At 25.0% G+C, this 72,089-nt stretch overlaps 2 protein-coding genes and 1 non-coding gene across 3 annotated transcripts; 1 reads left to right on the top strand and 2 right to left on the bottom strand.

Annotated features, from left to right (window-relative positions):
- Positions 1 to 32,612: 32,612 nt before the first annotated feature.
- On the bottom strand, positions 32,613 to 42,162 carry LOC145835896 (cytochrome P450 2J2-like). Its single transcript, XM_082943650.1, has 11 exons — positions 41,948 to 42,162; positions 40,699 to 40,864; positions 40,099 to 40,208; positions 39,748 to 39,810; positions 38,856 to 38,996; positions 35,850 to 35,924; positions 35,260 to 35,401; positions 34,957 to 35,075; positions 34,095 to 34,277; positions 33,736 to 33,877; positions 32,613 to 33,236 (listed from the first exon to the last, which is right to left on the bottom strand). Exons 1-11 carry the CDS (start codon positions 42,143 to 42,145, stop codon positions 33,061 to 33,063), a joined length of 1,515 nt encoding a protein of 504 aa, XP_082799776.1. The 5' UTR covers positions 42,146 to 42,162; the 3' UTR covers positions 32,613 to 33,060.
- A 5,149-nt stretch (positions 42,163 to 47,311) lies between these two features.
- Positions 47,312 to 47,464, bottom strand: LOC145837299 (5.8S ribosomal RNA). The gene has a single exon (XR_014369939.1). It is a non-coding gene; the product is annotated as a 5.8S ribosomal RNA (ribosomal RNA).
- Positions 47,465 to 51,261: 3,797 nt separating this feature from the next.
- Positions 51,262 to 62,952, top strand: LOC145836202 (uncharacterized). Its single transcript, XM_082944019.1, has 9 exons — positions 51,262 to 51,336; positions 51,877 to 51,933; positions 52,038 to 52,136; positions 52,641 to 52,694; positions 54,180 to 54,275; positions 57,481 to 57,609; positions 57,855 to 57,912; positions 61,756 to 61,975; positions 62,568 to 62,952. The coding sequence occupies exons 2-8, from the start codon at positions 51,910 to 51,912 to the stop codon at positions 61,965 to 61,967; spliced, it is 672 nt and encodes a 223-aa protein (XP_082800145.1). The 5' UTR covers positions 51,262 to 51,336; positions 51,877 to 51,909; the 3' UTR covers positions 61,968 to 61,975; positions 62,568 to 62,952.
- Positions 62,953 to 72,089: the final 9,137 nt, after the last annotated feature.

Below are 72,089 nucleotides of genomic sequence, written 5' to 3'. Positions count from 1 at the left end.
GATACTAACAACTTTTATATATTTTATATATGTGTTTTACTCCACACTATTTCATTGCTTTTAAAAAGAAAACAATATTATAAGTATTATTAAATAAAAAAATTAAAAGTCTAAAATGTTTAAATGTAATAGATTTAGTAAGGTAATTAAAACCTACTTTATTAAAATTTTAAGATTTATAATAATTTCTTCTTATACTAGATCTGATATTGAACTATATTGTATTTATTGTTAATAACAGTAGTTTTTAAACCTTATTTCGAGTTTTTACTCTAATAAATAAATTTAAAAGTTTTAAGGGTAAGTCACAGCAAATGATATATTTTTGATTAAATAAAGGTTTATACTTTTAAGTTTTCTATATTCTGTAAAGTTAAAACAAAAATTTGATAGTATAAAAAATAAGTAAATGATTTTTTAGAAAAATTCAGTTTAAAATTATTTTGAAACCATTTTAACCTTATTTGAGAGCAAATAATATAAGTATAATCTGTATGAACAAAACACCTGAACTATAATATAATTTAACCCTTAAGGAGTTGTAGGTGTGATTATAGTGTATTTAAAGTCTGCATTACTAACCATAATAAAACAAAAACATTTTTATTAACCTAATTACTACTTAATGATACTAAGGTTTTTGGCAAATTTTCTCTAGGATTTTGAAAATACACATTTTTGGATTTTTTTAGTTTGATGTTAAGTTGAAGGTAAAAAACAGTATTTGTTAGTACAAAAACATTGAAAAGATACAGTAAAGATAATTCAAACGTGTTTTTTAATAAAAAATAACTTAGATGATGACAAAAAGTTTTTATCTTTATGATAGTTTTTGTGTCAAATGAAATATTTGCTACTTAACATGTAAAAGTTGTTTAAAACTTTAATTTTTAAAGAATTTTGTTCAAAGTTCTAGATTTTTTCAATTTTTTTTAACTTCTCAGATTTCCAGTTTTTCCAGGTTTTCAGCCTAACTTGTCAAATTCCCGGTTTTTCGAGTTAATTCCTGTTTTGTCCAGGTTATGAAGTTTTTTGGCAACCCTGTACTTAGGGCTACTTTATGTAAAAGTAGGTATGCCATTTGGTGCTTATAATTAAAAAATATATTAAACACTAAAAAATAAAGAACATCAAAACAAAAATGCTTCAAATGTGGTCAAAACTTTTACACAAAAATTAAATCTAACAGAAATATACTATAACAATGTACGACAAATTAAAAACTAACTGCTTCGAAACAAAATAAAAAAATCAATTACAAGTCGTAAACATTATTCAACAAAGAGCTTTACAATAAACAATATAATAACAAGTTAGTTTAGTTCTGAAACTCAACCTGGAAGGTCTTCTTGACTGGAGTATCAGTGCAATCACACTGTGTCTGTTTAAGAGAGCTACATCTTAAAAATGTAAACTTGCTTAATGTCAAAACTTTGTTAACTTCTTTTTCTGGTTGACTGATTTTATAATGTTTAGTGTTCAACTAAATGGAACAGCAGTGAAACTGGTATTTCATTACAATATAAATTAGCTACCATCGTATTTTTTTGTTATAAAGAAGTATATACACAAATATTAAAAGACTATTTTGTTACTGCCAACTATAACTTAAACAAAATATATGTTTTAATTTGAAGATTTTCTACTTACTTACTATGTCTAAAACTTTTAATTTTATAATTATATTCCATCAAATAGTAGTTTTAATAAACCACCTAAAAATTTAAACCAAAAGTTTATCAAAATCTGTTTTAAACTAACAAAACTACACTTTAAAAATTACTTTGAAACATATACATTCATATGATACAAATTCATTTTTTCTTTTATATATGTTTATTATGAAATAGGGTACAACTCTTGAGTTACAAATACAATACAATACTCATAAGACTAAAATGTTTAAAGTTAGTAGTTTGAGAAGATTTGTTAAATCTTATTAGATAAAGTTTCGAAAAATATTTTGAACTTACCTTTTTTTTATAGAACAAGGTTTTAAATGTAACAGTATAGTATTTATTGTAATGTATGACATTGAAATATTTATTAATTTCATCTAATACAAATTGTGAAGTAACTAAAAAAATTAATAAACTTTTTCCTGGATTTTCAAATATAGAGAAATTTTTATTGAATACTTATAACTTTATGCTCGAATAACTTTAGCAAATCTCATAGCAACATTATCAAATATAAAATATATATCTTAAAGAGTAAATCTAAGCAATAAAAAAAGTTGTGAAGTTTTTCATATGTGAGTTTAAAGTGCAATAGTGATCTACCGAATCCAGAAATTTTGGATTCGGCCGAGTTCGAATCCGAGTATTAATTTAAATTTTGGTTTCAGCCGAGTCCGAATCTAAATCTTATTTTAAAACTTAGAATTGGCCGAATCCAGATCCGAATCTTAATTTTGAAATTTGGATTTAGCCGAATCCGAGTCTGAATCCGAATGTTTAATTAATTGAATTCGAAAGATTTAATCTGCTTGTTATAAAAATATAACATAATTTTACAAATAATAACTACATATTGTATTATAACTTATTTCGTAAAAAAAGATTAAACGATTAAACGTTTTAAAAAATTAATTCATTTTTATTTTAGAATTATTTATTCTATAAACGAACAAAAAACGAATATCTTACTGAAAAAAATTTTAAGCTACATACACAAAACTTAGTTTTAATATTTTGACGTCCATGCAAAAAACATTAACAATTAAAGTCAACTTTTCTTATGCAAAATAAGTAAATTATAAACTTTAATAAATGCTTAAAGCAGAAAATAAAGCACAAAAAAAGTTAAATTTTTTACGTTTACTTTAAGAGTTAGTTCTTATTGTGACCATAAACGAATTAGAGCATAAACTTTTGCAAGTGTTTCTAATTATAAAACAAAGTGCTATTGAAAAAAATTAAAGCCATAATAAATTTAAATATAATACCATCTGTAGTAAAAGCCTAAAAAAGAATAGGAATTACAATTATTATAAAAAGATTTTTAAATTCCACTTAGGATTACACTTTAACCATAACAAAAAATAAATATAGGTTAATTTAGGCAACTGTTTAAAAACATATAACGAACTAAAATAGCAAAAGTTATCTCTGCTATACTACAAAAGACTCTTTTTCTTTTTCAAGTTGTGGTGGAGAAATAAAAGTTTTTCGCTGGTCTTTTGTAGCAATCGATTGCGCTTTTGCTTCTAAAATTTCCAGCTTCAGAAAATAATCTTTCAGAATACACAGAAGATATTGGTGCAGCAAGATACTTGCTTGTAAAACTGGCAAGATGTGGGTATTATGTCTTATTCAAGTTTCTGCAGTTTAAGACTTCATCCTCTTCATTCAGTTTCTGCATTTTAATTTTCTGTGAGAAAAAAGCCCTTTATTTCTTTTTTAATTTCTTCTTCAATAGAATCCTGTTGCTCGTCCTCCTGTGTAGCTGTGTTTTATTATTTTTTAAACAGAGAGTTGAAATCTTATTTGGATCAAAATTTACAGAGTTTCGTGGTTTTGATTTCTCTGGTGGCAATATAGGAGAATTCACCACCTTGATTAGGCTTAGAAATATAGCAACATAGTAAAATTAAACATTTGGTTAAAATTAAACAGTAAAATTATATATAATTTAGTTAATGTTTATGAACTAGAAATTATTTCTCCATAAAAAGCTAGACAACTTCAAACATTTTGATTATACTTTTAGTGTTTATAAAGACTTTCTATTTTTAATTCCTTTAAAATGTTAATATTTTAGGTTGTTTAAAAGAGGTTCAAAATGGAAATATTACCTACATTTAAGGTTTTCAAAAATATATATGTTAAGCCACAATTTAGTAGCTTTTAAAATGAAGGTCATATTTGCCATAATGAATTTCGACATATTCATGAAAATTTTATTTTATTTTTATATAAAAGTAGTAACAAATGTTTGCGGTAATAAGAATGTGACGTCACTACGAGATTTTGTTTTGTTTGAGTTAAAGTTTTGTAAGTGGTTAAAAACGTAATTTATTTAATTTTTAAAGTTAAACTTTAGTATTTATATTACTTTTTATTGGGTAAGAAATAATATATAATGCTCTATTATTTTTTATTTAGCCAGGATAAAAAAGTATTAAACACTACTACGAAAATATTTTGTTTGCAAATGAAAAACTATGTTTCAAAATAGATCATACTTTAGTAGTATGGTTAACACAAGAATTCTTAAAAGTATATATAAAACACTTTAAGAAGCCTTATTTTTAAAATACAGCTAAATATAGTTTAAGCTGCTTTTTTTTTAAGTTTAATTATATTTTACTTGATAGTAACTAAATAAAAAACATTTTTTATTTGTGTTATAGTATAAAATAAAAGTTTTAAAATTTGTTATTTTTTTTTAAATAAAATTATTTTGCAACGCAAATAGCTAACTAAAATATTCAAACTAGATGTTTATTTTAACTAATCTATTTAATGAAGTAAAAAACTGTTTTTTAAATAGTCTGGTAAATAGGTGAAAAAATAAACTTGAAGTTTTACATATTTACTTAGTATTACAATTAGTTTAGCTTATATTTGTCTTAAACTTTTTTTAACCTTTTTTTTTAACTACAGTCTATTTGTTAAAAAAATAAAGCCAAGTCACAACTTGATTAGGCCAAATTGAAGTAATTTAAAACATTTTTAGTTGATAATATGTATGAAAACTGTTTTACATGTTTGCACATTTGCAAAGAAAAACTTGTAACCACATTTTCGTGGTATTTAAAAAAACAATGCACCTGCTAGTTGTGATGATACTTATATAAATAGCTTACAGTATATGAAAGTTATAAAACTAACGAGTATTTGCTTTTTGAATTTAGTTACGTCACAAGTAACAACACTATTAATTTGATGCTTTGTTATTAACTTTTGCATTTGTTTTGTTTGTGCACAAAAATTCACATAAGAATAATAATGTTTTGACTTAAAGTACTAAACTTTTTCATGTATAAAGGTATGATCATATAGATAAATTATTGAAAATTTTTAACTAACATACAATTACTAACATATAATTACAAACTAAATTAGTTTTTTTTTATCTAAAGTTTTTTCTATAAAAACAAAATAAAACTAAATCACAACTCGATAAATAAAAACCAACAAAAAAAGTTAAATATACTTTTTAATGTTAAAAACAACCGTAAAACTTGATTTATGGTAAAACATGATAAACCATTGGTGACTGTCGTGTTTCAATAAGAAGAAAACCAGAAATTTCATTCTACCAAAAGCTTGTGGTCTGATAGTCAAATTGGTGTGATCATACCTTTATCTCAACTTGAAGTTGTTTCACTGCACAAGATAGTCAAGCATTAGGCTCAGTAGATTTTTTTCAATGCTTTCTTTATCGAATCATATTAAAACCAAAACATTTTTTCAAAAACAAAATTACAGCTATCAACAGAAAATTGTAAGATTTTAAAATTTCAATAATTTTTTAACCACATTCAAGTGGTTTTTAAATAAACGTACCCGATTGTCCAACAACAACAACTAACTTTTTACAAAATGACTTTTACTTAAATACAGTAAAACATGACGAGCATTTGTTGTATTGTTACGAATGACGTCACAAGTAGCAAAAAAAAAGTTTAATGGTTTTGTTGCTAGTTTCGGCGTTTTACTTCACTGTTTTATTTTATTTACTGGGGTTAGTTATTTAAATACCTATATTTTATTTGAGTTCATACTAAATAATTGCTTATAATAAGTCGCAAAGTTATTATTCTGGTAGATTTCTAATATTTTTTTTATTTTAAAATTAAAATTATAAGTATAATACAAGTTTTTTTTAAAGTTGACTAATTTGATCGCCAGCTCTTAAGATTTAAAGTTTTATAACTCAACATTTTTTTAACAAAATTTTTTTTTAAGATAATTATAATTGTTGGAATTTAAATTGTAATGTAACCACTAAATCTACACTCGATTATTAAATCTGTTTACAACTAAGAGTTTAGTGATATTTTAAAAAAATAATTGCCTATATACTAATACTTCAATCATCAAAGGCTTATTTTAGACTAAACTAATAATTTTAATTTTTTTTTGCCAAAGAAATAAGTACTACGTTTTAAAAGTATTAAAATAATATTCATAATTTAGAATTTATATAAATATTCACTAACACAATCAATTACTTTACTTAACCTAAAAAGCACGAATAGTTTCAAATTGAAATGAACTTAGTTAAATAGTTTAATGTTCCAACAAATTTTAGTAGCTTCAGCAAAACAACTTTAAAATTTTTTTTTCAATTATGGGATATAAATTTCATAGTTGTTTTAAGCATTTTTTTACAGATACTTATAAAAATAAATTTTTTAGAGCTTTCTGAAAACTTTTGGTCTGTGTTTAACGTAAGTACTTAAGAGTAATATATATAATATATATATATATATAACAAAATTTTCATTTATTCATCATAAAAAAAAACAACTGCACTAGAGCTTCAAAAAAAATATTTAAACAAGTTTACCCACAATACTGTGGGGTTTAAAAATCCGTTGACATCATAAAATAATGAGACTAAAAGAATAGTTTTTTATTTACAACTACTTTTTTTTGTTTTTATCACGGTATCTTACATTATTTAAACATAAAATATATATTTGAATAGTTATTTAAACTGTATTTTATCAGTATTCTTATGTTTAAAAACTATCCAAATTTATATTAAACAATATGTAAAAATTATGTCACAAGCTGAAAAATGATGGTTTTACTGTTTTTGTTTTCATGGTATATACAGTTTTTTAACATTTTTAACATTGAACTTAACTGTTAATATTAAAGTATAAATTATTTGCCAAACGTTTACCCTTCTTTTTAATAAATTATAGATATAAAAAAAGTAAGTTCATTCAAACTTTAATTTTTTTTTTCCAATATCGTAAATTTGAAAACTAATTACTGCAAATTTAATTTACTGTAGTGACGTCAGTAAAATTTCAAAACTATTTTGTGATACAAAGTTTGCGATATTATTATTTTATTTTCGTTGGATTTCTGATTGCCTTTTTAGGTCAACGATTTGCAACCGTTTTTAGACTTAAGACATTTCTTAAGACTTTGTAACTGAATAAAAAAGTGAAAAATTTAAAAGCAACTTTAATGAATTACTTTGTTTAAAAAAATAAAAGTTTCGTGAAAAAACAAACGATAAAAATCTTAACTGGAGCTTAATTCATATTACCAATACATAGTTTGATAAGAACTAAGATTACAATAATAAAAAAAAGTCTTAGGCAGCCTGTGTAGATAAGTAATGTTATAAGCCACTGGTTGCCTGAAAAAAATATTAAAATAACTATTTTTTATTTGAAAATTAACTGAAGCTTTTATTGAATTTTTATGAATTTACAAAAAAAAATATTTTTACACCAAGTTGCAAAAAGTGTTAAATTAATCGCACTATTAATTTATCTAAAATATACTACTGAAATTTATCTGAATGTTTACCACTAACAAGTGGTTTTTAAAATTTTAAATTTGGGTATTTCGAAATAAAGAATAGATAAACCTATGAATTTTATTAATAATTAAATACTAAAATTTGCACTAACTGTTTGCGTTTAAACAATTTTGCGTCACACGAAGTTAAATATTTTTTCTTTTTTTTCAAATAACGTCGCATTTTTTTGCTGATTTTTAACATTAAGCTTATTGCGTTCAAAATTCACAAATTGTAAACAAAAATAAACATTGTTGGCTAAAACTATAGTCTTTATCAAAGAAACTACCAAGTTTTTTAAACATAAAGGTAGTTTTTATTTTAAATACATTTACTTGATAAAAAAGATTATTACGATATCAGATGTTTAAAAGTTTAATGTTAAACTTTCTGCAAGTTTAAAGAAAATACAGCATTATTTTTAAGCGGAAACAATAAAATGTTTTGATATACAATTATATCTCTTAAATTTCTTTTAAAATTTTTTCAATAAATATCATAACAGTAAAATGTTGATTTTTTTTTCCTTTTTTTGTAAACTTATATTTTATAAAAACACTTGTTCAAATGTCAAGGTTATATTTAAGTCATATAAATTATATATTTAAATAATTATTTTCTTGTTTATAAACTATATTCTTCTGGTGTTTTCGAAAAAAGAAAGTATCATTAATATCAAATTTTGGGATGGAAGTAGGTTCATTTAAACTTTAATTTTTTTTTCCAATATAAAAATCTTTACTGCAAATTTAACTCACTATAGTGACGTCAGTAAAATTTCAACATTATTTTGTGATACAAAGTTTGCGATATTTTGATTTTATTTTTGTTGGATTTCTGATTGATTTTTAGGTCAACGATTTGCAACCGTTTTTAGACTTAATATATTCCTAAAGTATTGTAACTAAATAAAAAAGTGGAAATTTTAAAAACTACTTTGTTTACGGTTGTAACGAAATAAAAGTTTTGTGAAATAACAAAAGATAAAAATCTTAACTGGAGCTTAAGCAAATTCATATTACCAATACATAGTTTAATAACAACAATAATAATAATAAAAATCTGATGCAGCATGTGTAGATAAGTAATGTTATAAGCCACTGGTTGCCTGAAACAAATATTTAAGTTACTATTTTCTTAGGTTTTTATTTAAAAATTAACTGAAGCTATTTAACGAATTTTTATCTATTTACGAAAAAATATTTTTACACCAAGGGTGCAAAAGTGTTAAATTAATCGCACTGTTGATTTATCTAATATAAATTACTCAAGTTTATCTGAATATTAACCACTAACAAGTGGCTTTTAAAAGTTTAAATTTGGGGGGTTTGGTTTTAAAAATAGATAAACTCATAATTTTTTTTAATACTCAAATACTAAAATTTGCACTAACTGTTTGCGATTAAATAATTTCTGTCACACAGAGTTAATATTTTTTCTTTTTTTTTCAAATAACGTCGCATTTTTTTGCTGATTATTTTCATTAAGCTTATTGCGTTCAAAATTTACAAATTGTAAACAAAAATAAATTTTGTTGGCTAAAACTATAGTCTTTATCAAAAAAATTACCAAGTTTTTTAAACATAATGGTTGTTTTTATGTTAAATACATTTACTCAATAAAAAAAAAGATTATTACGATAGCAGATGTTTAAAATTTTAATGTTAAACTTTCTGCAAGTTTGAAGAAAATACAACATTATTTTTAAGCGGAAACAATAAACTGTTTTAATATACAATTGTATGTTTTAAATTTCTCTTAAAAGATTTTCAATAAATATCATAACAGTAAAATGTTGATTTTTTTCTTTTATTGTAAACTTATACTTTATAAAGACACTCGTTCAAATGTCAAGGTTATATTTAAGTCATCAAAATTATATATTTAAATAATTATTTTTTGGTTATAAACCACATTCTTCTGGTGGTTTCGAAAAAAGGAAATATCGTTTACATCAAATTTTGGGATGGAAGTAAGTTCATTTAAACTCTAATTTTTTTTCTAATACCGTAAATATATAAACTATTTACTGCAAGCTTAACTTACTATAGTGACGTCAGTTAAATTTCAATATTATTTTGTGATACAAAGTTTGCGATATTTTATTTAATTCAAGATGGAGTCCTGATTGATTTTTTAGGTCAACGATTTGCAACCGTTTTTACACTTAATACATTTCTAAAGACTTTGTTACTGAATAAAAAAGTGGAAACTTTAAAAAACACTTTAATTGACAACTTTGTTTACGGTTGTAACAAAATAAAAATTTCGTGAAATAACAAACGATAAAAATCTTAACTGGAGCTTAAGTAAACTCATATTACAAATACATAGTTTTTAACAACTAAGATTACAAAAAAAAAAAAAGTCTGAGGCAGCCTTTGTAGATTAGAAATGTTTTAAGCCACTCATTGACCAAAAAAAATATTTAAGTTACTATTTTCTTAGTTTTTTTTTTGATAATTAACTGAAGCCATTTAACGCATTTTTATCTATTTATGAAAAAATATTTTACACCAACTTGCAAAAAGTGACATACTAATCGCACTATTAATTTATCTAATATAAATTACTCAAGTTTATCTGAATATTAACCACTAACAAGTGGTTTTGAAAATTTAAAGTTTGGGTAGTTTGAGATTAACAATAGATAAACATGTAATTTTTATTAATAATCAAATATTGAAATTTGCACTAACTGTTTGCGATTAAATAATTTTGCGTCACACGGAGTTTAAAAAAGTTTTTTATTTTTTCAAATAACGTCGCATGTTTTTGCTGATTTTTTTCATTAAGCTTATTGTGTTCAAAATTTACAAATTGTAAACAAAAATAAACTTTGTTGGCTAAAACTATAGTCTTTGTCAAAGAAATTACTAAATTTTTTAAACATAAAGGTTGTTTTTATTTTAAATACATTTACTCGATAAAAATGATTATTACGATAGCAGATGTATAAAAGTTTAATGTAAAACTTTCTGCAAGTTCAAAGAAAATACAACATTATTTTTAAGCGGAAACAATAAAATGTTTTAATATAGGATTATATCTTTTAAATTTCTTTTAAAATATTTTCAGAAAATAAATTAACAGAAAAATGTTGATTTTTTCTTTTTTTTTGTAAACTTATACTTTATAAAAACACTTGTTCAAATGTAAAATTTATATTTAAACCACATAACTTATATATCTAAGTAATTATTTTCTTGGTTATAAACCACATTCTGGTGGTTTTGAAAAAGTATTGTAAATATCAAGTTTTGGAATGCCAGTATTTCATGATAGTAAGATCGATTAAAATATTATATTGAGATTTGTCGCAAGCATTCACCAGTTTTCATGTTGTTACGTCATAAGGTGTTTTGTTAAATAAAATTTTCTACATTGAGTTTGCGTTAAATTACTATTTTTCAATACTCTTACTAAAAGATAACTTAAGAATTCTAATTTAAACCGTGAACTTTTTTTTATGAAAAATTAATTCAACACTGTCGTGCAAAAAGTCTTGTTCTATTCACACTAAAAATAAAATTTTTGTTTTTTATGTTATTTTAATATTTACCACAAACTAGTGGCTTTTGAAATTTTAAGTACAGCGGATTCTGTATAAAAAATTAAGTTAATTTGTAATTTAAAATTAGCGATAATTATGTTTTATTTTTTTGTAGTTCTGATTAATTTTTTAAGTAATAACGACTTGCAACTGTTTCCACACTTTATTATTTTTTAAAGGCCTAAAATTTATACCAAAGTTTCGCAACTAAATTTTTTACCCTTAGCTTACTAGTTTACAGTTGTGATAAAACAAAATTTGTAGACATTAAAGTGATGAAAAGCTTTACTGGAGCATAAACTTAATAAAATTACACAAACATAGCTCAACAACAATCCAGATTACAACAACGAAAAAAGGGTCCGATTGTAATTTGACGGTTTTTCTCCTAATATTTGTTGAGTCTTAATATCTACGTTTTTTATTTTTATTTATACCTATATACCGATAAGTAAATTAAAAAACTTTATAGTCAACCTATTTCTGCTTACATAGTTCAGGTTTATTTAAAAATATTGACATTATGATTTTATGCTGACTGAGCAAGTATGAGGGGAAACACCGTCACATTACAACAAAACTCACAAAAATCTGCGGCAGACCATCGTGACTAAGAAATGTTGATGGCCACTAAACTACTGATTTCATACTTCTTTATTTAAAAGTTAATATAAGAAATTTGAAGAACTTTTATTTATTTGTAAAAAAAATATTTTAACTCTAAGGTGCAAAATTTTTTATTCTAATTACACTATTGATTAAATGTTTATTACTTGAGTTTATTTAGTCAATTACCACAAAGTAGTGGCTTTGAAAATTTAGAGAGTTCGGAATTAAGAATAAATACATAAATGAAACGTGTGTTTAAACAAATCTATAGTAAGAAATGCACTAATTATTTGCGATTGAAATTATTTTGCGTCACATGGAGCTGAAAAACATTTTTTATTTTTTAAGTTTTTTCGTCGCATTTTTTTGCGTTGAAAATTCTCATAATATAAACAATTATAAACTTTGTTGGCTAAAACTGTGATTTAATTATCAAATAAATTATCAAGTTTTCAAACGCAACGGAAGTTTTTAGTTCGAAAACATTTAATTAATAAAAAGTTGTGATGATAGTAGATATTAAAAAACTTAATTTTTTTTTCACGTATAAAGAAAATGTAAAATTATTACTAAGTAGAACCAATAAACTGTTTTAATATATTATCAAGTGTTTTTAAATTATCTTACAATACTTTTAATTAATAACGTGGCAGTAAAAATTTGATTGTTTTCGTTTTTGTAAACTTATTATTTATAAAAACACTCGTTCAAATTTAAAGGTTCTGTTTAAGTCATATAACATATATACTTTATATAACTTATACGTATATAACTTTTTTTATCGTTATAAACCACATTGTTGTGGTTAAAAAAAAAGAACAATTATGAATATTGAATTTTGGAATGGAAGCATGTCTTAAAATAAGTTCGAATGACATAGTATATAAAAACTGTTGAAAATATGTGCTACGTCATAAGGTGATTTACTTAAAATAATATTTTTATGTTTAAGTATCGGTTTTTGGCTTTTATTGGAGTGCATTTTTTTTCAAGATATCTAATGGAAGCTTGATACTTTTGTAAAATCTAAAATAATTAGAAAAGAGTAAGTAAGTAATTTGTTTACCATATATACTCTAAAATGTTTTGCTTTTAATATTTATTCTAAACAAACAAGTTAATAATTAAAGTTAAATAGTTCTATAAATTTATTTTATTATATAGATTGTTTATTACGTTAACAATAAATATTAGAAGCAAAACACTTGAATTATGCAAGAAATCGCAAAATTTATTTTAATTTGAAATTTAGTTTTAGCGGAAAATAATTATTTACTGTTTTAATTCGTAACTTTTTTAAACCTATTTATATTTGATTAATAACAAAATATCAAGAAGTTATGTCAGAATGCAACCTCAACCGATAATTTTTTGTTGCAATTTAATATTTTGCAACGTAAATTGCAAATATTAATTCCAGTTTTTCATATGTTTTTTCGGAATGGTGAAAATTGCACGAGGGGACTAAATTGCACGAAGATACTTTTCCACAAAGACGAATTTGAGCGAGGGGACAAAACAGCGCAAGACGACAAAACTGCACGAGGGGCCAATACTGCACGGAAAAAATCTTGCACCAAAGGTCATTTATGCACGTGTTATATTTTTGCTCCAAGGGTTATTTTTGCAAGAGTAAAAATAAAACAGAAATAAAAGTATTAAAAAAACAGAAGTAGAAAGTAAAAGATAAATAAATTTAAAAAGAAAATTGTTACATGCCGAAGGTAAGGGTTAGGGGCAACAGTGAAGTAAAACTAAAATATAATCAATAATTATTATTCTAAAATAAAAAATAACTAATAGATAAAATATTAGTCAATTAACGAGAAAAAAAACTACCGATTGAGGGTAAGCGTTATCAGTAACAGTAATAAAAAAAAAAAAAACTAAAAGAAAAAAATTGATTAACAAAAAAATCAAGCTGACAGCTAACCGATTATTTATTGTTCAACGTTTATATTTTTATAGCAAATATTTTTTTCAGCTACAGTGAAAATTGCTTTCTAACTGTACAAAACATAACAAAAACAAATTCTGTTACCTAAAACAATCTAATAAATTAAAAATAACGATAAATGTATTAAAAGAAAGTATTAATAATAATACTACAAACACTTAACAACTTTTTATGTATCACTATTTAAGAATACTTAATAAATTCTACTGAATAATTAAATACTACTTACAATAAAATCTGTATAAGTTATAAACTTTCTTTTAAAGTCGATGCAAATTCTTTTCTATAAGTTTATTCAACTATGAGGGTATTTTTTACAGTTAATATATAGAAATATAATAAAATATATTTAAAATAACATAACTAGTGTACATGAATTAACATTAGTAAAATTATATTAATATATAATCACTGTAAATACACACAGTAGGTGTGAGTTATTATGACGTCATAGTGGTATGAAGTATTTCAACTGCTAAATGTTACAATTTATAAATAATACAATTGAACATAAAAAACTATTTATTGTATTTTTCGTAGTCAAATTTGCTCTGCGACCCTGAAATATATATTGTTAGATTGTGCAATAAATTGAGAGATAAAAAGCATAACTGTTTTGAAACATACATATGTACTTTGTTCTTTTAAATAAAATAGTAAATAACAAAGTTGTTATCATTACAACCAATATATCATTGTAGAGGAAATATTATTTATGTAGGAAATCTTATTTAAAACAGACAAACTTTTTTACTTTATTAAAAAAATATTCAGTTTTAAACTTCTGGCAACCTTGATACAAACGTTTAAATATTAATGTTAAATCATAAACTAAAAAATAAAACTAATTGAAACTTTATTTAAGGTAAAATTATGTATTAAAATTCACATGAGTGTGAAGTGTGATTGTTTAACTTAGTTAAATTAGCCAAGGCCTTAAAAACATTGTTTAAACAAATTATTAGAATTTAAACCAGTTATTATTTAAATTTAATGTACAAAATATACCTTATTAAAAGTATAATAAGGAATAAAGTACACAATATAATTGTACTATTTTTAAAAACTAGTACACAATATAATATTATTTTATATTTAGTATACATGTTAAATTTATTGTTATAAATAATAAACAACATAAAGGTTAAGTTAAAACATAGAACACTGAAATACTTGAATAAAATTTTTGTTGGTGTTTGTTTATATTGTATTCATCCTATTATTGCATGGTACAAAACAACTTTTTCATAAAATTTATAGTTTTGAAGATAAACAACTTTAAAAAAGTTGTTTATCTTCAAAACCATAAATTTTATGAAAAAGTTGTTTATAGTCTTGATGTCAATATTCAACGTTTATAAAAGAAAATTAAAACAAAAAAAAACTTTTCATCAACTTTTACACGTAAACTATTTTACAAATAAAAGCTAACAAAACTTTTAAACAAAGAAAAATTTCTTTATTGTTTATTGTCTAATGTAGTATATTCACTTTGTCTAAAACAAAATCAAAATGAAGTATTCATTCAAATTTTAGAACAATTAAATATTGTGTTTTTATAAACCTTTAAATATTTTAGATAAAAAATAAAAAAGAGTTTGTATCAAATTGAACAGTATTTTATTTTTCGTTTTTTTTTCTTAATAAATTCGATCATAATTTTTTTCATTTATTTTAAGTTATTATGTAAAACTTGTGAATCACAGCTTAATTAGCTTTAATTAAACGATAACAACCTAATTTTATAACTAAAAATTTTAGCAAAATTACACTAATTAGGCTTTCTATCACTGTTTAATTGCAGTAGCATTGTTAAAATTCAATTTTGAAACATCTTATTAGGAGTAAATTGTAAACACAAATAAAGTTAGTTTACTTATCTCTAATATTACTAATTAGTTTATTAGACAGTTCATTACACATTTTGAATGCTTATTTTGCATCGAAACTATGTTTTAGTCAATTGAAAAACTTAAAGATATAGTTATCGTTGCTTTATTAATTTTTAATTCATTAAAATAAGCTAAATTAAGGGCATAGGGGATCAAACATTTTTTATTACTTTAGATAACATTGGATCTTGTATGAAAGCTTTAAGTACAAACTACAAGTCAGTTTTTTTAGAAATACTGATATTATTTAACTATTGAGATATTGTAATTTTAATTAAAAGATTGTGATACAAAGATATAGACCGAAAATTTTTCGGGGTCAATTTTCTTGGAAATTTAAAAAATCACTAAAAATCTATATTATCCTTTATTCTTTAAGCTAGATACTTTAAACTTTTATAAAACGATCCTTTGATAGTTTAAAAGAACTTAATGTTGTAGTTTATAAAAAATCAAAAAAAAAAAAAAAGGAAGTCTTGTTTTATCAAAATTTTTATTTTTCAAAATTATTTCAAAATAATAAATCGAAAATTCAAAATCAAAAATATTCCTGCATTCAAATTTTTAAAATTGTTCAAAAGATATATGTTTAATGAAATGGTCTTTTTTCGCGATTTTAGTTTGCAGCTTACATTAGGAACCTATTGGATCACTAATTTTCTCAAAAGTACTTTGAATTTTTTCAAGCTGTTACAAATATCTTATAGCTCAGATAAAACTCTATAAAATCAGATCAACTTGTATAAGTCAAGGTGGAACCCCCTATGCCTTTAAAGCTTCAAGGAACATAAATTTTACCTGACTTTAAAAAATATGAATTAAATGTAACTAGTAAGTATTTTTTGTTTAATGTTTTTCAAAAATTTGAAATGCAGAGGTGCTCACTTCGATTACAATAATCTAAAAAAAGCTGATAAATTAAGTTAATTCTATTTAACTTAGAGGGTTCTATATCAGAACTGAAATCTATATAATGTTTTGTTGATTAAACTTAAACCAATTTTGATAAAAACACATTGGTCTCATTAAACATTTCTAAAATTTGAAAAAGATTCTGTACTAATCAAAAAGTATTGAAAAAAAGAATACTTATTCCATTAATTATATACCTTTTTTAAACACAAATGTTTGATCTCAAACTGTTGTAATTTTAAAACAAGTAATAATAGATAGAATTGAGTTTTAAGAACATTAACTTTAACTGAATAGAAAAATTGTTTATTTTTATAAGTTATAAACATAGAGCTTAACTCACACTACATAAAAATTATACATAGTGTCATATGCTTTTGAAGGGTTCAAAAATGTACAAAATGTGTTATCTTTACAGATGAAATTATTATGGTTAATATTTTGGTTAAATTAAATTCAATAAATATTTATAGTTAGACTAAATAGAATTTAATAGCTATTAACTACATATTTGTATTAAAATGATTACAAAAAGCTAAACATGAAGTTTAAAAATGACACCTGTTAGTATTTTATACTGTTATTTGAACCAGTGAAATTTTAAATTTTTGAAACTGTGCACAGTTAACTATTTTAAATACTGATCTTACCAGAAGAATTAGCATATAACTGTTCGCTATTATTTAATTTTTTATTGTGCATTTAAAAAAAAAACAAAGTTCTATAATGATCCCTAGTTAACATAACTAAATAACACATAAGTTCTTATCTAATAAAAAATATATTTTATAAAATGTTTCAAAAAAATGAATGTTTTTAAAAATATTACACAGCTGTGTTCTAAATACTTTTACTACTCAAAAAAAGTTATAAAATTTCAATCTACGAAACTAAATTCTCTACAATTAATGAAAGAAAATGTTAATTTATCATAAAATATCAAGAAAGTGTTAATAAAATATAAACTTTGCTTTAGGCTATATTGCTTTCACTATGAAACAGTACAAGTATTTTACTATTTTTTTAATCAAAACACATAAAAATGGTTTTAAATTTTCAAAATATGATTTTGTTTTTTTTCTTAAACAATAAATATGAGGCATATTAAAAATAAAAAGTGCTAACCTTATATTTCAAAGTTTGTTTCTAAAACCTCAAATTTCTCATACTTGTTCTTCTGGGGGCAGCAAAACAAAGGTAATTTCAGCTAAAATAAACAACCTTTCATGTAGTGTTTATAAACTTTTATATATAAAGAGCTGTGAACATCGAATAAAGGTTTGTTTGTTTTAACTTAAAATATAATGCTCAAGTTAAGGTATGGCCTGGCCACTTATTAAAATCTGGCAGCAATGTTTGTGAGTATAAACATGTAATAAACTTTATGAAACTATATTTTACTGCTAACAAAATAGTTTGGTTTTTTAAAGGTGTGACTTAAAATAAACTTTTACTAATTTATTTTTTAAATACATTTAAAACTGTTAGTATAATTTTATATTAAAATTTTAATAAATTTAGTCACAGTATACATTTACTGTTCTAGTTGCTAATCCACATGTGTACAAAATTCCCCCTATAACCCAAAAATTAAAATCCCCATTTGTTTATGTATTTGTGCTGTGTTAGAATTTGTAAAAAGAAGCTTCATGTAAAATAAATTATTATATTTACTTATATAATTTTTAAAATAAATTAAATAGGTACATACTCAAAATTATGGTAAGAATATGTGGTAAGGCTACACCGCATTTGCTTTGTAAACACTATTTTGCACTATTTTATTTTATAAATCTTTAAAATAAAACTAGAAAAATTATTTAGTCAATCTTAAGAATTACAAAATAAAAACATAAACATTAATTATCATAATAATAATATATTTATTTTTCAAAAGCTTCATGTTAAGTTATTGACAAAACTAACCATGTAATAAAATGAAGTTGAAAAATGGTTAGCACTTTTTCATAAACCCAGTGCTGCCATCATTAGACATGGAAACAGCTATCTACATTGGTCACCACAACATACCTCCATTTGATTTTGGCATTCATGAACATTTACGTTGACTTTTCTATCTTAAAACGAAAAGATTTGTTTTTCTTTTATAAAAACTTAGCTTTGTATATTGATGTATACAACTTTTTCAAATTTATAGTAAAAATGCAAATCTTTATAATATTTTTGTCAATTTGTATAACACTAGTATATCAATTACCTGTTTGTTTGTAAGTAACATTTTCTTATTGTAAGAAGAAAAAAATTGAAACTATTGAATATTTCTGTGCTTTTACATTTTAGTCTAAATTTAACTCAAAAATATTAAAAATAATTTTTTTCTCTCTTTCTTGATTTAAAAAATTTTTTTTGAGATTACTTTTCAATTCAAATAGAAAACTCACCATAAAAAAATAGTAATTTTTGTCTCTAAACAACAAACATCACATGAATAAGAACTTAAAAAAAAAATTTAACTTTGTATTCATATTCTTCAAAACTATAAATGTTTTGTTGTTAGTTACTTATAAAAAAAGTACAGAAAATGTTACCAATGGTTTTTTACAATGTAATTTCAAAATTTTGTATCTACAACTAAAAACAAAAATATTTTTTTAAGAATTTTCTTCTATTCATTATATAAACATTTAAACGTGATTTGTATTATAATATTGAAGGTTTAAAAATTTAACAAATAAACTCACTTTGTTAAACTGAGTCTTCTTTGGAAGCAAACATTAGTTATAAATTATTTTAATTTACTGAAAAATACTGATTATAAGAATGCTAAATACAAAACCAAGACTAAGATTAAAAGATATTACACATAGTTTGTTAAGTTATAAACTACATGAAGAATGTATTAAAAAAGTAAGCACTGCATTTCTAATTCAAATAAGTAAGAACAAAAAGACACTGAACAAGATTGTTTTAAATATTATTGCAACTTGCAAAAGTTAACACATATGAATAACTATATAACAAATCAAGAACTAGTAAAAAAATCTTATGAAATTTAATAAAGTTAGAGTTGTTACATTGTCTAAGTACTTTATAACAGAAAAATAAACTGTAAAATATTAAATCAAAGATAAAACTAGTCAAAAACATCTATGTATTTAATAAGTTTATAGAAAATATCTTCACACCAGTACTATTTACATTAAACTTTCAAGATAAAATAAGTCTATTAGCACACTACAAATAATTAACAACCTATAAATTTTTTTTTATGTTACCAACTAGTGTTTTATCACAAAAAAAAGTTCATTGATTTTATCACAGAAAAAACAAGTCCAAAAAAAAATTATCACTTTCAATTGAAGACAATGTCACCACTACGTGCAAACAATGTGCAGGTCTGATAACCACAAAAAGCTAGACAACCTCCTGAGAGTCTATATGGGAAGCAAGGTGACGGAACCCGAACCAGGCGAAGCGGCTCTCCAGAATGTGCTTAATACGAAGCCCCGTTCTTAGCCGCCATCCGTTCCTCCGTCTTCTGAACTGCTTCGAGCCGAAGTCCACCACCACCGTCTCTTTCTGCTTGCTCGTCTGCCACCTCCTCGGCAACTTGTACAGTTGCAAGCTCAACGGCTTGCAACATAGGAGAAGGTAGAGGCAGCAGTGGAGCACTGGGTTCAGCTTCTCGTAGCTCTCTTCCTCGTTTTCATAGAGGTATTGTTCCTCCATTTCCCGGTGCATCCTCGTGGTGGCGTCCTCCTCCTCCTGCGGGACGACGTGGTGCAATTTCGACGGATGAACGACTTCCACCACTCGGTCCGATTCTGGTTGAGTTTTGCTGTTGCACATTCCCATACTTGTTGACAGTTATTAAATTTACCTGGTGAAAGTAAGTAGGATAAGAAACAAAAAATTTTGATGCATATAAGCATGTATATACAAAATAAATTAGTTTTTAAAGGACAAACATATTTAAAATATATTTATTTTATTCTCTACCAAAAAATAAAGTTTGGCTGCGTTTAATTTATATTTCATAATACATCTTATGTACAAATGTGTAAATATTATATGTTTTTTGAAAAGCTATACAAAACTTTACACATTTTGTAATACAGAAAAAGTAACTTATTTTAATTGAAAGTCAAGTTATTTTTTAATTAAAGAAAAAAAAACAGATATAAGTAATAACCCTTGATTATTTTTATAACTCATAAACTATCTTTTGGTATTAACTTTTTTGTAAAGGACTTAATATATAAACTTATTTAACTTATTGAAGTTTTGTAAAAATTTAAAAAAAAAAGTCTAAATAGTTTAAAAAAAAGGTGTAGTAATTAGGCTCTTTGCTGTTTCTATTGAGATTCTTATTTTATGATCACTGAAGCGTTTATTGATTCAAAATTTTAAACTGTTGTTTTATTTTGTTTATGTTTGTGTAATAAGTAGTTAATTGCTTTTCTTGCAAACCAGTGAACCTTGATAAACAAGAAGAATTGCTTACAACACTTGCTGCTAAATCATATCAATAAATAAAGTCAAACAAGTATATAGATTTTAAATTTGACACAAAGTATAAATATATGGAAAAACAATTGGTTTAAATTGAAGGTGATTGCAAAACTAAATTTTTGTTTTAAAAGCATTTTCAAAACACTTTTTAGGTCATAAATGCATTTTAGTTGTTTTTTATGTATATATGCATATATTTTATAATTCATGTTAAAAAAATGTAAGTAATTGGATACAGCAAAAAAAAAAAGTAATTTAGTACATTTAAGAATAATTTGAATTACAATAAAGTTTCATAACAAAACTAATCAATAAAGGCAAATAGATTATTAAAATCATATGAAGGTAAGTCCATATAAACAAAGTTCAAGTGTGTAAAAGACTATCAAAAAAAAAATTTTAATATCCTAAGCTGCAACAAAACTTTGTTTTGTAGTTGTATGTTTATACTATTGTATTATAAAATCTCTTACATCCATTATTTATTTAATTAGAATTGACCACATAACTCTTTTTGATTTTGTTTAAATTTGATTTTTAGGCCTATTTAAGATGTTAAATAGCACTGGTCTTCCAATCTTGGTTTATTGAAACATTTTTTTTTATATAACAAAGTAATTATTTCATTGTTAAGTTCTTTTTAGTACAAGTAGTATCAAAGTTGTTATTTATTGATTTAAAGAGTCACCCTAAATAAATCAAACAACCTCAATTTTTGAGAAATTGAATAAATTATTTTCAATCAGCTTGAACACTTAGAAGGCTAAAATATTAACAAAAACCAGTAAAATAATACAAAATAAAGGAAAAAAAGTAAATAATTTTAAAACTAACTTGATAGTTTTAAAAAAAACTTAACTAGCCAGAGTCAGCCAAAGTTTGTAACCTGAACATTTTCAAACTAGCTAGATTTTACCTGAGTGTTGCAAAACTTTCAAACTTACTTAAATGGCAAGGGTAGTCTGAGTGAGTACAAATTATGTAGTTAATTTTTTTTTTCAATGGATTATTCAAATAAAGGCTTGTTTACATTCATTTAAGTTATACAACTACAGACTACATATGGTAAACTTTATATAAAACAGGTTTAATTTAGTTCATTCATTAAAAAAATCTCTATATTTAATTTATAGTTTTAATCTGTAGTTCATATAGTTTTAGTTACTATCATAGTAGAAACAGAAATTTCAACATTTCCTATAAATAAGTTTCCTACTATAAGTAAATCTTGTTAGTTAAAAAGTTCCTATAACTTAATTTCCTAATATAAGTAATTTTGTAGTTTCAATAGTCTTATAGATTCAGCTACTAATTTAAGTAGTTCTTCTAAGTTAAATATTTCTTATAGTTTTAGTCACTCATAACTTCTTAAGATAAGTTTTTAGTGATCTAATAAATCTTATTAGTAGCAATCAGATAATTCCAAGCACACAAAGATGCAAAAGCTCAAAAGAGTAACTTAAAATTTGTAGCTCAAATGCAATTTTTTAATTGTTAAAATAAAGTGCATATGGTTGTTATCAAAGTTAAACAGTATCACAAAAATGTTTTTTTTTTTAATATCAAACTCTATCTGAAAAAGGAAAAAGTGATCTTTTGTCTAGATTTTAGTCTTTGTACTTTATTGTGGAGAGTTTAAGGCAAAAAATTTAGTCAGTGAATATTAACTTATTTCAAAATAGTTTTTTTGACAGAAATAAGTCAAAAAATTATTCAAAAGAAGTTAGTGAAAAGAAACTGGTCAAATGATTAAAATTCAACAGAATTTGGCTAAAAAACTTAGTTAAAACAAATGGGTCAAAACAACTTGGTGAAAAGAACTCAATCAAGCAAGCTTAAACTCAATATAAGTTCTTTTTACCTATAAACATGACCACATTTTTTGGACCAACTTAATTCGACCAAACTTTTTAATTTAACATTTTGTGACAAATTAATTATGACTAAATTCAATTGGCCAAATTTTATGACCAAAAAGGACCAGTAAGTAAAAAAAAACTTCAACTTGAGTATATTTTCTCAAATCTTGTAACTGTACATAGTATAAATCTATAATCTAATGTAAACATATATAAGACCTGCAAAATAGAGCCTCAAAACAAGCATATATAAGCTAGATATTTTTTAAAATTTATCAAAAAAATATCAGAATTATATGGAATTTCAATTCAACTTAATAGTAAGCCTGAGTAAAGTGGCAACTCTGTTAACTAGCAGGTGTCTCATGTTAACTTACAAATCAACAAATAACAGCACTGAACAAAATTTTATTGTAAACAATTATCTTATATGGGGTCAAACTTCAGTTTTTATATACACTATATTAAAATACTGTTAATTAAGTAAAAAAATTAACATTGCCCATCTAAAAAAAACACCTTAAGCTAATTACATTATAAAGATAAAGCTAACTAAATATGTTGTCTAAAAAAGTTTTAAGTTTCCTTTACAGTGCATAAACATACACGTTTGATTTTTACATCTGTTGAACACTATACACGTTAACAAATGAAACTATACATTCACTGTTTGTGTGCAACGTTTTACAACAAAACAAGAATTTCACTTTCCTTATATGGAAAGTGAACAAAACAAATAATGTTATAAGATTCAATTTGTTTTGTACGACTTTTTATTGAAAACTGAATGAATACAGTTTTAAAAACAATTTGTCAGTAGTAAACCTTAAAAATCTATCAGCGATTTCAACTAATGATAACTGAAAAGCAGAATATTTTATTTTAAAAACGAGATAATATTGTAATTTAGATAAATAAACCAGATAAGTGGTAATATCTGTGTAAATAATGTCAGTTAACAGTTTTACAAGTTGTAAAAAGTACTAAAATTGAATAAAAAATTTTTCAACAACCTGATTTTTTACAATAAATTAAGATAATAAAAAGCAGAAAAATAAGGTTTTAAAGTTGTGTAGAAAATTTTAGTATAAGTACAATCGATCTTAATTCTGAGTAAAAAAAAAATACAAAAGATAAATTGGGTCTAACAACCTTAAATAATTATTGGTAAAGAAAGTAGTTTTGTACCAGTTAATAACAAACTTGATATAGTTTTTTATATAGAACGTAAAAAAGTTTTTATCGTGTCCTGAACAAAAAGTTAAACTGTATCCAAGTGGTGTGCGACTCTATAACCGAAATGTTTCTTTTTCTAACACCAGGTCCTAGGACCGAATATTTAGAGCGTTTTTTTTTTTGACGTTCAATGAAAAATATTTTAGTAAAGACTTTCCAACTTTCTGACTAAAACTATCACAAAACAAAAAGTTTTACTTAAAACATACGCACTTTAAACAAAAGCAAAAGTTTATACCATTCAATGAATAAGCAAACTTTGCCAACTAAAAACAAGTTTTCCCTTTTTTATAGCAAATATTGACTTATTTCTAACAAATACACAATTTTTCCTACCTTTTTAAGAGTTGCTAGAAATGTTTCAAATTAATTGTGTTGTACTTATATTTAACGTATCAGTATCATGTTTTCATTCTTTTATTTTAACCTTAATTTCATAAAAGACTTTCGATTTCACTCATTTTTAAAATTTAGAGCGTACAATACACGGGAGCGTAACTCTCAAGATACAATAATTATTAGTAGTCGGTTTTTAAAGGCAGTAAATTAAATTATAGATTACGGTTTAAAACAAGAATTAAGAGTTTTACAGTTTACGACAGATTTCAACAGCCTTTTAAAGGTAACGGGTCAAATCAAGAAGAAAAGTCAAATAAATTCGAAAAATTCTTAAAGTTTTAATTTTAAGATTATATTTATAAATAGTACTTGATGTCAAAAGTTGTTTAAACAAGTTTAATAGTATAAATTAAATTTTTTTTATAAATATATTGCTATATATTTGTTAACTCAAAATAAGGTTAATGATAATTTTTAAAATTATAACTACTGAATCGCTCAACTGTTTCATTTTGTCAAAAAAACGTCGTTGGCTATTTTCCGATTTGGTGTACTTATTTTAACCTGTCAGTTGTAGTTTAGTTTAAGTTATTATTCAGTTAAACTATTTCAGACTCAAAACTACTTTGCTAAAATGAACAGATTTAAGTTTCAAGTGATTATATGCAAAAAATTACGCAAAAATGCTGATGAAAACTTGCTGATGCATTATGACGTCATATAACATTAGTTATTTTATGAGCGGTCAAGGCGAGATTTTTAGTGTACAGTACAGTATAGATTCAATAAGAAACACGTTTTAAGGTAGGGGTGGCAACGTTTTTTAATCAACGGGCCGTATGTTTAAATAATGTCTATAAAAAGAATAGACATTGTAATTGACAAAGGTACGTATGTAAAAAAATGCTTTGCTTGGGGTAATTTTACAAAAAGATATTCCAACTAATTTAGAACAACACAAAATATTGGGACAAAATAGTGTGTATATTAGTACACATTAACTTAAGTAATTTTTTAGCCTGTTTTTGAAGTCAAATTCTTACAGTTTTGTTTTGTAAAAATATGATACAAAGTTTTGTACAAATTTTGTAATAATGACCCTTTGCGGGCCATAAATTTGCTCGCGGACCAGTCATTTTTATTTGCGGGTCGAATCCATCAAAGTTTAAATATCGGTCTGGGGCCGGTCATTTTCACTCTGCGGGCCGGATCCGGCCCGCGGGCCGTACGTTGCCCACCCCTATTTTAAGGGGTATGCAATTAATCTTAAACAGTAGAGAGAAAAAAAAAACTTTTATGAAATTTTATTCAACGTAAAAAACATATAGTTTACCATTCCCTAACTATTTCTTAAAAAAGTCATACAAAGTCTAATAAAATAGTTTTTTAAGAATACACTAGCTATTATTTGTTGTGAAAAGGTTTGATTTCTTTTAAAACTATAAGGTGTAGTAAGTTATTAAACAGAGAAAAAAAAAACCTTGTCCTGGACAAAACGTTAAAAGGTATCTGTGATCTATGACTCGATAACCAAAAGGTTTTTTGTGCACCAGTTCCCAGAACCAGATACTTTGAGCGTACTTTTTGTCGTTCAATAAACTAATAAAGTAGTTTGGAAAAAAAGTGTTCGATAAAACCTATCGGTCAAAGTATCTCGGTGTAAGGTTTGCAAGTTTGCCTTGTTTCTAAGTGTGTAATTTTTCAATGTCCCTACTGTTAATTAGTACTTTAACTTATACAGCTTTTTTATGTTTACAAACAAAGTTTTAAAGTATGAGAAAACTAAAATTTTTGTTTTTGAAAAAACAAAATTTTAAAATAAATATAAGTTAAAAAGTCAAATTAAAAAAGAATCCCTCAACTAATAGTAAATTAAATTCTATGTGCCCAATCAACCTAAGTTTTTTTTTAGTTACAATAGTTTTAACATATATATTGTGGTATCACATGCACATTAAAAAGAATCGCTCCCAACTGTTTTTGTGATATTTAGATAAATATATGTTCAGTATAAATCCATATATACTTATATATTAAAGATTTATTACTTTGATATTTAAGCAGCCCTTAACACCTTACTTTTCTACAAAAACTAGTTTGTATGTACAGAACTAAAGTAGAGAATTTTTGCTGATTAGTTATGCTAAATAAGCTTTAGACTTTAAAGTGATTTGCTTTAAATCATGTAGTTTTAAGAAAACTGTTTAATAATAAACAAGATAAATAACATTTTGTACTTAAATCTTAAAACAATTACTTAATAAAATGTTGTGTTGTACCAAAACTTTGCTTTATTGCATTACCTCTAACTAAAAACTGCTGAAAACAAAAAACTTTTCTTAGTATTAAAATTACTCTTACATTATATAAACATGGTCGATAAAATGTTTTTAAATTTTATGGAAAATAATTGTATTTTGTAGCATTTGTCTCTTGGTGTTTTGGCGTTTGAATTTTTAAATATTCAAAGTTTGAAAATTCGTTCACAGTTACCAGTTATACTTTTAAAACAACTAATATACTTGGAAATATACAAACTTGCAGAAATGTAGTTTTTTGAAATCTCTAAAAAGAACAATTAGTACATACTTTAGTGCTTTAATAATTTCTTTTTAGTTTGATAAACAGTTAAGTTTTAGGAATTAAATTAATAGATAAAGTAGAACGGCAACAAGTTGACTTCTTACATTAAAAAAAAAATACAATAATATAATAACATTTTAGATTCAGATAAAATCAATTTAAACTACAAAGTAGTTTTATAATAACCTGTATATAAGTTACTGCTATATCTAGAATATATGTTGAAAAAATAAAATAAACCTAGCATAAAACAGCATAACAATTGTTGCCAAAGAGAACAACTTGTAATAACTAAAATGTATATAAAAACGAAACAATAAAACCTAAAAGTTATAAACCTAAAAAAATGATTTACTCAAACACTTTACTTAAGTTGTTTTTTTAGTAACAACATTTTTTTATTAAATTAATTACCAAAATACAACTTATACAATAAAAACTGCGTTCATTATTATGGTTTGATTAAACACGTAACAAGTATAAAACACTATCTAAAACTTTTTGTTACAGTTTAATACGTATTTATCTACTTTTTATCAAAAATTTTAAGTAGAACAGAATATAAAATTATGATTATTTTTGTTATTAAAAAAAAGAAGTTAAGACTGACAAAGTAGTTAGCGCAATAAATAATCAATGTAAAGTTATCATTAGTTAATCTTAAATAATATTAACAAAATGGATAATTTAAGTAAATAAAGACAAGTTGTAATCAAACTATTGTTGTTTGCACAACTATGGTTTCTTTAAAGTGTAGAGATTGCCTGTAACTTAACGAGATCAAAAACACTATCACAATGATAAATTATTTTAAATTTTAGATATCTCGTATTTCCTAGCACAATCTCGATTTATCATATGTTCTGCAACTGAAGATCTTTTTGCTGCGTTTTTGTCGTTGGCTTAATTTCAGGTTCTTCTTTAATAAATTTCAATACGAAAGCAGGTAAATTTTTCTTTATCCTAGTTTTAAATACCTCGAAGTTTGACCGACATAGCTTTTTCCGTAGAAACAATTAAATTTGTATGTTACACAACTTTTGTTTAGGTCTGGTATCGGATACTTCAACTGCAATTCTAATAAAGGTTTTGAGAGAAATAAAGTTCTTGGACTAACTTGATTGTAAGTTGTTTTTATTGAGTCTTTTACTCTTTTCTTAAACGCACGTGATTTTCCCCAATATATGGTAGTTTCAAAACTGCTTTGCTGGGATTAAACGTATTAAACTGTCACTAAAAATTCTAGAAAGTTTTTGTACTTGTTATGCATTTATTTTATTTAATTTAAGTATGAAAGTTGTATTGTAAAATTTAGTGTTTGTCATTTTTGTAAGACTGAAAAGTTTCTGTCTTGTACTTTAATGATTATCTTTATTAAATAATAGTTCAAGTTCTTTTTAAGCTGTATTTTAGAAAAAAAATACTGTTTATCGCTTCAATGTTTCAACTTTTTTTGTTTTGGTTGTTAACGTTTTAAAGTTCAAATAAATTATGGCTTATCTTTTACATGAGCTTTTCTAATTTATCTATTTATTAAAACAAAACCTCAGTAGTTTTAAAGTAAAATCTTACTGTGTATTGAAATTTTTAACAAAAAACATTTTATTTTACTTAAACGCAATTCAAAAAACAATGTTTTGCGAAAATAATAGTTAATGTAAAGTTTGTTCTGTGTATCAAGAATTCTTTTGTGCATACTTCACTTTTTATTGGTTTTGTTTTTTTGAAGTAGATGGTGCTTTTACTTTATGCTAAATAATAAAATAACAAAATAAAACACTATAAAATATATTTAAAATAAAACTCAAAAAATAAGCTTTATCTGTTTTTTTTTAAATAACAAGTTTGTTTCTATAATTTTTGAATAACTTAAAATGTTGTCTTTTATGCCAAATCGGAAACAAAAAGTGTTAGCATTTTTATTATTATACTTAAACAACACTACTGTTTGTTACCTGTTAGTTAGTTTAAAAAGGTATGTAACTTATAATAACTTATAATTCAATACTTTTGTCGTTTTAGAAAACTAATTGAAGACAAAACAAAACATTGGCTGTCATACTAATAAGACTTATAATAATTGAGTCAGAAAGAGTTTAATGATTTATAGTTATAGTTTTTATTGTTTGATAAACTTTGTTCGTAGAGTGTTTAAAAGCTGTTCTTAAATTAAGAAATTGGTGAGCGCTTTTTTGTCGTTCAATAAATAATAGCTCTAAAAACATAAATGACAAATGTATAATTAAAAGAATAGAAACATCAATTCAGTTTAGAAGAAGTAATTAATAATTTTTTAACAATCATTAATGATTAAATAAAAAATGTTTAAACAGATTAGTTGAAAGGTAATAGTTTTACTGAAAGCTTAATTTAAAGAATAATGATTAAATTTTATATATCAATTAATTAGTGATAAAAAAGAATACAGTAAAGTTTATTATTGAACAGTTAGTTCCACACATATCTTTTAAAACAATTATAAACTAAAACTATCAAAAATTCAATAGTACTTGTATTAATTAAAAAGCTTAACATCAAAACGCCTAATAAATTTCAGCTAATTTTTCTTGCAAAAACGATCGAGAATTTTTTTTATTCATATTTTTTCTTAGAAATTTATTAAATTTTAATATATTTAGTTGTATTATTCCTCATCTGATTTTCCCGCTTTTTTGCTGGGGACCACTCTTCTTCTATGCTTGTTCATGCAAGTTCTTGCGTTTAGTTTGATACCAAGTTCACCGTCTTAAAAAAATACAAATAAAAATGACCAGTTTGAGTTAATTAGTAAATAAATTTTAAACCTAAAATTAATTCACTTTCTGAATAAATTAATAAATAGAGTATTTAATTAATTTATTTTGGTCAATAACAATCTTTTTATATGATAGCTGTTTACAATACACAATTAGAGTTTAATGAACACACAATTTTATACGTGTAAATTCGTCATTTAAATATTATACGAAAATAGTAAAAGTTTCAAAAGCTACTTATAGGAATAAAATATGGTAAAGCGTGTTTATTTATATATTAATAGTATATAGTTTTTTGTCTAATTAAAAAGATTGCTGAATTTACTGAAATATAATGAGCTTATTTAAATAAAAATTAACAAATCCTAGAATGCTTTAAGAAAAAAGTTGTTAGTTATATCATGAAAAGATAATATTGTACGAAAAATACTGTATTTACGTATATTTATTGTGTACCTAGATATATTAAACTTTAAAGCTCAATAATAATAAACTTAATAGTTTTAAGTTGAAAATCTAATAAAAAACTCTTAATTTTTTTTTTTAATTATGAATTAATCAGTGTTATGATATATTTGGTAATTAGACAGGTTTTAAACGTACTATTAATGACAAAACTTTGAGATTGCATTTAATTTTTATTGTACTAAATTTATTTATGTTAAGCTGATGATGATACTTAAAGTATGTTATAGTTCCGTTTTCCGTTTCGAACACTCAATACTTTTTGATTCTATTTTACTAAAACAACTTACTAAAAAAATCAAAAAGTATTGAGTCTTTTTTAAGCAATAAAAGCTTTGTAACAAAATTTGCTTAAAGATAGATATGACTGTTATAGTAATAGAGTAATGTTGATCAATAATACAACAGACACTTAAAAAAGTTGCATTAAACATATTGTTGACCTGAGTTAAGCTAGTTAGTGTTTTACATACTTCACATACAGTATATTTCTTTGTACGTGGCATCAGCCACAAAGTCTTGTTAAGTATGGCATATAAAAGTTTAATTAAAAAAATATATTATATATTTATATATTTTAAACATAAGAAAAATATTAAACCTAGCATTAAGTACATGCTCTAGGTTTCTTAAACTATTTTAATAAGCTTTGATACTTAATTAATAAAAAAAAAAAAAAACTATAAGTATTGTAACAAAGTAAATATTTGTCCTGGACAAAACGTTAAAAGGTATCCATGGTGTGCGACTCGATAACCGAAAGGTGCAACAGGTCCTAGGACCAAATATTTTGAGCGTCTTTTTATTTCGTTCAAAAACTATTCTATTAAGTTTCTCTTATTTCTACATTCACGCGTCTAGCAACGTTTTTAACACTTAGCTATATGTAACTAAATTATATTAAGACAACTACAATTATAAATAAAGTTAATTCAATAACTTTTATATATAGTCTTCTTATTTTTTATAATTTAATAACTTTAAAAAAAGGAAAAAATTAAAGCGCTGCGATTTAAAGCTTTATTTAGGATTTTTTTAAGACTATAAGCTTAAAAAAGTAAAAATTAATTTTCCCACTTATTAGTTTGTTAACATTATTATTAAGTAGTTAAACGTAATTCAAATGTAATTTTTTTGTAAAATAATATTGTCCCGGGCTAAAATGTCACTTTGTGTTAAAGTGACGCCATGCTAAATTGTCACACCGTGCTATAGTGTCACACCGTGCTAAAGTGACATTATACTAAAAAGATAAAAAATATAATTTAAATAATGTTCGATAAGATTTTTATCTGTAAATCACCTTTTATTTTCTACTAACATGATTATTAAGTACAACAAAAATCTTAAAAATATCTTATAATTGTATTATCAATTTGATATTAACTTGAGTTCCGTGCTGTTAGCACGTCTCAAATCTACTTAATTAAATTGCATTATTATAAAACGAATATCTCCTGAAGTATGAAGCTGTATAAAATAAAAACTTGGTTAAACAAACAAATTGAACTTAAACAGTTATTAAAGTTATTATCATTATATTTTAGATATAATAATAATATAAAAATTGTTGTTTATAAATAATTTCTGTTTTGTATATAAAAATCTTATATTTAAAAGTAGATTTTTTGATCATTTTGTGTAATTAGTTGTTTTAAAATGTAAACGATTCATTTGTTCTTCAATCTCCTAAAAGTTGTACTTTTTTCATTTAGCCATGTTAAAACTTGTTTATGTTTAATTTTTCAAAAATCCTAACTTTATTTAATAATTAGTTTTCTTAACGCATTCTCTAAACTAAAACTTAAAGTTTTTGTATGAGAAGTATAACAAACTCAACAAATAGAAATAACAATTTTTTTTAATTAGCTTTTTAAATGAAAATTAGATGTAGTATTATCAGATAAGCTCATTGTAGAATAAAAGAGACAGTGAGTTTAAATTCTTTAATTAAACTATTTTTTCACGTATACAAAGAAATTAGTTTACAAACAAATTAATAAATTTATTAAAACCAAAATAATTGAAAGTAAAGTATTAAATTAATTAGCAAAGTATAATTTGAAGGAAAGTAGCAAAAATAAAAATTTATTGTTTATTGCAACTAGAAAAACGTTTATAACAGTTAAATTAAATAAAAATATTTTGTTTTAAAGTATCACTTAATTTTAGGTGTTATACTTGATAAAATAACTTTAAATAACAAATTTACCAAATGTTTTATTTTTTAACTTTCAAACTTTTTTTAATTTGTTACAGAGAAATAAATATATACTTTACACAGTTTTAAATAACCGTATTATAATATATATAACTATCAAACTTGATTAGGGCATTCTAGTTTGTTCTTGTGTATAAAGTTTTAAAACTAGTGTTATAATATATACTTTTTAAGTAATATAAACAAAAATTAAAACAGGTACTGAATTAAACTAAACTGTTATTATGATTAACTAAGTATTTAAGTACCATCACATTAAAAGTTTTAAAAATTATATCTAGGATTACCTTGTAAGAAATTAAAATGTTTTTTACTGTTATTAAGGCGAAAAGATAAATATAACATTTTGTTACATTAACAACTAAAAAGTAATACTATAGAAAATAAAAAAATGTGTTTTATTAAATATTAAAGTGATTAAAATTGTTACTTGTTGTTTAAGTTAGATCAATTCTTCTTAAAAGACTAAAGTTGAAAGGTTAACTAGCAAAAGTAAATTTATAAAAGTAAGCTTTATCATTTAAAAACTTGCATCATAATTAAATAAGTTTTTCTTTTAAAACTTAATAAAATAAATTAATTATTAAAAAAGTTTCCATTTTGTAAGCCTAACGAAATTAGAAGACTTAAAACATTTAAGTTACAAAACAAAGTAACTAGAACATCTTAGTAGCAAAAAACTATAAAAAGCAGTAAATTAATTATTAATGTTCAACGTTCGACAATTTTAATTTTTATATCATTTTTCACCATGGTGACGAAGCCCCCCTGATGCGGTTCCTCGCTTTGGTGTTGTGACGTCACAAAGTCGAAACGTTGCAGCATTCTGACAAGCACGATGAACATCTGAATGTTGGCCAGCTGACGACCGATGCAGTAGCGCACTCCTGCGGATGAAAAGTTGTTTAGATTATTTTCGATGTAAATTAGACGCTAGCTTAACTGTGAATGATAGTAGGTGTATACTTAAAGTATTATGTGAAATATTGTGTCTATTTTACTCCTGCGGAAAAAAAATACTGAGTATATTAAAACTAGACGCTAGTTTTAACGGTAAAACACTTCGTTTATTTGTACTAACCTTTAAAATTTGTCTGCTTTACTATTGCGATTATACAAAATTTATGCAAAACATGAAGGAAATTTTGAAAATTAATAAGTATAAATGATGTTGGTTTTATTCAGTGATAAACATTGTGTTATTTATCTTGTACAACGCCTGGAAGAAAAGAAACTAACTAAATAATTTAACTTTATAAAAATATATGTTTTATGTTGTTCATTTAAAAAACGAACTAAAATCAAATACATATAACTTTAAAACGAAAAACTTTTTAACAATAAATTTTCAAAGACATAAGGTATCATAAAAACAATTTTACTAACCAACGCCAAACGGTATCACAAAATTACTTTTCACAAATTTCCCCTTCTCATTCAAGTGACGTTCGACATTAAACAATTCGGGATTTTCCCAAACATCAGGGTCGTTGTGCACTCCGTAAATATTTTGCACCACTGTCATCCCCTTTTTTAGTTTTTATTTTATTAACTTTTCAGCTTAAGTTTCGTTTTAAAATCTGATAGCAATCTTTAAAAAAGCAAATTTTAATAAAACGTTAGTTTAGGAACATCATGACTGGAAAAATTATTCATAAGAAATTTATGCAATCTTATATTTAAATTCTTTGTGTTAAAGATTCATTAGTAAGACTTGTGTAAAGCTATTTTCAATAAATTCAAACCTTAGGAACATCATATCCTCCCAACTTAGTGTCTCTAGTAGTCCTCCTTGGCACTGCAAACGGTAATATAGTCCTGTACCTCAGTAACTCGTGTAAGAATGCTTGCGTGTAATGCATCTTGTCTCGGTGATCCAAGTTGGGATGAGCATCTTCCCCCATGACTTCCTTCATCTCAGCGCGAATCTGTTTTACAGGTTACAATGTAGTTACCATGACTGTAAAAGAACAAGTTTGTTTTTAAGTCAGAATTTTTGATAAAGTTATAACTGCGTAAAAACAGTAAATTTATTATGGTTTTAAATTTCATATCTAGTTGATATATGATTGCTGAAGAAACATTTAAAAATATAAAAGATTTGCGCAACGATAAAAACATGTGACGTCATAATTAAATGCTTCTTGAATTTGTGTGAACAACTTTTTATTTTAATGCACACGTTTTTGTCAAATGCAAATTACTTTTTTAATGTTGTTGTTTGTGCTAGTATGGTGAAAAATAAATATTTAAAGAAATAAAGTTTTGCAAAGGCGTAAAATAACTAATGATGCGAGTAAGAACGTAAGTTAATACAACTAAGCGACTTAACTACATATAAGATTTTAAATACAAGAGAAAAATACTGCAACAAACGCAACTTAATACTTTATTCAACGTTTAGAAATAAATAAACAAAACTTCTTAATTTTGATACTAACGAATAACTAAGCATTTAAACAATAATTTTTATAAATGCTGAAGATTATAAAAAAAAATATTCTTTTTAATTTGTATTCTGATTTTTATTCAGAACTGTTATGTTGAAATGTATTGATTGTTTCTTGAAAAAAACTATTTAAATTTTTTTTAGTAATTTTAACTCACTTTCTTGAGAACTGTGTCTTTTCTGTTAGCCAAGATCAAAATAGCCCATGTCAAAGTAGACCCCATAGTTTCAGTTCCAGCAAGAAAGAAATCTCGAACTATCCACAAAAGTGTTTCATCTGTTACATGTTTACTGTCAAACAAACATTCTAACGTGCTTTAAACAAAAACGTTTATTAACTTAAATATTAATGAGAAACAAAAGATAATTTTTATTGTTTACAGCTACTTAAAGCAAGCACATAAATAAGCTTCCTATTAAATTTAAGAAAGCTTAAAATACAAGAGATTGAATATACAAACTACTGTACAGTCCCTTGTTTTCATCAGTCAGTGACCTCAATTTATTGACGTAATCGTCACAAAAGTCGTTTATTTCGTCATAGTCGTTGCTCGTGAACTCTTGTATTTTCTTGTTGACCTCCGCACGGACCACTTTGTGAAACTGAGAAAAAAAAAAAAAAAAGTTAGTAACACATTTTTGTTTAGTATGAAAAGTATCTTATTATTTAAAACATGTCTGAGTGTACAACTTGAAAAGAAAAACATTCAAAACATATATTATAATTTTAAAGATATAATATTTTTAAAAATTTTTACTGTGCAACGGACCTAGCAAAGGCAAAAGTTTGTAAAAAAAAGTAAAAACTTTAAAATAAATGTATTTATAACAAATTTATAAATGTTATGAAAAAAAAATTATTAGACTAACTGTTATGACTATTTTGAAAAAAAAATTAATGTAGTACAAAATGTTTCTTCAACATTAAAGCGGTACAAAGTATAATACTCTAAGATATAATCAAAAATTTAAAAACCAATAGTTGTTTCTGCTGATACAATTACAAAATAGCTTATTTTGGTCAAAAATTAACTGATAAACAAATACTTACAGTGTAAAAGAAATTTTTCATCGGAGTGAGGACATAACTAAAAAGTGGCGCCATCCAAGGAACAAAAACTGTTGCCTGTTTTGAAAGTTTTTTAAGTTTTATATTCCAAATTGTAATTTTTTAGAAACTAATTACGCTCGCAGTTTGCAGCAAAGCATTAGTTTGCATTTATTTTGATCAATTACAAGATACAAGTAAAAAATAAAAATATTTTCAAAAAGTTTTGTTTGTTTAACTTTGCTAAGATACAATGATAGTGATTTGTAAAAATATATTAAGCAGAAAATGACAGCTAAGTAAAACAATAACATTTTATAGAAAAAATTTAAAGAAAATTAACCGATTTTACCTATTACCGTAATTAAACATTAACAAAGTTTAACGTAAAACTTCAAAATAAACTGACTTTATTTTTATCAACCGCAAAGTGACAGTTTAAAAATAAGAAAGTTCAGTTTCGCAAACACATATTAGAAAGTAAAATTAAAACACTTATTTAATCTGAACTTTTACTAAGTTTATACAAACCAACGACGACTAGGGTGGGCGTAGCGTGTCAACATAAAATGCCTACAAAATATAAATGCCGTTAAACTTTTAATATTTACAAGTAATATTTACACTATTATGCAGTTTAACTCATAATATTCTTATCTTATATACTTTCAATGACAACTAGATTTACTATTTTAAATGTTATCAAGAAAAACATTACACAATAAAAAAAAAAGTTTTTCTAATTTCAATTATAACTGTATCAAAAATTAAAACATTGTAATTAACAATTTTGACGTAGTTATACACATAAAAACGGATTTTTTCATTAAGCTAGTCATAGTGGAAGGCATAGAAATTTAAGTCCTTATTATTTATATAAAATGAAATGGCAACGAAGAATCCGTCGTTTGATTTGTGAAATATTAAACCAACTTAAATTCGAATTACAAACTTATTGACTCAGGTATTTTTATACATAAAAATTAACTTTTTTCATGACCCATTGTTACAACGTTAAGCCAAGCAATGAGTATCTTAATTGTTTTTAAAAAATGCATTTTAGAAAGATATCTATTTTTTAGAATATTTAAAGTTAAAACACAGCTTTTATTATAGTTGTCCTTAGAAAGACTTTAAACTGTATTCGTGGCGTAAGACTCGAAAACCTAAAAGTTTTTTGTGCACCATATCCTTAAACGGAATTTATAAAACACTTTTTATTTTGTTTATTAACAATAATAATAATTACTGGCTAGTATACCAAATTTAGTTTTCGTAAATTGGGTTAATCCGCTATTGAAACACAGCATTAAGCATAAACAGAACACATAAAATATGTTTACGATATAAAACTGATATTGAAATTAAAAAACGTTTATACTGATTTGAATGAATCTAATTATAAAAAAAATTAAAAGACTTTAATTTTTAAGTTTAAGTTTATAAAAAATAACACTAAAATTACTGCAAATCACAAGTCAAACAAGAACAGTAACATATAAGATGAACCTTTTATTGTTATGCTAAACTAAGTCACAATATTATAATTTGAAAAAGTTCTAGAAAACTTATTAATCTTATATACAAAATGGATGCTTTTAAATTTTTTCTTGTGTAAGTTTCTTCTAAAAATCTTTTTAAGTTTGTTGACTATGTGTATATTTAAACACAAAACAGATAAGTTCTTTACATCTTGTAGACAGAAAATTTGAAACTATTGTCTTTTAAAGAAACAGCATTAATGTTTGGTAAATTATTTACATAAAACGTGATGTTATTCAGTTCGTGTATTTAATTTATTTTTTTACATTACCTTAATTAGATAAAAGAAGCTTAAATAACCACACATAAGCAGACATCTTAATATACTTAATGTTGAACTTTGTCTATGTACGTAACTGATTTCGTTTGTAATTAAAATAAAATCCCAAAGTACTTAACGTTTGTATATAAGTATAACTATATAAGAAAATATGTAGCCAAAGTTGAAATTAACCATAAAACAGACTTCGTAGTGCACTGATTGTTATGAAGCACAACACAAATGCCACGACGTAAAGCATCAAATTTCCGCAAAAGTAAACGTGGACTTTTAGTCAACCAAACATACTTTTAGTTAAATTTTATGCGCATATTAGTTTTTTTTTTCTTAATTTATAAAAGTTAAACAAAATGTTTTCTAAATGTACAATTTAGTACTAAAAAATAAAATAGGTTTGTCTGACTTTAGAAAAAAAACTTATGCATGTTAATACATTTTAACAATATTATTAAGTTCTGATGGTATATATGCAAATACGTATTTTTTGAGCTTTAACATCTAATCAAACTTACACATATCAGCTTACACCTATTACCAAATTACAGAAACGACGCACAAACATACATACCAGTATACTTAAAGCTACTGTATAGCAATTAAAGAATCAACTTGATTAAAAATAAAATATGGTGTTTCAATAAAATTTTTCAATAAGTATAACAACATACAGTGAACTAAACTAACATGAAAAACCGCACACGATCAACTGAGTTTAAACTTTTGTTATAAAGATCGTAAAGCTGCAAATGTAGAGCAAACGTTACCTGTTAGACGCAGCTAAGGTTCTTAATGAAACATTCCAACAAATACAATCAAAATTCACAAAAACGTTTATTGATGAAGCTTTTTGCCAAAGAACTAAATCAAGCGTAAAAATACATAAACAATGCTGTATTGCTTTTAGCTTTTACAACTTTTTTTTACTATTACTTTTAGCTTTTAGTTTTAGCTTTTACTGAAACACATGAAATTAGTAAACAGTCCAAAACAAATAGTGATAAATTTATAAAAAAAATCGTTAGTTCATATTAATTTGCAAACAATCCAAATCAAGCTTAAAATACAAAGAATATTTATGTTACAAAGTTTTTAGAATTTACTGTTTTACAAGCGTAAAATGCATAAACAATGCTGTACTACTTTTAGCTTTTACATTTCGTTGTTTAAAACACAACCAGTCTGCAAACCTGCAGTGCAAATGAAGCGTTGTTGAAGTTTTTCGACACTTTGTGGAAGAATTTCAAATATTTTGCATCTTTTTCGTGGTCAAATCTCCTGTTAAAACACAGTTGCACGATCACATTCGCGTTCAACTCTGTCAGCAATTCCTGTTTGAATTTGTAATAAAATTTTACGACATTCAAGAACTCAATAGTAGTTCATATTCGTCAGTAGGTAGTGTTAATGCTCGTTAGTAAAAACTTTAAATGTTCACAGAAAAACAAAACAGTTGTCGTTTTTGTTTTGAGTAATGCTAAATATCTTTAAAACCCTTTGGTAACTTTAGCCAGGTAAAAACTTGTTTTGTTTACATATAAGAACACTTTATGGTATTTAAATGTATAACAATTTCCAAGTTAAATAAAAAAATAAAAAAATTATTAAAGCAAATATTTACTGAGAGTTACTTTGTTGCTTTTAACTAATTATTAAACTTAATTAACTTATCTAGTTAAGTTTGTTAAAAAAAAGTTTGATACTTATAAAAGGCTTAAAAGACTTTTACAAATAACAGAAAAAAAGCATTTTAAGTACGCAGTCATATGAATATTTATTTTCTTAATTCTAACAATTAGCATCATTATCGTGTTATGTACCGCACATAACGAGCTTAAATGCTTTAAAGCCTTAAACTTTGTTTTTTGGCTTAAAATAATTTAATAAATTTAGTCGTTTAAATTTAATTGTTTTTTCAATCAGACAATTAGCATGATTATCGTATTGTACACCGCAGATAACGAGCTTAAGAAGTACTAAAAGCCTTAAATTTTGTTTTTTTGGCTCAAAATAAATCATTAAATTAAAATTCCAATAATCAGTCTTATGAAACATTATGAGCACTGCAATACAAAAACTCACTCTCGCTATCTGGAAGTCCCCGTTCTGCCGAAATACTTCTTTCACAAAAAAGTCCGTTTCTTCCTGAAACAAATACTTGTATTTGTTTACAAGTCTGTGTAAAGGTCAACGCGTTGCAAACCGCACAAGATGAATTACCTCAAGTATTTTTTGTTGATAGTTTAAACTTAGTTTAGACAAAGTTTATATTATGTTTTATCAAAAATACTTTAAATCTTGTTTTTATATATTGAAGTAATAGTGATTGAAATAATTTGTGGTGCTTAGTTCTTTAAAGTTAATTATTAAAACAACGTGCTTCCACACATTAGAAAAAGGGCATCTTAACATCCCATCTACTAATAAACTCACAATGATTCTTTGAACGAGTTGTTTTTTACCGAAGCCGAATTTTCTCAATGACGTCAGCGTGAATTTTCTTTGTTCTTTCCACTCACTGCTGTAGTCTGTTGATGCAATACCTGTGAAAATTGCAAATATGTATTTTTACGATAGTTATATACCTCCCTTTAACTAAAAGTTGTTAAATTTATAGATAATACTTTATGAAAACATGTTTACAAATAAATTTTAGTTTTGTAAGAAGGCTTTTTAGAAAAAGCCACTCTATCAAGTAAGCGTTAAAAATTTCATTATGTAAATAAATTGTTAAAATGAAAGCACAATAAAACATTTAATAACTTTTGTGCACACCAAACATACTTTAAACATGATAAAGACTAAAAAACATTAACTCTCTTGCAAAAATTTATGAGACTAAAACTTATCATATATACTTTTTATAGAAAACTTAAGCCGCTGTAACAGCTCAATCAGCAATTAAGACTAATATACGTTGTAGGTGAGAATTAACAAAGTTACAAAGCTTCTTCAGTAAACATTTTATAGCTCTTTTAAGAACCATTTTACAAGCAGTTAGTTACTAATCTTATAAAACGTTATCAAACGAACCGTTTCTTTTGAGTATGGTGTCGTGGAAGAAGCAGTTAGGTCTGTCGCCGAAGTCCGGACCGTTCCTGACCAAACCCTCGTTAAGGTACTCCTTGGTTGAAACGACCACGATATTGTTGTTGAAGAACGGCAGGTTCATCACCCCTCCGTACTTCCGAGCCCATTCCTACGTCATAACGTGTTAAGTTGGTGTGACGTCATAATGTGAAAATTGCGTTGAAATAACTAACAACAAGCTATAATTTAAATGTGTTCAACTTTATGTTCATTATTTAAAATAAAGTTGTTGATGTTACGTGATGATGTTTTAAGGTTCCTAGGTTTTGCGACGACTTGAAAAGTTTAAAGTGCTTCTCAAAAAGCTTTAAAACATAACTTCGCGCCAATTCCAGTGGCGTGATAATGAAATAAAATGTTTTTTAGATTTACAACATGATTAATGTTAGCTGACAAATAACATGTTCACAAAAATATTCGTGGTTTTTAGTAAAAATTGTTTTCAATTATACTTTGAAAATTTTAAGTCTGAAAGGTATTATAAAACTTGAAAAATTATTTGTTGTTTATTTTTCTAAATGATAATTTTAAAGAAAGTTTTTAAAATCAATTTCACATTTTTTTACAAGCAGGGAACAATATATAAGTTTATATGAAAATATTGTCAAAAAGTAGAAGGATAATTATGAATATTTAAGATTAAAGCATAAGATATATCAGTATCTTTTTTAAAGCTTGTGGTATTTAAAAAGTTTAAATTAGTTCATGGGAAAGCCGCGAAAGAGCAAATAGATTTCATTGAAAAAAGTAACAAGCTTTAAAGCAGAAGTTCAAGTTTATGATGATTTCATACAGTGATGCGTTTATTGATTCATAGAAAACGTTAAAAATAACTTGAAATCGCCCACAGTCCTTCAGAAAATTTATCACAGCTAATGGAATATAAGTAGATTAAAAAAAGCATAAACCTGTAGAAAGTTATTAAACACATAAAAAAAGTATAGTTTATAGTTGAACTTATGTTTTTAAAGACTTCATCATATTAACTATTTGATAAAAAAAATCTACTTCAATAAATTAAAAAAAACTGCTAACAAGATTTTAAAAATTTAATTTTTTTAATATTAAAAAGTAATAAAAGTGTCACAATAATGATAAAATACAAATTTATCCGTTTCAAAGTCGAAGAACTCAAACAAATGTGAAAATACTTAAATAGTTAAATTTTATAGTTAAAAAAAATTAAACTCACCAAAAGTTTTTTATCCGGCCTGCAAGTGATCAAGGGTAAAACCCCAAATATGGGAACTCCCGCGGGACCCGGTGGCAGGTTAGGGGGTTTTTTGTAGAGAATTTTGTATATTAGCACGGCGGCGGATACGGTCAGTATGTAAGTTACTGATTGCGCATTGGCCTGTTTGATGGTTGATAAGATGTATTGTCCAAACATAATTGTTGAATGTTTTAAAAGGTCTAAAAGTAAATGAATAAACAAAATAACTAAAGAAAACATTTTTTTACTGACTTGTATTCTCTGCTTAAGTTTATAAAACAAAAAAAAAATGCTCAAAATAAATTTAACTTGTTTATTAAATAAAGAACGAAATATATGAAAAAATATTTCTCTAAAACTGTTGTTTTGAGAATTTAAAATACAAAGTTTACGAAAATGTTGAAAACAGTTTGTTTGATAACTTTAAAAGTATTTCAATATTACAATACACATGACTAAAAAATTTGAAACTGCAACTCCATACAAATGTATATTGCAATATATACATTGTATATAGTTTAAATTGAACGGAGAAACGCATTGAAACATTTCCTTGTACTACGTAATCAACTATTGTGACGTTGAACTTGACAGATGGAAGTAACAAAACTAAAATGTAAACCAACATGAGAAATAAGTTAACGTTTCTTAAACGTAAAACTATCAAAAAGTAAAATGTGCTTACTGAAATTTATCTAAGTAACACTAGTTTTCAACTATTTAATTTTAATCTCAATCTTTTTGCTTAATTGGCTGGAAATTCATACAAGTAAAATTCTAGATAGGTAAAATAAGTTGCTTCACTACAGAACTTAAAGAAAGACAACATGCTTAAACTTTACTATTTATACCGTTTGTAACATAGGTCAAAATAAAAACTGCTTGAACTTATAATAATGTATGAACTTAAAATACTACTTTGTTTATAGAGAAATGTTCATTGTTAAACTTATCGTAAGCCCTATTCACAAACCAAAAAGTTGACAAAGACTACTTTTTCTCGCTAGAACAAAAAATTCTTGCTTTGTTAAAGCTGCTTATTCAAATAAGTTATAAAAATATCTTTTTTAAATCAAAAAATGTCAAAAAGGCTGATTTAAATTAAATAATAAGTAACGCTTGAGGAAAATATTGGCATTCGCACAACTTTCTTATAACTTAATCAGCTGAACCATTACTTAGCAAAGTTGGAACCTATTTGATTTACAAAACCAATATTTACTTAAATCTGATTGTACAAATAGGTCATAGTACGGTTACGATTGCACTTATGATATGGTTTAAGGAAAGTTTTTTATCTAAAAATAAAATGTCTAAAAATTTTATTTTTTTTTAATCAATGCAACAAAAGTAGTTGTAGTAGTAAGTTATTGTCCATTGTTATGAGCATTGGAAACGTTTAAACTATTAAAACTAATATTTGAATTAACAGTAATTTTTTGTGCTAAAGTTTGCAATCTAAACTAATAATCAACTGAGCTAAAAACTACAATGCTATTTTCAATGTTTATAGTAAAATAATTAAATATAAATTCAAACTCGAAATAAAAGTTCTTAGCTTCAGAAACTTTATTTCACAAACGAGTAGAATGTTGTAGAAAAAAGTATTTTTTGTAAAAAAATGTTTTATAAAACCAAAATAGAGTTTTTCGTAACAGAGAACTTTTTCATAGCAGTTTTAACCATAAAATTTTAGTTTGAAGTATAAGTAAATTTCCACTCAGTTTGTGCGTCATGTATAAACAAAATATTTAGTTTTTTATCAAACTTGAACATAGGTGGTAAAAAATTGAAATTGATGTTTATACAAAAAAAACTATTTTGTTATTTTCAAACTGTGTATTAGAAATGTTTTATTAAAGTTTATGTACAACGTGTATCAACCAAAAAAAATGTAATTAGTATGTTTTTATTTTTATTCTGTATTTTATAAACAACTGATACAAAGCATTTTTGATGTTGTACTAGAAATAAATCGTAATTTAAAAAAAGTTAAACAATTTCAAACTTGAACATGTTAAACAATTTTAAAATAAAACCTCGGAAGTTTTAACATGGGTTTTACAAATTAGTAGCTACAAAATATTGTGATGACTAATCATTGTCTTCAACATAGTGAGTAATTAGTAACTCAATAAAAATACGAGTAAAACAAAGACACTTTGCTTTTAAAACTAAAATCTTTATTTTATTAGTTGCTTTTCCATAATTACTAGTTAGATATCTTACTTTTTGGTAAAATATACAAACTAAGGGTAAAAAAAACAATTATGGTTTCTAATTATCTGAATAGTTGTTACAATAAATTAGACTAGACTATTACTAACATTCTTGACATATTTATGGCTTTATAACATTTAAAACACTAATCAAAATATATTTTTTGAACAGTTTAAACTCTAAACATAGTTATTTGTTAGTACAAGAACTACAAATACGATACAAGAGTTTAAAAAGTTCTTTTCAACAAATTGAAATCTTTTTGTACTGACATTTATATATTTCAAAAATTTCAGAAACAAAAAAACTGCCATACAAAATTTTAAACTTTTCATACTAAGTTCTTATTTATACTTACTCAATTATTAATAATTTTTGCATTGTATTTTATTCAACTATAAGTTAAGTTGTAAATACAAGTTGAAAATAAGTTTACTTTTGACAAGTTATTCATACTAAAAACTAAGTTCATAGATATTCAAAAAGTTTTTGTATGGTTTATGTTTTTTATTCGTTCTGTGAGCGAAAAACTTGTTTAAGATGGTTTTAAAGTTGTTTTATTAAAAACTTTCCTTAAGTTTCTTATCTTAAGTAATTAAAATACCTAGATAAAACTTATATTTGAAAGTTATATGGTGACGTATTAATAGTCTTTGTAAAACTGAATAAAAAACAAACTAAAATAAGTTTCTAGTTTGAAACATTTTTATTTGGTTTAATACATTATAAATACATTTAAACTTATAATTTAGAATAAAATATATGAAACTTTTACATTAAGTACTAATGCAGCAATATGCAATAAAAACTTATGGAAGTTTTACTTTTATATGCATATTTTTATACATTTTAATTTAATATGTAGTGAATCATCAAAGCTTTAAAAATAGTTTTTTTTTGCAAAACATACTGCAATACATTCTTCAACTACTACATATTAATGATACAAATCTTAAAACTTTTATTTTTCCTAATAAAATAAAAAAAATAACATAACTTTTCGTAAACAAAGTACTAATGTTTTAAATACTGGAAACAATTTTATATAAAAACTTATTTAATCTTTTGTTACGTATGTATCTATCATAAATATATTATTTATTAGATATTGTTGAATTTACAATAGTTTTATAATAATGTTTTTTAAACTAAACTTTTGATTTATCGGTTTATTAATTTTTCAATATATTAAGTAGAGTTAGATTGTTTGTTAAATAAAGCTTAATCTTTACTAAATAAAATAATTTTTGTAGCTGTAGAAAAATTATATTATTTTTTTACTCTTTTACTGACTTTAGCAAATTAACTGTTTTTTTCAATTAGTTTTTAATTAAATACACATTCATTTAGCTTCAATTTTAATATAAAGCTCAAACAACTTATTTAATCTAAGTTGTATAAAACAAAAACCTATATTTAAGTAAATCCTTGCAAAAATGAATGGATACATTTCTATAACGCCTCAAAATTAGTTTCGCTTAACTTTTGTCCTTGAGTTTTTTGTTTACACTCTAAACAATATTTGAGTTTGTGTTTACAAAAAATCAGTACGCTTAATTCATTTAAATTTATCTTTTAGCAAATGTCCAAGCTTGATTAATTTACTAGGTCGTCTTCAAATTCATGCATTTTTATAAAAACATAAAGTTACTGATTTAATAACGGCTTTCGTTTATATCATTCTTTAACAAAAATGCTTTTAATTTCTTAAATAGTATTGTTTTACTTTTATATTTTTACAATCTTTTTTTTCAGTTTGCCTTTTATGGTAAATATTCACATACGTAATTAACATGCAGATATAACGCAATGTTATAGTAGATAAGCGTAATAAACTACATCAAAGTTTTAAAAATTGCATCAAAGATGATCAAAACTTATGCGTAATTAGTGAGTCATATCATGGAATTAGTGATTTAGTGGTGTATAAAGTTTTATTTTTATATTGCATTACATAAACTTTTATGCACCTGATTAAGTTTATTACGTTTGAGTAGTGTTTACAATACTTATGAAAAGTTTATTGTAAGTAATTTTTCTATAAACAAGTAATTTATTTGTAATACTTAAAAATACATGGGAAGTTGACATCAAATATTTAAACATCTTTTTATAAAATTTATATTTAAACTGTCATTTAAAGCTAATGCTAAAAAAATAATAGTGCTTCAACTTGTCATAAAACTAAAAGTATGCAAAGGGTTATACAATTGGAAATAAGTCAACATATTTTAATATTCATTATTTTAAGAGCCTTTTGAAAATTATATATAATAATAGTTTAAATTTTTTTAACACTTGGTTGCAAAACATTATTACCTATCAAAAAATGTATTAAAATATATTTTTTATAGCAAAAAAAAAAACATAATTTTAAATAGGTGTAAATCTAAAAGTATTAATTTAAAAATTATTAAACTTTTTAGAAAATATTTTTGTTCATGGAAACATAATTATAATACTTTTTTATTTTTAAACTGTTGTTAATCTTAATGATTTGTAATATTCAAAAAACTTAGTTTGTCACTTATTGTTAACGCTTAACGTAATGATGTATGTAGTATCGCTTTAAGAAACATGAACACAAGTTTTAACACATAATTATACACATAGCTAGGTATGTTTTTTTTTTCATTGCCTACATAATGATATAACTTCTACTAAACCAACGATCATGTTTGTAAAATAGCTTTTTAAATATTAGTCAGTTTGTTTTATCTACAACTTAAACATGTTTGATAAATAAGTTCAACTTATTTTACAAAAATATGTATGCATTTTCACTCATTATAAGATTTTTTAGAAATAAAATCTTTTTTGAGAAAATGCACATATTTATTTAGATAAAGTAAGCATTTAAAATTTTTTACACTTTAATTAGTGTACAGCTGTACATAAAAAAATCATAAAATTTGAACTTTCTTTTTTTCTAAATTTTACCAATTTTTTTTTAAACATTAAAATTTTCATTAGTCTTAAGTCTTGTAATATAAACTTAGCAGCATTTTACAACAAAGATGTTAATAGTCTTTATATTCGTAATAAGATTTAAAACTTTTCGTTTTTTCAAAAGCGAAACGAGTCGCAGGCACTTTCAAACAAATGAAAGGACTGGTGTATCAAAGACCCTGAGACAGACGTGGCCCCAGGATTACACGAGACCGCAATACGCGTTCAGAACGTCGATGCTCAATGTTTCCTGCAACTCACATTGCTTTTCGGAGCTAGCTCCGTCCTTCATCAACGCTCGAGCCGAGTGATCCACCGCTAAGAGATCTCTCGTTTTAATCGATCTCAGTGCAACCAAAAAACTGTTTTCAAAAAGAAGCGGCCGAATTATTACTCCCGCTATCAGGAAGCAACGCGACCGGATTATAACAGTTACAGAGCTCGGTCCCTTTAAAGAAGAGACGTCGCTTGAAATCTTATTTCAATTCGTTAATAATCCTTCCGCAGCTTCACCTACGGAAACCTTGTTACGACTTTCACTTCCTCTAACTGATCAAGTGCGATCGTCTTTTTGAACACCGGCGAGTGCCTTGCCGCACGTACCAGGCTCAATTGGAGGACCTTACTAAGTCAATCAATCGGTATTAGCCAAGGGCAGGGACCTAATCAACGCAAGCTAATGATTCGCGCTTAATGTTGATTGAAGCATTAAGCTTTGATATAGCTTTAATTTTTAATTAGGTCTTCATAACTTTCACTAAATAAACAGTTGTTATTTGTTATATATGAGAATTATTAAAATACCATAGGTTGAATTATTCATAAAAACTGTTAATGTAAATCTAATATTTTTATAGTTTTTTATTAAATATTTAGAGAATTTTCTACTTATTTTTACAAATAGGTTTTAATACCGTCTAAGAATAGCAAACTTTCGTTACAAACTTTATCTCATTTGTTTTTTCTTGTAAGCAGTTTTAAAACTAAAACAATAAAAGTAATCATACTGTGTTTAAAATGCAGTACTTAATTTTATTTTTGTGTAAAGTTAATGATAAAATTAGCATATTTTAGGTAAAACAACACACCTATACGTCTAATGTTTGTTTAAATGTTTTATTTTATATTTGTTATAGCTAAACCGTACAAAGTTCAAATAAAGTAGGGTTTCTCAAAAATTTATTTCTTAAGACACCCTTTTAAGAAATAAAAAGGCTATGGCCACTCCGACTGGATTTCTCAAAAAAATAACATTACCTACGCCTAGAAACTTATAAATTTTATATAAAGTAAGTACTAAGGACATATATGAGGCACTTTAAGAGTTACGCACGTGCTTAAGGTACACTCAAGGCTTGTCAGTTTTTTACCAAATAGTTTTAAAAATAGCTATAAAAAATACTCGAGCGTGTTTTTTTAATGTTTTATAAGTATTCAAAATTTAGTTGTATTAAAATATTTTTCTACTTTGGTACTCTCTGCAAATGAAGAATTTGTGGGAAAAAAATAATTAAAAATATAATAATATTATAATACACAAACAGATTTAAACACGCTTTTAATATGTTTAGTAGAAATGTAACATAGTCAATTTTTGTGAAAACATATTCAATAGTAATTACCAGAAAAAAACCTAGAACAGTCCGTAATTTATAACAAATAAGTAGATAATGTTTCTTGTTTAGTGTAAAAAGGCTAAAATTTGTATTTTAACTATAAAGTACGCGTTACACATAATGTAAAAATTTTCACTTGAGTTTACCTTATTTCACTTCTAAACTTATTTATTTTAAAGTTTTATAAACTTGTATTGTAAAAATTCCAGTTTATTCTGTATGAATGTTTTGTTTTACGTCATGAAATTACGTAATTTAATATTAGTTTAATTAATAATTATCTTTCACCATTAACATTACAATAGTTTTTTTAAGTGAAATTGCGTGTTCTCCAAATGTTTTTTTTCCTCTGATATTCTATGTTTTGCTACAAAATTATCTTGTATTATATTCTTTGTTAGGGAAATTTAAGAAGTAGCACAAAAATCAGTGAAGCATATAGAGAAGAAATTCACAACTACATTCCATTCAATATGTAAAAGTTTTATAGTATGTAAATATTACAAAAATTTCCTATTACTTTACTTACAAGCAAGATATGATAAAAACTAAGACCATATTATACTGTGGAAAAAGATAATTTTTTTTAAAGATTTTTTGAATGATTGTGTTTTTTATTAAAGTTAGTAAATTAAGGGCATAGGGGGTGTAAAATACTTTTTTCACAATTTGATCTTATTTTATATAGTTTTAATAGGCTTAAAAACTGTTTTTTAATTTATCATTTTTTAAATTTTATAATTTATTTTTATTTTATAATTACTTCCAACAGAATTCTAAATTTGTCAAGGACACTTTCTGAAATTTTGCAGTAGTTTTCTCAAAATACGTAGGAGAAGATAGATTTTTAGTGAAATAGTCTATTTTTGCCGTTTTAGTTTGCGCCTCCCATTAGGAACTGATTGTTGCCTCTGACTTTGACTGGCTATATCTTAAAAGTTATTTTAAATTTTCAAAGTCTGTAATAAGTATCTTGTAGCTTAGTAAAAACTATATAAAATAAGACCAAACTGTGAAAAAGTTTTTTAAACTCTCTATGCCCTTAATGCTTAAATTTTAAATAAATTTAAACAAATCTGTAATCTCTATATTTTTTTTACCATTTTTGTATTGCTAAGGCTTTAATTTCAACTTTTGAAACGTATACACCTAATTGCTCTATTTATAAGTCTATTAAATAGAGGCTTGATAATGTGGGGTCCTAATGGTGGTCTAATAGCTGTTATAAGTTTAAATGTTGCAAGATTGTAAATCCAGTGGTCAAAACAGAAACAATATGACTATTATAACTATTTTTTCCCTTTCTAACACAGCAAACCTAATTAAAAATTGATTAAAAGTTTAGTATAATATTTTATTGTTTTAAAAAAAAACTTTTTTTATATAATATTCAAGTTGTTTTGAATAGTTTGGTGTTTAAATTTTTATATAGTCCAACTAAAAAATAATTTTCTATCAAAGATAAATTTTAGGTAAAATAGCTTCAAAAATATTAAGAATTTACCTTCAAAACAATGTTTCACTCAAAAATGAGATCTTCAGTTAATAATAAAGTCTAATTCAAATAGAATTTAAATATAGTTATTCCTATTGGGTAATAAACAAATAAAAAAATAGCTATAAAATGTAATTTTACATTAAAACTGTAGTAAATTTAAAGACATGTTAATCTGGATGTGGTTTAAGAATTGACAAAAATTTAATTTAAAAATAAATCAGGATCCCCTGGATTCTGTAGATAAGTTATTATCATTTTAAATGACATTATTGGTTTTTGTAAAGCTTTTATCTTTAAAGATAAAATTTTAAGATCTCAACTTATTGATAAAGAGAATAAGCATTAATTAGAAAATTTCAGATTGAGAGTTTTTATTCAACACAGTGTTTCATTCAAACGCAATGATCAGATTTAAACACTCTATAAAGTAAGACAGACAAAGCTATATATACTACTATTAGATGCTACTAATCAACACTAATTATATTCCTATTAAAACTGATTAAATTAAATGAGCTTGCTAACTTAACAAAAAATTCCAAAATGCTTAATGGCCAATTAAGTAATTATTAAAGAGCTATTATTCAAGTAATAATGGGAGTTAGATAAAAGTTATATATATATAAATAAAAACTTATTGGGTATGGTGTACAAAAATAAAACAAAATAGATAAACAAATAAATAACTAAAAAATACAAATACAACAAAAATATAATACAAGTATATATAGCTTTGTCTGTCTTACTTTATAGAGTTTTTAAATTGTGATCATTGCGTTTGCATGAAACACTGTTAAATAAAAAATCTCAATTTGAAATTGTCTAACTAATGTTTATTTGCTCCTTTTCAGTTGAACTTTTTATTGTTGAATTATAACTCACTATAAATTTAATACAATTAAATAGAATAATATAAACAACTTCAAGTATTTTAAGATTTTATTTTCGAATCACTCTAAAAAGGGATCATCAGTTATTAATAAAATATTATTCATATATGTTATTTTTTTAGTAAACTAAAATTTAAAAAAAAATCATAAAATTGAACAAAAATTGTGTGGCATTCTGTTGAATACAACCAAAAGGTAGTTATAGCCTACACTTATACCTTTTAAAAAGTTGTGCAATGTAGTGTTAGTTTTATAAAAACGTTCATATCTTCTTTTGACCTTAGTATGCTTCTGTCAGCTTTGCATCCCTAAGTTTCAAAGTAGTAATTTTCATTGAATTAGAAACTTTAACTCTGTAAATTGTTTTGTTTTTAGAGATTTTTTAATAAGATATGTAGTTGACAATGAGTACAAGAGTACTTTTTGTATCATTAGAAGTTTTGAAAATAAAATTGTGAAACAAAACAGTGTTATTTGAACTAAAATGAATTATGACGAACCAAAGTCTAAAGTACTTAAATAATCTAAATTAAAACAAATTGAATTTATAGTTGATATATCTTGATCATGTCAAAACTAAAACTAGATATCAGTTTTTCATTAAAATAAACCTTTTTGATCTGTATTTTTGTAATTTTAAATAGATAGTTTTGTATATAATGTCTATTTTTAGGCATTTGATTACATTTTAAACAAGTAAGTTACATAATAGAAAAATTAAATATAAATCAACAGATAAGTTAAATCTACAAGTAGCTGAATCTCACAATGATCTTTTGGGGAGTTGTTCTTGTAAGTTTACTTTTAATAAAATAAAATAATTCAATGTTTGAAATAAATAAAAATCTTGTAAATTACAACACTTATTTAATTTTTAATTGAATATGTTTTGTCAGTTTCTGCAGTTTCTTTCTTCGCTTTATATTTTTATTTATGGATTTGTGCACTCAAGTGAAGGAACGTCTGTTACAAATGGATTATTTTGCTGCATATTTGTTAGTCTCTTGTTGTTTAAAAATTAAAACAGTTTTATTAGCCTAGTTAATTGTTTGTAAAGTTTAAAGTTTTTTGACTTATTATCTTAACTTTTACCAAATGCTAATTTCACTGATTTATTTTATTACTGGTTTTAGTGAATTAAACATCAAAATTTTTGAACAATGTCAAAATAGTAAGTTATATTATCTTATAAACAAAGTTAATAAATTGTCTTACTTCTTTTAAAAGTGAGTACATGGAAATGGTTAGAACTATAAAGTTATGATAAATCTTTTTTTTTGTATTGGTTGTAAAAATATATAATGTAACTATAAAAACAAATGTATACTATGTCTAAAGTGCAATAACTTCAAAAATAAGTTAGAGCATAAATTTTTATTTAAAAAGTTATCATATTTTAATAAAAAAAAGTGTTTAGAGTCTTTTAATAAATTCAAAATATTTATGATAGTGACAAACTCAACAACTCACTGCAGTTTTTATAATAAGAATTTTTACAGGTTTTTGCAGCTTATTTTGGTCATTTTGTTGCCTTGTGGTATGAAAAAGATTTGGTGAGTTGCTTGTTTTAATGGTTGTTAGTGTAACATGATAACAAAATTTACATTTAATACTTAACAAATTTAATTTTTATCAAAAATATTTTGTTGAAACCAAAGCTTATGTAATTTATTAGTAATAATGAGTTCTGTTTAAAAGCTAAGTAAATGATAATATTTAGAAATACATAGAATTTTTTGTTTATTTAGTTTTGTAGGTGTATGTAATATAAAATTAGAAGACTTTTATGTGAGTTCCAATGTAGTAAATTAATAAATGTCTAAATTCTTAAGTAGTCAATTTTCTACTAGCGCAAATGTAAATTTGATTATATTTTATAACTTACTGAAAACCTTGTAAATGTAAAAATATACTTATATGAAGTTAATGGCAATAGAACTCTTAAATTATCTTAGTTTACATTTATAATAAAAAATTTGAAAAAATTGTCTATTAAAAGTATTTAAATAAATTCAAAGATTCTAAGTTTAAATGAAGAAATATATAAAATACATTTTAATGATTTTGGTCTTTTTTGTACCTGCAAATTTATAAACATAATTTTATTCTCTTTAACTACATCTTAAATATAATATAATGAATCGAATTGGCACAAAGACATTTTTCCACAAAGGATCAAATATGCACAAAGGGAAACTTTTGCACAAAGGGAAATTTTTGCACAAAGGGAAATTTTTGCATTAAGAGTTTTTTTTGCACGAGGGTAAAAAATATATATAATATAAATGATAAGAAAAACAAGAAAACCAAAACTAAGTTAATAAATAAACAAGAAACAAAACAAAAAGTTACTGACCAAATTTAATGGTCGGGAGGGGTAACAGTGATCAAAAAAATAAAAAAATAAAAAAACCAAATAGAAACTATTAATAAAAGTAAGATAAAAAAAGGTAAAACATAGATTAGTAGCATCTCAAAAAAGAAGAAAAAATATAGTTACCAACCAGGATAATGTTTAAGGGTAACTGTGATAGTAAAAAAAAAGTTAATAAAAAAGTTTAAAGAAATAAACCCATGAAAAGTGTCTTAGTGCAAAAGTGACCTCTTGTGAAAAAATAATTATGCAGAAATTACCCTTTGTGCAAAAATTTCCCTTTGTACTTGTTTGACACCTACCATCAAATATGTTTACCAATAAGAGTCATTTTAAAAAATTTATCAGCTATACAAAAATTTTATTAATTTTTTCCTCTACTTTGAACAATTAAATTGTTTTTGTGGATTTTGAAGAATTTAAAATAATTAAGAAAAACTCCTTACCAGACTTAATTAAACCTTTTTAATTAATGTTAGATAGATAAAATTTTATCACAACATGTTTTTCAAATGAATTTGATCACAAAAACAAAATTTCAGATTAAATTAAAAACTAAGAATTAAAACAATGTTGTGTGTATCATTGAAACCTTAGAACTTTTTAGGTATAACTAATGTATGTACGCAAAACATATGATTTTTATTTAATTATTACAAAACAGTTGATGATTTTAATTCAAGTCGGAGGTGCCATTTGCTCAATCGTTCTAGCACTTAGAAACTTACACATGAAGTATTACTATGACAATCTTACACATGTTAGTTTGTTTGGCATTGTACCAACCTATTATTTTTCTTTTGTATGACTGTCAATTTAAACTTTTCAAGTAATTTTTCATTATGTAAATGATATATTAGTGTTTTAAAGTTTTTAATTATATTTTTATCAAGTTTTTTATGTCAAAGAATATTTTAATTTTATTTTGAATTTGAAAAAGTTAGTATGTTATTTTGATTTTTTATTTAAGATTTACTTAAAATTCCAGGATGAAGTAAATTTGTCTTGATTTAACAAATGAAAAAATTTAATACACATTTTATAAGCTTTAATCAAAGTTTTATAAAATATATAAATATTTTTGATATAGTAAATTTATTTAAAAAGTATAATCTACAGTAAGGTTTCCCAAAGTAAGCCAAGTTGTTCCCTTTTTGGGGCCAATACATAAATTTGGGGGCCATGAGCAGTAAAGGGGCTACGGGGTGACATGAGGTCATAATTTGAAACTTAAAATAGGTATTCTGGTTTTGATGATGAAGAGCAAAAAAAAAAGTCTTAAGCGTTTTTAATGATAGTATTTAGAGAATCTTTTTGAAGAGGGCCTTTTTTTAACTTCTTCCAACCTTTTTAAAACATATTTTCATAAATTTGTCAAAAGATATTTTCTTCTTCATTTCTTTAGCAGTCAACCCAAATTTTTTAGGAAGTATTCCTTACCTCTTAATAAAAATTTGTATTGTACTAGTTATAAAAAATATCGAACAAAAATTGATGACCAACAGTTTTTTATTTTTTGTTTTTTCAAGGTTAAAGTTTAATCATATTAAGAACTAAAAATGTCCTACATCACTAGTGCTATTATTAGTAGTTAAAATTTAGTAAAAGCAATTGCTGGAAAACTGCAGGAGAAAAAAGGTTTAATGAAGTATATTTCTCATTAGTTTTTATAATCTGGCCCTTTCATAACAAAACTATTGAGCTCTTTAACTATGTACCCTTATATCTCAAAAATAATTTTTTGGCTTTTAATGGTCAAAAAAGCTGCTGCCTAAGATAAAGATCTTCAAAATGAGGCCAACTTAAATAAAAAAACCCATCTATTTATTGCCATGAGCTGTTGGTATACTGAGATATTGATAAGTTTTTGTAAAAATAAAAAAAAATCCTTCAAACTAATACAAAAAAACTCTTGTTTTTCCAGACATTTTTATGTTTTTGGTGATAAAATGTAGCTAAAAAATTATTTGTTCACAACTTATAAAATGTAGGATAATGATATTAAAACTCTACATTAAACATTCTGTTAAATCCACATTTTTTAGAGTGAAGAAAATGTTTAATACCATTTTTTTTCAAAATTTATTTAGAATTACAAAAGCTGCATGCTTTATATTTTATTTCAAATGCTCACAAAATAGAAAACAATCAGTTTTTAAAAGCTATTTTTAGCTAGAATTCAGCAATTCGTCTTTTTACACTTTCAACTGCTTCATGCAACTTATTCTGTGGTTTTTTGGCTTAAACTTTTGACCTTTTCCACAGTTGTGTGATGAACCTCAGGTTTTAATATGGTACAGACATTTAAGTCCATATGGTCGAAATCACACAACAAAAAGGCCACATTCCTTCTGGAAACTGTCTCTGTTAATCTTTGATTTTCTGGAGGTGTAGTGGGAAATCGAAAAGAACTGTTATGATGTAAGGTAAAATGTTCACTTTTAAGTAGCTTTTTCATACCATTTAAGGTAGGGGTCATAATGCCGTTAATGTGCACATTTGTGTTAATTATTGTCAAAAATTTTCGTCACAAAAATCAGAGGTGATTTTAACATTTCAAAGTGGAGCCCAGTGACACAGTGTTGGTTAGTAAAGGTAATAATCAATTGAAATTTCTTGAGGAAGCCAAGGAAAAGTCTCAGGCAAGCACTCTATTGTTTTTTTGAATTGAACATTGCCTTCACAATCAATAATTTTTCTCATCTAAAAATAAAATATTTTAGCGAATTCTAAAGAAGACCAGCTCTTTGTTAATTCAATTAAATAATTTTTCCTTGAGTGACAAGGAAGTAAGCTTAGCATCTCATTTTTACAACTACCCTCATTAATTTTGGGTCTGTTTTAATATCCAAACAATTTTTATAATAGAGTGTTTTGGGTCCCTCCCTGCAATCTCTTAAATACTAATATGGTGCAATATGAGCAAGGAAATATTTTTTTTTTAACATTCTCATCGTATCATAAACTGTGGATTTTGGTTACTGTATTGTATTCGATATTAGCATCCCCTTGCAATAAAGTCGAATAATGGTATCATTCTTAATCATTATAACAGCATTCTTACCCTCTCTTAAATAGCATTGATGTTGCTTTTGTACAACTAGCTTTACCACAACTAGTTGAACATAGGTGTTCACTTTAATCACAATATTCGTTGTTGCCTTAATCTTTTTAACTTTTCATTGCATCATAAACACATTACTATAGTTGCTTTATTATATTTAACATTGGCTTCCCCATGCAATAAAGTCCAATAGTAGCTTTAACTCTTAATCATTTAAACAGAAAATTTTTATTAAAATAACGAAAAAATAATATAATTGACATTAAATAAACTTTAACAAGACCGTTAGTATATTACCAATAAATCTTGAAACATAAGTCTTCAATAGGTTAATAGAATTTGAAATATTGAAATGGTTCTGGAAACATTTCCCAAACCTGTATAAGTATATATAAATAAATTTCGTTTTGTTTAAATTAGTTTTATAAGTATTTTTTTATATACAGGGTTGCCAAAAAACCTGAAAAAAACCTTAAATTTGAGAAATTTTGACTACTTATAACTATTTTATCATGTTCAGTAGTAAAATTTCGATTAGACACAAAAAATCTATCATATAGATTGAAGATTTTTGTCATCATCAAAAAAAAATTATCTAAAAACACATTTGTAGCTTTACAGTATCTTTTCAATGTTTTTATACTATTTAAACAGTTTTTAACCTTAAATTTAACTTAAAACTAAATTTAGACCCAAAATGTGTACTTATAAAATTCTGGAAAAAATTTCGAAAACCTAGAGAAAATTTGCCAAAAAACATTTGGCAACCCTGTATATATAAAACTATTTAAGTTCAACCAAAACAAGAATATTTTTAAAAGCTTACAGATATAAAAACCTTTCAAAATCTTTTTATTTTCTTCTTATTTTTGTTTTAAATTAATAAATTTTTCACTTCTAGCATAGAGTGTTAAGTGAAGATGAAATAAAAACAAGAGAAAATCATTGCTATTTGGCCATAGGTTCCATAATAAATTTCATTTTAATTGCACTATGGATCTGTAAACTTATAGCTGAATTTGGAAATAAAGTTAGCTTTACTAAAATATTAATAAATATAGTTGCTTATAAACGAAATTTAACTAAAAAATTTTGTGTTGAAAATATAATTTTGGATTAATGATTATGTTTTATAAAAAAAAAAATAAAGAGTGTTAAAATTCAAGTATTTTGATTAAGTTAAATCATTTTTGTTCAAAAAGTTTTTATTAGAAAAATGCATTTGTATAAAATGTAGCTATTTAATTACTCTATCTAATACTTCAATATTCTTAGGATAAAAACAATTCTGAAAATAGAGCACCAACCAATGGTATAGAACAAGATATAGACGGTAATTAAGCTTTTATTTTACCTAATTAATTTTTTAAAGGTTTTTTTATTTTTTATTATCAGAATTAAGTAATAGTTAAAAACCTTATTTGTAATTTTCAAATTTTATCCAAAACAGTTTATCTATTCACTTTAGTAATGGTACGAAAATATGTAATCAGTATGCATTGCAGGTTAAGCTGTCTATTAAAATGGCAACATTTGAGTTTCCAGTTCATTGTTTTTACATTTGGCAGATATCACCAAAACAACCTGTGCAAAACTTCAGATAGTTCGAAGAAAAATTCAGGCAATGTTCGATTTTTTGAAAACCACTCAAATGCTGTGTGGTACTTTTAAAAAGGCAAACTTACAGTTTTCAGCTAGAAATTGTTTTACACATGGCAATTATTACAAACTATTGCTTTTTGATTTCTTGATTTTTTGAAAGAAAAAATGAAATTGAAAAAAAAAAATTTTCAAAAAGAGATAATTACATTTAATCAAGAAGTTTCTCCATGACACCTTCTTAAGTTTGTCTTGAATTGCGCACAATATGTTATGATAATTCCACATTTAAAAAAATAGTTGAAAAATGCAAGATTGCATTTTTTGGTCCCATACAGTTTGCATGTGGTATATTCAAATAATCGGATGGTGCTTATGCAAAAGTTGGTTAAAATTAAATAACATTTTGCACATAAAGCTTTTGTGATATTTACAAATGTTAAAAAAAGAGTTGAAAACTAAAAGGCCGCAGTTTTTGTTAGCACCCTAACCTATCCAAAAAAAGTACAATTTTTTCTATCATAAATAGTATTGCTTCAAGAACTTAGAACCCCAAAGAAAAGTTTTCAGCACTGCTAAAAAACCTTGAATTTGACAATTTAGGCTAAGAAATCTAGAAAACGTTGAAATTAACAAATTTTGAAAAATAAATCAAAAATTTTAAACAAACTTTACATGTTAAGTAGTGAAATTCCGATTTTACACAAAAATCTATCACATAGATAAATTTTGTTTTCATCATAAGTATTTATTTTATTTACAAACACATTTCAAGTGGTTTTATAGATTCTTTTTAATGTTTTCATACTATTTAAGACAGTTTTTTACCTTAAACTTAATTTTATACCAAAAATAGACTCATCAACTTTTACTTTCAAAAACCTGGAAAAATTTCTCATTAATTGGGGACCCTGTGTTTTGTTCGAAAAGTCAAGGCTTTTTTTACAAGATAAAAGAAAAGCATTAGTTCTTATATGTAATATTTAGTAATAACTATAAAAACTTTGAATTTTGTATTTAAATTGTTAACATATGTTCAACTTTCTCACAAATATTATACATTGAATTATAGAACACAATCTTTAATTAAAAGTTTTATTTGAAATTAAAAAGCTTATTAAAGTCATATAAACTGTTTTTTAGATTGTGTTTGTTCAAACTGTTTATAATTTTTTTTTAATTTTTTTAAACACTTACACGTTCAACTTAAAAAAAAACGATTAAGTTTGTTAGAAATCTCAATTTTTTCTTAAAACTACAAAAATTATTTTAAAGAAATTAGTAAATATTAAAGATTGCTGTTTATAAGGCAAAATTTTGTTATGTTACTTTTTATTTTTTCAGTTTGCATTTTCCCTAACAAAGTCTGTTGAAATACCAGCCTTTTATTACAAAATATACTAAAAACTTTGTTGAGTAGAAAAATTATCTGGTAGCTGCATTAAAAGAAAGTAAACATGTAAAATACAAGGCATGCATAGAAATACTTTTATCATGCAAACCATTAAGCTTTCATTAAAATTAAATATAGATTTTTTATTGAGCTAATTTTTTATGTTGACCTTAGGAGCTTTGGTGTTGTTTTAAAATTTAAATTAAAATTTTTCAACAAAGCAAGCTAAAATTTCTAAATCAAAAAGTTTAGTTTAGTAAACTTTTCATAATATACTGTTTTATTTTGAAATATTTTTATGATAATTTCTTATAACTTTAGTCCACAAATGCTAACTAAAAATTTGTTTGTTAGAACAACTAGAAAATGATATGTAAATTGTAAATGTTTTGTTCTTAATTTATTGTACATTAGAAAGCACAAGTTTATCAAGTTTAAAAAATGCATTCACATGGTTAAGATAAAAATGTTTTTAAGTTGAGAACTACAGAGTCATTTATATAATCTTTTACTAATTTTAAATTTATGTATTACAGGGTTCGTGCGTGTCTGGCTAAAACAGGCTGAGTCAGACTTTATCAGTTTTTTATTTTAAAGTTTGAGAAGCTCAGTTTTTCTCAGTTCAAATGCTTGAAAATTTTTGATTAAAAAAAATTGAGAAATCTTTTCAAGATCAAATTGAGATGTAAATTTATTTTCAAATAAAGATTTAGTATTAAAGACAAAATCTGTCAGTATTTGTAAAAATAAATGCTGAAAACCTTTTGTTGAATCTGTAAACATTTTTCAAGAATCTTCATTATTTTGTTTTTAGTATATTATATACATCATAATTATGAAAATTGATTATATAAATACAGTTTAAACATTAAAGTTTAGTTAAACAACTTAGCTGTTTGTTTGAATTTTAATACTCGTGTAAGCGCTTCATTTTAAGTTTTAATAAAACACGACAATGCACGTCGTTTCAATATAAATCTTCTGGTTATAATGTTTTTACTTTGTGCTTAATTAAATTGAAAAATTGTCTTTAGTAATATATTTAAAATTTTCACACCAGTAAAATATTAGATATAACACTTATTTTAAAACTTATCACTGAACTTGTTATGTTAAGGGCATAAGGGGGTAAATCACCTTTTTCACAATTAAGTCTTATTTTATTGAGTTGTAACTAAGCTATGAGTTGCCTTTTGTAGATTTTTAAAACTTAAGATATTAATGAGACGAAGCTGGTTGAAGTCCGAGACTACAATAGTACTAATCAAGATCCCCTAATACCTAAAATGACTTTTAAAGAAAATTTTCCTTACTTTGAAAAAATGCCAGGCTAAATTGGTCTCAGTCAGGCTGAATGAAAAAATTTCGCGCACGAACCCTGTTATTAGTTAAAAGTACTAAACACATATTAAAATAATAAAAATTATAATTAAGTTTAAAATAAAAGACTATGATAAAATTAAACTTTTTTTTTGATATTATGAATCTTTTTGATAGCGATTCTTAATATTTATCTGAAATTATAAACCAAGGCATACTGATTTTTTTGGATTTAGCTCGTTCGCTTAGAAGAGATGTCTTTAAAAACCAACACCTTTGATGACCTAGAGAAAAGTTTGAGATCATTTTTGGCGATACTGCTCGTATTTTAACTGATTTATTCCTTCTTATCTTTTATTGAAAAATTTTATCAAGTATCATATCTGGAAATCTTTATCTTTAATAAATAATTTTTGTGAGTTTTTTCTCCCAGGACGGGTGTAAATTTCTTAAAAAAAATTATAACATGGAAAACTGTAGATTCTGCCACCATATTATAATTATAAATAATAAAATAATTGACTTTCTTCAAGTTTGTCTCTTTCCCGCGCAAAAATGCTGAGCTATTGCCTCTTTTTGCTAGTGTAAGATGCAAGTTACAGTTCTAACAAAAAAGTTACACCAATGCTTTTTTAGTTTGGAAAACAAAATAGTATTTAAATGATATTTATATTCAAGTTGAAAAAAGTTTAACCACTTTTAGTTCTTTCCTGCAAACATTGTTATGATTGTAACAAGTTCCTGTGGAATGTATGCCTAAATAAATTGTATTAATTATTAGAACTAACAATTATATAAACGTAAACTATGCGAAAAACTTTCTATTTAGTCCTTTTTTTATTTAGATTTGTTATATTTCAACAGTTGAAGCCTCCTCAAACAGCTTGAGCGATTTTGTCACCGACGACCAGTTGCTAGGCGACAATGATTTCATTCATCTGGCACCATCGGCTCAGCCAATCAGCGTTGAGAACAGTTTAGTTCCACCAGTCGCAGAAGAGCCTCTGCCGCGTTTTGCAGATCTTGAAACGCCTCCGCCAAAATACGAAGACATTTTCAAAACTACAACCAAATAGATTGAAAGGTTCATTTTATTTTAATTTTGTTTAATAAGTTTCGGGTGCTAATACGAAATGCGACCTTTAATTTTTCAGCTAAAAAAGAATTATATACAGAAAACATCATAAAAACACCATGTGCAAAATTTTAGGTTATTGAGAATGGCTCTTACAGAGGCTACTTTTGAATTTTTGAAATCAACCCAGCGTAAAATGTATAAAATTCCAAATAATCGATCAGTTTTTAGCAGAAAATTTGTTTAATACGGAAACACATCGTGTAAAATTAAAATGGTTTCAAGAAATTTTTATGGGGGGCAGTTCTTTATTTTATGATGTTTTTTGATCGTGTTATTTTTTTAATGCAATGGGGTCGTTTATTAAAAATTAAAAATAGCTTCTGTATATAGGTCATTTAAAAAAATTAATAAAATTGTTGTATACAAGAGTATATTAAAATTAGTAAAAATTTGCTGCTGAAATTTTCAATTGTTTATCATCTCTGAAATTGTACAAATGTTGATATTGAAAATAGCTGAACAATGTAATAAAGTATTTAGAAAATAAATTATATAAATTATAAGAAGATTTATCAAAGTTGTAAACTATATTTAACAGAACCGTCACTAAACCCTTTAGAATTCACCATTTGTTGGAATATCAACTTGAAATATGCATATTGGTATCACTTTTCTTCGGTATGAAATATGCTTGAAAAATATTTGCGGATCAAGATTTTTTGCATTATGTTTCTTTAAGCTAGTTTTTCCTGCTTCTTTCTGTACAACATAACATCATATTTGAACTTGTTACTTTTTCTGTAATCTCGTCTACTTGCTGCTTTTCCCCAGGTGTCTTCACAGTTGTGTACTAATATTTTTTACCTTAATGTGTATTGTGTCTGTCTAAAAAAAAAGTTCAATAAAAACTTTTTACATGTAGTGTTTTTTTTTTTTGACACTTATGATATATAACCATTGACAAAGAGTTAAACTTATTACATAATAAAACCTTTGTACTAAGTGTTTTACTTTAATCCTAATGAGGTATAAATTGTGTTAGTAAAAACTAAAATACTTGAAAAAAATCTGTTTATGTATAGTGTTTATTTTTGAAATTTACGATACATAACCATTGACATAAAGTTAGACTTTATACATGTTAAAATATTGTTGATTGTTTGTATTTTTAACCAAAATTCATTTATTGTTTTTATGTGCTCATTTGTGTTGTAAATGTAGATTAGAATTTAGTGGAGATGCATATTTTTGCAGAATATATTTTTTTCAAGTTTTTTTTCTTTTAACTGCTGAACTTCAGATAATTAAAAAACTTTTATGAAACATTAAAACTCTACTTTTTCAGTTTAAATAAATATTTTAGTTTTTTATTCCGCTTTGTTTTAAGTGTTTTTAATCATGAAGTAGTATTTTATAGATTTTATATTTATATTATTATAAGTAGATTTTATAGAAAGTAACGTGTTAAAACCTTTACTAATTTTAATTTTTTAGTTTTTGTTTAAACTTAAAATGATTACATAAGTTTAAAAATTTTTTGCAGTTATAAAGAATTAAAAGGTTGGTTATAGTTTTGAACTTGGATTTTTTCATCATAGTTGTAATCATAATGTTTTCTTTTTCTACTAAGATTGTTAATTTTTAAAGTGCTTTTGGTTTTAAAAATAAATTGGATGTTATTTTGACATTATATAAACGTGTATGCATTTCCATTAAAGTGTTAAGAATAAATTTCCTGTATTCAGCTAATTTTCAACTTTTAATTTTTTTTTTTAATTTGATTTTATTCCGTAGAGTTTAACTTATCAGACCCTTTTGACCGCTTAACAAAAATTATATTAACTTTCAAGATTTATAAGTGAAATAGTAAGTGAGCTCAAAAAGCTACTTATAAAAGGTGCAAACCGACTAGGCGTAAATAATATTTTAACCTCCTTTTATAACTAACTTTCTTTAGATTTTTTGTCCAACATTAATTTTTTAATCTACTAAGTGAAGCATTTTTATACTTTCAAAAAAATATCTCTTCACTACTTTTAAAGTTCTTACGTTTTAAATTTTTTTAACTACCTAAGGAATGTTTCATGAAAACTTGAGATCGCTAGCTTAAAAATATTAGGTAGATTTTTTATTAAATATTTAAATCTTGATAGAATTAAGTTGAAGAATTTTTAGCCCACACGTTTGTATCGAGAACTTTTGACTATTGAACTATTGAGAAAGTTTTAAATATATGTGTTTAAAAAAGTGACAAATTTTTGTACTTGAAGGTTTTATATAAAATTTTGTAAAAAAATCCCTTTAGCCTAGTTTGTCCTAAGAGTATATAATACTTAAAAATATTCAAAGTCTTATATATTCTTTTTAAAAACAATGAACATAAGTACATAATGTAATCTTTTTTAAATAACAATATTTTTATTTTAGAGTCTTTTACTTCAATGTATAAAAAAGCAAATAATTTAAAGTAAAAACTTCTGCTACTATTGTACGCAAAAAGGTAGATTATAATAAAAGTCGAAGTCCTTAGCTTTTTATGAGGAATTGCTTAGTCTTACAGATTAAAATCTTCGCTAGCCACAGTATCATACGAATAAAAGCACGCAGAAGCCAACTTGTAATGAAACATGCTAGAAGTAGGCACCTTTAAAAAGAGCATATTTGTAAACATTTATAGTTCACTGAACCAAAAACAAAAAGGAGCTCAAACATTTGGTTACAGGACCTGATGCACGAAATACCTTTTGGTTATCGAGTCGCACACGGACACCTTTTATCGTCTTGTCCAGGACCAAAAGCTTGAAGTAAAATTAGCACGCCAACAATTTTACTTTGTCGTTGATCACTGGTTTAAGTAAGAAATTTTTCAGTGGTTGCTTTACAACCAAACAACTGTAATCTCTGCTCAAATATTTAAGTACAAATTATCTGCGCTTAGAAACATTTACATTTTGTTTTAACCAAGGTAGAACATTCAAGAAGCTATTAGGTTTCATGTACGGAATACCTTAAGTTTTCATTGATATTTATTTCTATATCAACTTAAATTTTAAATTGGAATTGAAATAGTTTTATTGTTCTTTATCCTCCTAAGGTTCTATTTAATTAATCTGCCACTTAGGAACGGAATTTGAAAGATTTTGAGCACTATACATCTGTCTTAAGTAATTTTTCTGATTAACATTTGTAGTTTAGCTTTAAAAGATTTTAAGCTGAATAAAAAAAAACAAATTGCATAAGTTTTCTAGAAAAAGTGTTCTTTTAGTCTGCACTACACATTTTCAATGTAAAATTAACTTCTTTAGTGTTTAAATACAAACTGATAAAAACAATTTTTCAACTTACCAACATTTAAAAGGGAAAAAATTTTGGTAAAGATGGCATAAAAGCTTTTCAGAAAGATTTTTTTTTTGGTAAAGGTTATATGAAAAAAAAAACTTAAGTAATATTGAGCTAGTAGTTTAATGAAAAACGGTTTATGCCGATTGCAAATTAAGTATACGTTAACATTGTTTTCTGTTTTAAAAATTAAAATTTGAAGCTTAATTCCCAATAAAACGTATTGTTAGTATTTATGTTCTTAAGTAATTTAACGCTGTTTAAGTTTTTTTTTGGATATTAAAAGCAGCTATTAGTTTTACAACTTTTTGTTATTGTTTGATAAATAAAATTTAATTAGTTAAACTTCAGCTGCAAAGTTGAAACCTAACTGTCTTGTTTTTAGAAGAATGTGCTCCTTGATTAGTGTTTTACTGAACTTATTAATTTAGTTTTTGTTTTACTTTAGTACTATACCATGACATCTTTGAACTTATTTACAATACGATTTTACATAAGAAGGCACCAGCATGTTACCAACGCCTTAAGAAATTGGCGACAAACAAGCCAAAAAAAAGTCGATCGACAATAGTTGACTATTTGTTAAATTAGTCACAATGCTCAAACAACTATAACTATAATATGTTTTCCATTGTTTGTGAAGGACGTAATATGTATCATTTAAGTGTTTGATAATTTTTATTTATATAAACTAATAAGCCAAGTTTATACAAACAAAAATTTGTTTATAATTCTAAATTTTTTTAATTATTGTAACTTTTCTTACTAAGTTTCGTTTTTGTTGTTTAATTTTTTTTTTGAAGAAAGTTTAAATAAGTATGTTAGCTCGAAATAAAATTGCTATTAATGCTTTTAATTTCTAGTACTTTACCTTTATACTTTAAATCTTTTTAATATATTTTTTTAAATTTTTACGCCATATAAAACCTTTTTAAAGCTGGTATCAACGTAAACTTATAAGAATTTTTTTATTTAGAAAGTGTCTTAATTTTTTAGTTTGTTTAGTGTCTGAAATTTTAGTTTTGTGTTTTAAGTTTTTTCTTTAATAGTTTGAAAATTACTTTATATAAGCATTGCATTCTACATACAATTTTATTTATCTATTATGACGCATAACCTTACAACTTTATTAAGTTAACTGTTTTACAGATATATATTTAGTTATTTATATTATCTTTTGACGAGTGGAGATCGAAATACTTTAAGTTAACAAAAAATAAGTTGTAAAATAAGTTTTTATCTCCAAAAAAAAAACGTTTTTAGATAATCAAATAAAATTTAAGCTCTACCAGCTTTTAGTTATGCTATTAAAAGTTTCATTTTACTTGTTAATGTACTTAATTGCTAAATTAGTGGTCGTCAAGGTGTACACTGGTGCACACTAGTGTGCACGAAACTTATTTTGGGGTGCACGAAACTTTAAGGGTACACGAAACTCATTTAGGGGTGCACGAAATTTTTAGACTACAAAAAAAAATCCAATTTTTAATATAATATTAATCTAGTTTAAGTGACAAATTAATATTAAATCAAAAATTTTAAAAGTACTGTACTGGGGATTTTGTAGTGATTGCAGAGATGTTTTTAATTAATAAGTATGTAAGACAAAGCCAAAAAAGTAAAAATTCAATGTTCGAACAAGGTAAACCAAATAGAAAAATTCATTAAAAACAGGATCAAATGATAAATTTCAGAATTAGTTGAAAAAAGGTTTGCATGAAAATATAAACTGAGTTATTAATGTAAAGGAGAAGTGCATTAGTAAAAGTGTTTACGTAGTGACACCACTAGCGGCACTTAATATAATTAGATCTTTGGGTGCACCAATTTTATTTTTTGCATTTTTGTTTACACAGATTTTCGACTATGCTGTTTATACAAGTTTAGTTTGTTTTAGTTAATTTAAAACTTATAGGACAAACTGTTACCGTCGAAATCAGTGAGGAATCAGTTAAAAACTTCTTTATTCGTCGAAAAGGGTGCTTTGCTCAACAAATATTTGTTTTTGTATTAGGGGATTTTTTATATTGATCATGCCTAAACTTAGCAACTTTTAAAATGCTTGGCTTAATTTAATTTTAGTTTGTAGCATTAAATGCTTTTTCAGATGTGTTCAACTTGCATACTCAAGGTGCAGTTTACTGTATATTAGGGTTTTAATATTAGGGTCCTGGACAAGACTTTAAAAGGTATCCGTGGTGTGCAACTCAATAACCAAAAGGTTTTTTTGTGCACCAGTTCCTAGGACCAAATATTTTGAGCATATTTTTTTGTTGTTTTTTTTTTTCTTTTTTTTTTTATGGTAAAAAAACATCAGTCTCAAACTCTACCCCTTGCATCGATAAACGTTTTCTGGGGAAAAGTGAGTGTGTTACATCATATGTAATTTTACCTGCCCCATTAATATTTAACTATCCAAAAATAAAATAAACAAAAAACTATCTTTTAAACAAATAAAAAAGCCCTTTGACACACCATTTGGAGAACACTTACAAGGCTAAAATCTCAACACTAAAAACCACAAAGTGTGGGAAAATCATGAAGCTCAAATCCCCAAGTGAAAGTTCACCCACGCTACAACAAAAAAATCACACCAACAATCCAATTATGTGATCACGGCCACCAAAGTGAACTCACAATCAGCTGTTGAGCAAATGCACAAAACTAGTATTATAATGAATACATTAGCATTAAATAACTATCTTAAAGCTTGATAATTAACTAATTTACTGAAATAGTACTCAGAAAAAAAATCTAAAAATTAAGCTAAATTAGAAAAAAAATAAAAATAAATAAATAAAAATTAAATAAAAACTATTAAGAAAAATGTAGTTTCTGAAACTTGCATTGGTAGAATTAATTTTAGTCTAATAAAAGTAAGAAGAAAAAAAATATATTTATGCAATAATAATTAATATATACAGCTAACAAATAAATATAACAAAAATATAATAAAAACTGGATAGTAGCAAAAAAAACAATCACGCACAACCATATATATATTTCCCCATCAACAGACCAAAATCAGCCAATCATGATCAGAGTAGACACAAACAAAATTGACCATACATATAATAAGAGAAACAGATAATAATAACAACCAAAAGCAATTAATCAAAATCTGCATGCAACACAAAATATTCAATCACAGCACTCTAAACCTACTTAGTATACTTGCTCAACAAGAATTTTTTGTAACTATATTTAAACTGATCTTTTTTTAGGTTTTTAAAAATTTCTGGAACACTAGACCACAACTTAGGGCCCAAATACTTGAAGGAGTTTAGGCCAAGTTGTGTTCTAGGTCTTTCAATAACAAAATTATTATTTTTTGAATGTCTTGTATAGTGTGTATGAACCATACTTACTGGAGTAAAACAACTGTGGTCAACCTCAAATCCTCTCAAAGTATTCAGCATCAACTTACAAACTTGCAAATTAAACACCTCATTAAATTTCAGTATACCAGTTTTTTAAAACAATGAATTTGTAGGAGTCAGTGCAGGTACGCGACAAACATATCTTACAATTCTTTTTTGCATACAAAAAATTGGTTTCAAATGACAACTAGCAGCACCACCCCAAACATATATACAATACAGGATATGAGGATAAAACAAACTATAATACACCATTTTTAAAGTACTTGTATCCAAATAATATCTTAATTTTGACATCATAAAACAACTTCTTGAAAGCTTAGACTTAAGGTACTTTAAATGTGCCTTCCAATTTAAATTATCGTCTAATACCACACCTAAGTATTAAATATTTTCACTCTGCTCAATCACAAAACCATTTACCTTAACACTGAATTCATTCTTTTTTGCAGTTCTATTAAACAGCAAAAACTTCGTCTGTGAATAATTAATAAACAATCTATTTTTACACAGCCATTCATCAATTTTCTTCAACTCCATATTTATAACAACATTAACATGGTCAATATCACAATGTTGATAACTCAGACAAGCATCGTCTGCAAACAATCTCAATTTAATATTCGTAGCTGAAAATATGTCATTTATATATACAAGAAACAACAATGGACCAAAACAAGAACCCTGAGGTATCCCAACATTCAAAATTTCACGCTCAGAAACAACATTATTTACAACAGTAGACTGACTTCTATCTTTTAAATAACTTTCAATAAAATTTAACATTGAGCATTTTATATTATAAAATTTAAGTTTTGATATAAGAATTTTATGGTTAACAGTGTTAAAAGCTTTAGCAAGATCCAAAAAAAAAGAACAATTTACCTTTTTTTTTTCACCAGCCTTAATTAGTTCCTCAACAATCTGATTTACTGCTAACTCAGTCGTACTATTTTTTCTAAACCCATATTCTTTGCAGTGCAGTAAATTATTTGACAGAAAATAACCACTCAGTCTCTCACACACCAATGACTCAAAAATTTTAGAAAAAGGAGACAAAAGAGAAATAGGTCTATAATTATTTACATTGTTTTTTTTACCATATTTATAAATCGGCACTACCTCAGCATGTTTAAGAGAATTAGGAAACACACCATACTCAACACAACTATTATACAACATAGAAAGGTAGGGAGAAATTATTTTTGCACTAAGCCTCACAAAACAAATACTAGGGACATCAGAACGCACACTCTTGTTAGGGTTCATTGTTTTAATATAATTTTCAATTTCGCTCACTGATATATTCTTAAAAACAAAACCATTTTTTACAGAACCTATTGAAAACTCATCATAATCACAAGCAACATGTGTTCTTTTTTTTATTAAATCATCAGCAATTGACACAAAATTTTTATTTATAACACTACCAATTTTTTTGGTTCAACAACAACATTACCATGCACATCAAGCACACCATTGATTTTTGAATGAGAGGTAGGCTTAGTAGCAACAATATTGTTAATTATTTTCCACAACTTTTTACTGTTTGTTTTGTTTTTGTTTACAACCTGTTTAAAGTAAAGTATTTTAGATCGTTCAATAACTCGATTCAGAATATTTCTATATTTTTTGAATGTAATTGAAAATTCTTTTGTTTTATCTTTGATGGCAGACTTAAACATTAGATTTTTCTTTTTAACTGAAACAATAATCCCCTTTGAAATCCAAGGTTTAGCTTTTAGTTTTTGATCTTTTTTATTTAAAATTTTAATTGGTGCATGATAAAACACTGTGCTACCAAACAAACTCTCAAACTCATTCTAATACTCATTTATATCCTCACCTTTTGTAATACTCATTTTCAATTTACCCAAGTTCCTTCTAAGATCATTAAAAAAAAATCCAACATCAAACTTACTGAAATCTTGAACTGATTTTTGATAACACAATTCATTTTTATTCATTAAACATTTAATTTCACAAACAACAGGCATATGGTCAGATATATCATAATCTACAACATTAACATTTAGCTTATCACGTCCAAAACTAGAATAAACATGGTCAATCAAAGAACTAGAGGAGCAATCAGAAGAAAGTCTAGTTGGGGAATCAACAAATTGTTTAGCACCAGCACTAGAAACACAATTCAAATAGTCACAAGTACGCTGATCTCTATTAAATAAGTTTATATTTACATCACCACCAATTATAAAATCTCTTTTCTTTTCATTTAATATATCTAAAACTTTAACAAAATTTTCTTTAAAAGTATTAAATGTAGAGCTTGGGTGTCTGTACACATTACCAAGTATAAGATGTTTATTGTTTCCAAGTTTAATAGAGATCCACAAATCATCTACATCACACTGTTTAAATGATATACCTTCTACAACCTCATAGGAGTGACAAGCTCTTACAAAAAATGCAACACCACCAGATTGATTACTATTAGACAGTTTATTTACAAAATCATACCCATGCAGTTTACCCATAAAAGGTCTCAGACTAGTCAACCAAGTTTCACAAACACAGATTATATCAGGTAGATTTTTCACTAAATTCAAAAATTCCTCAATTTTATGTAGATTTGCATTTATGCTTCTAATATTCATGTAAACAACACTAATAGTATTTTCTTTTCCAAAATTCACACAATTTAAGTCTAAATATTGGTCATCTCTTCTACTAATATTCATCTTAATAGGTTTATTAAAGCAATCATAGTCAAGATCATCAACATTCTGAAATGGAAAAACAGATTTTTCACATAGATCACAATAAAATCTAAAACTATTGCTTTTAAATTGGTACAGAACATTTTTACTAGTTGTACATTTAAAATGACATTTTCTATTACATAAAAAACAAGTTAAACAATTTTCTGAGTCTTTACAAGCTAAACTACATCTATAACAAACAGACATGTTCAAATCACAACCTTTACAAAAAAAGGTAAATCATTTTTACATATCTTATTAAGACTCTTGTTTGGTATACTGACACATTTGCAATGCATCCATTTAGAACAACCTTCACAATACACACATTTATCTTTAGAAGAAAATCTTTTAAAACAATTTTTACAAAAGTCTTCACTCCCAACAATGTCAAACTTAAAATTATTTGTACAACTTTTACAATAAAATAAATCACTGTTATAAGAATAGAAGTTAAAATTAAGCTTAGATAGCCCAGAACAATTTAAATGTATCCATCTTTTACACCCATCACAATATATGGATTCAAAATTTGGAGGTTTAAAATCATTTTTACAAACTTTTCAAATCTCAACAAAAGCAGTTTTAACTAATTTTGTCTTATATGAGCTCATTTAAAGTACTAAGTAAATTCTCAACAAAAACTTAAAAAAAAATAAATAAATAAATAAACACATA

Source organism: Thalia democratica, chromosome 5 (assembly GCF_965202585.1).
Source record: "Thalia democratica chromosome 5, ktThaDemo2.hap1.1, whole genome shotgun sequence".
Classification (NCBI taxonomy): Eukaryota; Metazoa; Chordata; class Thaliacea; order Salpida; family Salpidae; genus Thalia; species Thalia democratica.
This window is presented reverse-complemented; position numbering and strand designations above follow the sequence as displayed.

Bases quoted from the DNA above. Each gene is read 5' to 3' on its own strand.
- LOC145835896 (XM_082943650.1), bottom strand. From the start codon at position 42,145: ATGTTTGGACAATACATCTTATCAACCATCAAACAGGCCAATGCGCAA. The intron at 33,878-34,094 runs GTTTGAATTTAT...AAACTAAAAAAG, and splicing joins GAGGATATGATGTTCCTAAG to GGGATGACAGTGGTGCAAAA. The intron at 33,237-33,735 runs GTTAGTAAAATT...TTTCATCCGCAG, and splicing joins TGTGATACCGTTTGGCGTTG to GAGTGCGCTACTGCATCGGT.
- LOC145836202 (XM_082944019.1), top strand. From the start codon at position 51,910: ATGATCTTTTGGGGAGTTGTTCTT. The intron at 52,137-52,640 runs GTTAGTCTCTTG...GAATTTTTACAG, and splicing joins GATTATTTTGCTGCATATTT to GTTTTTGCAGCTTATTTTGG. The intron at 52,695-54,179 runs GTGAGTTGCTTG...ATTACAAAACAG, and splicing joins TGTGGTATGAAAAAGATTTG to TTGATGATTTTAATTCAAGT.